Source organism: Lates calcarifer, linkage group LG4 (genome assembly GCF_001640805.2).
Source record: "Lates calcarifer isolate ASB-BC8 linkage group LG4, TLL_Latcal_v3, whole genome shotgun sequence".
NCBI classification, from domain to species: Eukaryota; Metazoa; Chordata; class Actinopteri; family Centropomidae; genus Lates; species Lates calcarifer.
This window is the reverse complement of record NC_066836.1, coordinates 17791428-17847998: the sequence shown is the minus strand read 5'-3', so window position 1 is coordinate 17847998 and position 56571 is coordinate 17791428. Positions and strand designations below refer to the sequence as shown.

At 39.9% G+C, this 56571-nt stretch overlaps 2 protein-coding genes across 2 annotated transcripts; both read right to left on the bottom strand.

The window, feature by feature from the left end:
- Positions 1–1333: 1333 nt before the first annotated feature.
- rgs5b (regulator of G protein signaling 5b) lies at positions 1334–2996 on the bottom strand. The gene is made up of 5 exons (XM_018677275.2): positions 2830–2996; positions 2616–2699; positions 2447–2508; positions 2179–2342; positions 1334–2061 (listed from the first exon to the last, which is right to left on the bottom strand). Exons 1-5 carry the CDS (start codon positions 2871–2873, stop codon positions 1885–1887), a joined length of 531 nt encoding a protein of 176 aa, XP_018532791.1. The 5' UTR covers positions 2874–2996; the 3' UTR covers positions 1334–1884.
- A 26682-nt stretch (positions 2997–29678) lies between these two features.
- Positions 29679–44336, bottom strand: LOC108883793 (BMP/retinoic acid-inducible neural-specific protein 3). Its single transcript, XM_018677274.2, has 7 exons — positions 44065–44336; positions 40248–40450; positions 38176–38393; positions 35693–35798; positions 34233–34469; positions 32143–32365; positions 29679–30963 (listed from the first exon to the last, which is right to left on the bottom strand). The coding sequence occupies exons 1-7, from the start codon at positions 44334–44336 to the stop codon at positions 29829–29831; spliced, it is 2394 nt and encodes a 797-aa protein (XP_018532790.1). The 3' UTR covers positions 29679–29828.
- Between the last annotated feature and the right edge of the window lie 12235 nt (positions 44337–56571).

The following is a 56571-nucleotide window of genomic DNA, read 5'->3' as shown; positions in this document are numbered from 1 at the left end:
AAGCCTTGTACTTCTGCCCATTGGGCTTCTCATTTACAACATGTATTCCAAAACTAAACGCTGGTCAGTCAAAACCTAAATCAAGATTTTTACCTAAATCTATTAACTATAAAGGAATAATTTGACATTTTGGGAAATATAATAAAAAAATAGGATGAAACAGCTAGCCTAACATTCAATAATTGAAACATTATAGAACATGTATGCAGTGTCAACAGGGATTATTAGATTAGACGTTAATTAGTGAGTGTGGAGATGCTGGTAGTTGAATTTTGAAAGGAGGTTAGCAGTTTCCCATAGTTTCCTGTCTTTTTGTGCTAAGATAAGCTAACCAGCTGCTGTTTGTAGCTACATTCTAACTCAACAAGTAAGTAAACAAGTTCATATCCCAAAAAGTATAATGATTCTTTTAATCTTTACCTAAGATACCGTCAGCAAACAGTTTAGTTCGCTTAGCTTAGCATAAAGACATGAAGGAAACAGCTAGCCTGGCTCTGTTAAGGTAACGAAATCCATCTACCTCTCTAAAGTTCACTAATTAACACATTATAACTCACTGTGACATTTAAATCTGTTAAAAAACAAGATATAGAAATGACAAGTTGACATTATGTGTTGGACCATTTCATGACCAATCCAGTTTTCATGGAATTTCAGTTGTTTAAGTTTCTAAGTGAATAGTCTCACATTTTTAAGAGTTAAACAAGAATATATCATTGTATTCACCATCATTGTACACTAAATATGAAGCCAGAGTCAGGGGACTTAAAAACTGGAGGAGAGGGGGAAAAATCTGCCTATTACCATCTCACCATGTAAGACATTATACCTTACACTTTTGTTTATTTTTTCATTTTAGTTGCTAGGCAGGTTCCTGAGCTCCTCCTCTCGGAAAATTTTTGGTGTTAGGACCTGTCTGAGTTGTATCTCCTGTTTGTGACTGCATGCTGGTTACCAAACTAGTTTGTCCTCTGGTGATTAATAAAGTCATTTAATTATTCTAGGAGTTGTCTGTCTATTGTAACCTTGTAGAAGTGAACAACAACCAAAATGACCTCAATCTTTCCATCTCACCAAAAAACTAATTCTTGTGTTAATAAAAGTATTAGAAGTGACATACATTCACTCACACACACACACGCACACTTCATATCTTCCATTGACTGCAAGCCCAGAGAAAAGGAGTCATCCAGTCACCTACTTGTGAAGTGGAACCTCTGAGGCAACTATAACAGTGCACATGAGCAAGTCTTCTTCCTACCTCCTACATTTTTCTTGCCCTCTGTAACCACATCCACCTTCTGTGAATTTTCCAAGGAACAAAACAGTAATCTTTTGTCTCTGAAAACTGGCAATCCTTTATTCAATTCTCTTGGTTTCACATACAGTACTTCAGATTAAAAAAAAAACATAGAAAATACAAATTGGTTTAACCAACCAGTTACACAGCAAACATTTACATAATAGAATTAACTTTTAATAAATAAAGAATAAATAAACATTAATGCTACGGAGAAGACTAAGCATCTCTCCAAGTGGTAGTTTTGTTGTGTGAAACTGTCTCTGCACTTTATACTTCATGCCACTGTGGCCCCGTATGTACAGTACACGTGTCTCTTTCAGAGGCAGTCATCGCCTGCAGCTCAGTCTGTGTCAGTCTCTTCTCACAGCCACAGTGTTCCTTTAGCTTCCAGCTTGGACCCTGATACGTGCGGATCCTCCGAAATAACTCCACACGAAACTGTGCAAAAACTCCTCTGACTGAGGTAACTGTTCCATCTGAACCCTTCCAGTCTCTGCTGTGCGTCAGTAAGCTTATGTCCCTTTGAGGAGTGATCACATCATGCCTGCTGTTTTCAGGAGAGGTCTTCAATAGAAAAGTCTTTAGCCCGTCTTGGTCTTTCTGCTGAGCTCCAGGTACGTGGAGGATTTGAGGAAGCGGGGGTAGCAGTCCTTCTCCATTAAGGCGTAGATTTTGGCTTGAGCCAGGTCAAAACAGGACTGGCCCGGATGCTCCATGTTCTCTTTTGTGATGGCTTTGGTCACATGGTCCAGATTTACCTGTAGAGGAAAAGAAGAGGTAGAGAGGTGATTATCAACACTTCACAGTGAGATAAGAGAAGCTGGCAGAGTGACAGAGCATCCTAATGTGTCTTCTTTTAGTTATTTGATATTTACCTCTCGTGGTGCATCAGATCCGATGAACTCGTCATAAATTTTCTTTGCCTTGGCGGCCAGTTTTGAGGGTTTCGTCGCCTGGTAGTCCTCACAAGCCAAGTAGAAGGCGATGTTTTCTTCACTGAACTCTGAGACGAGGAAGGCTCTGAACAGGCACAGTCCATCTGGAAATAGGAAGATGAGGAGAGAGTATAGGTTAACATCTGAAAACATCTGGAATCATTGAAACATATTTTGCATTAAGTGTGATCTGGAGGGTTGTACTTACTTTGGCTAGACAGCAGTTTCTCAAACGACTCCTTCCATTTCAGAGGCTCGTCATCATTTAACCTGCAGCAACAGAAAAACATCATCAGAAAAAAGTTCGAAAAATCACTGTTGTCCAGTGTTTCATTTCACTGTCTGGCTTAAACAGAGGGTTTGAATGTTCGTCTTACCTCAATTTGTCACTTTTCTTTGATGTGATGCTGTGATCTGACTTCTGTAGTAAACTTCCAAACAAAGCTTTCAGCTCCTTCGCCCTGCAAAGATAAAGACAAAGAGACCAGGCATGAGTAAAATTCAAAGTCAATTAATCCATCTGTCATGTTTTAGAAGTGCAAGAATACTTATTTTCCTCCAAAAATGTTAGAAAACCCTTGTGGATCTCACCTCTCCAGGCAGGTGATGGGCAGTGATTCGAGTCCTCTGCACATGATGAGATGTTTTCCTGAATAGTTCCAGAGGTTTTGACAGGTGTTTGTGAAGTGTGTAACAGAGCTGTCTTCCTTGTTGTGAGTGAGTTAGCTCTCAGCTGGTCTGCCCTCCGTGTGGGAGAGTGACATTTTATAGGGTAGTCCACACTGTGACATCACAGCTCTCAGCCAATGAAATAAGACGTGGGAGGATGAGGAGACTCCCCGACACTGATTTTCCTCCAGACTCCTTCCTCACTGCTGAACAATTATGTGACAGTTACAGTGACTGAAATACTTCACAAGTCTTAAATATCTTTGTGGTTATTCAGGGTGTCAGGGTGTATGAATGTGTGTGTATGTGTGAAGGTGTGTGTGTGTGTGTGTGTGTGTGTGTGTGTGTGTGTGTTGTACTTGTGAGGAGCACCAGGGACAGAAAATCCCCTAAAGTGAGGACATTTTGAGAGTCCCTGCCTTTAATAGAAACTATGTTTAGTATCAGAGCTCGAGTCAGCGAGCCTTCGTATCAAAATGACTAAACAGGTTTCTTGTCTGTGAATTCCAAAATGACCTAAACGGGTGATCTGGGAGATCTGGACTGTGATCAGGTCTTTTGCATAACATAGTTACATAGTGCTATTTTTAAAACTACTTTATATACTTTCTCATGTTTAGAAGGGGCAGTGCACATTAATTAACATGAGCATTTGGGTCCATTGTGTAAATGTACCAGATTTAGCCATACAGACTAAATTTCATCTGCAGTCCCTGGCAGGTTGGTGGTTTATAATAATATACAAAAGCATATATGATCATACAGATAGTAGAACAATGACCATTACTCATTTATGACATGGCATTTGGTTTTTGTAATGTATCATCAACATATAATGATATGTTACATCATCAACATCTATATAGGTTTTAATTAAGTTCTAAATTTGCAATCTATCTGTTGAATAAATGCAATGGAGTAAAAAATATAATATTTATGACTAAAACATATAGTAGAGGACTTGAAATAGAAAGTAGCAGGAAGTGAAAATACTCAAGGAAGGAGTAATGGGACATTATTTAATGTAGGCAAGTAAAACTAGTGAGTGAAGCTCAGGGAAAAGATTCTTTACTGCTTAAAAGAAACCAGTGGTAAATGTTGGTAGCAGACAGGACTGTACAGAAGATTATCCCCTGTTGCTTAATTGTGTTCAAAGTTGATGTTTTTCACCTTCAAAAATATAATATACATTCATGTACATGCAGCAAAACCAGTTCTGTCAGTTAGCCTCCTATGATGAGCAAAGGGTTCCTATATGAGCATGACACTCTGCCAGAGTTAGAACAGTTATGGTGATTTCACATGACAGATTTCTATTTGTGCTGGTTCCTCTGTGCTCCTCTCACTGGTTTGAAGTAGGTGGAAAAAGGCAGTGTCACATCTTTCCATGCATCAGTAAGGATTTAGCAGCATATGAATCAAAATCTGATGACAGTTGTGGGTTTGTTTCCTGATATTGTCGATCAAATCAGATTCAGAAACCGCACCCACGCAGTCTTAATGATGGGGCTGATAAGCTGAGCTGTAAAAGACTAATACAGAAATTAAGAATGTTTTTTTTCTCTGAACTATCTTTCATTGTTGCGTATTAGATCATGAATGTTTGCTGTTACACAGATTTAGTCAAGATTTCTCAAGAGTTTAGAAAGTGCATCACAGACACCACATTAAAACAGAGAACAAAAAATCACAACAAAATAGAAAAAAAAAACAAAACAACAACAACAAAAAAAAAAAAACTGAAAGCTGTATAAAGCAACCAGAGGCTCAGTATTAAAAATGAAAATAGAACACAATAAAGCACAGCAGGAAATGATTAAACTCTAATAAAAAAGAATAGACTATTCATTAGATTTCTCCAAATAGCTCACACATTATAGCAATAAGTTGTATTACCAAACAGTTATTCAGTGGCCCTCAAGTCCCATATTAACTTTACTTATCATCTTCAATATTTTCCATAGAAGGGGGAAGGGGCCTCTCATTTACTGTAGATTTAATGACAGTCCTCACAAGCACTGTAACAAAAATGTGTGTTTTTTTATGTCATAAGGAAGTGGTTGCACAACCCCGTCTGGACTGGACAGTTATTCCTGTCTGTCTTTTTCTGACAAGGCATGACCAAGCAAAGATAACTGTGGCAATACGTAGCCTCAGGGTGGAGAAAACTATTGTTTGTTGAATTGGAAAAAAAATCTAAATTTAGTCTGGAAGGAGAGGCAGCTAACAGTAACCTCTGCTAATGGGTTATTTCCCATTGAGTTCGCAGGAAAAAGCAAAGGAAAAGGAAAATCAGGCCGCCAGATGAAAAGATAGCAGACTTACTGAGAATGTCTGAGACTGTTTCCTCAGCCGGCGGTCCCGAACAATACTTTCCCTCTAACTGGCTGCTTTTGTCCCACATACAGCCCTGGGTGTCAACGGCAGGTCGCTACGGCTGAAAATAATGAGCTGCTCCCCTGCTTCCTCCATTGAAACATCTTGTAGGCCTAATAGGGAGAAAGGAACTTCCTAGAAGAAAATTGCTGAAAATGGGGCATCCAGCAGTGTGATGTGTCTGTGAAAAAGAGGAGACAGTAATTAAGCTTTTTTGGTGCTGTGGAAAAGTGGTATTAATTTGGCTTCATGTAGAAAGGTGAAAATGGATTCAAATTCTATCTTGAATCTGATCCTGATATTTAAATGTCCTGCAGGTTTAATTAGCAGTAAATTAAATGCTTGAGGATGACATTGGTGTTATATGTGTGTATAGTATGTGGCATGTACTCAATGTTTTACTGTAAAAATTGTTCTATTTTTTTCTTTTGTACTGAGAAAAGATTTTCCTGACTGAAAATTTGACTTGTGGTATAGGGATCAGATATGAAATTTCAACCAGTGGAAAACAATGAGGGCACATAAGTTTAATCTGAGACAAATTTATAGTTTACCTTTTCTTTTTTTTTCTTTTTTAGCTCTTTGATAATTGTTACTTTTTATTTCCATGTGTTTTGTGTGTTTGTTGTCTTTGTGGTAAAAAAGTATTTGCTGTCATATTGCATCAGAAGTCAAAAAACAGACAAACAAAAAGAAAGGAACAACATTCTCTTTTTCACATAGCCAAATGAGTGTTATAAGAGCTGAAGAGCTGACCTTTTGCAATAGAAAATATCTGGTCACTGAACACTTTGTGCTTTGCCAGATGCACAATATCACAAGTCTCAGAACCATGAGTGGGGTGAAGTTCAGAGCTTGAGGAGGTCTATTTAAAATTCTTGGCCCAGTGTGTCCCTGTTTTTTATAACATCGTAGCTCGAACATGTTCCAGTTTTGAGCCAATAGAGGTAAAGTTCCAACTAATTAACAGTACGGCTGAATACAGAATAACTGTCCTGTTGACTAATCCATAATTAGATTAATATCATTCAACTGCAAATGTTTGCTGCTGACATAGTTTCTTTCAAAGCCTTACCTATTTACCCTGAAGCTTATGGACATCACCAGCTTTTGTGTTGCTGCTTTTATGTACAGACACAACTCGTGCCAGTGTAACGTTTTCCTAAGGGTATAATTAATGTTATATCACCAGATAGCCTGTGTTATCTAACAGCAGAGAAGGATCCTGATGCGTGTCCCCACCTTCTTGTGTCTAGTGACATAGATACACTGACACACTGATCAACAACTTCCTACGGTTCATTTTGTAACTGTGTTTTCATTATTGATTCGGTTGCAATCTGGGTTAGCTAACAAAGGTGTGATTAAGACAGTTACAAGGGTACCGCCTTCACACAACACATGCACTCAGACAGTAAACAAAAATATTCTTAAGCTCATAGAGGACGATACAAAGAAGTCACAACAGCCCCACATAACACTATTCAGTATTATCAACATTTAGGTCATGAACTGTTGTCAAAAAAAATGGGTCATTTGAACAACATGAAGCTGACATTCAGTTTTTTGGCATTGTCTTGCTCCTCACCATTCATCTCTTAGTCAACTTAGCAACTTTGGCCCAGACATATCTAATATTTCCACAGAGAAAAGGATATAATTTGGTAGATATGATGCATACAGTAAGATTTGGTACATTATTCAAGGCTTCTTGAATGTGTAAACAGAATAATGCAGGATATTTCAGTCAAGTTGAGCTGAGGAAAATAGTGTCTGACCAAGACATACTGTAGGCAGACTTAAATAACAGGCTGAAATGTTTGCTTTATGTTTTCAAATTGATTTCTAAATTTCATATATTTTCCATTTAATTCTCAGTTGAATGACCCACTGGTCAAATAGTGAAACACTTTGGGCTCCACTGTGACAAAGCCTAACAAATCTGTTGGGAGTGCTTAATACATTTGTTTTTAACATTTATTCATAATAATTACATGACAGCGTAATCTGTCATTCAGCATTGAATGCTGTTGTCTGGTCTCTGGACCCTTTAATATAATTATAATTACTATTATTAATTTTGTGTGAGTGTGTGTGTGTTTTGTGTGTGTTTCAGTTTGTTTCCAGCACAAAGAGGACTGTTTAAAAACTTTACCCTTCACTGAACTTTGCATAGGAAAACATAGACTGCAAGCTTTTAGAGAGGTAGAGATTTATTTAATCTGCTGTACACAACCAGAATATGTCAAATTAATCTTGATTCACTCAGTTTAAAAACTACAAAACCTTAATGAATTAAGATATTCAGTAAAGGCTGTGTTGATATTTTTTTACTGGAAGGACCTTCAGTGAACTCAGTTTAAGTTGATTAACAATTAATGATAATGGTTGCTACAAGAGTGTTGTAGTAGTCATTATCTTGATGCAACAGGGACTGACTCTGCTTCCTGCCCCACTTTTGCTGTGATGATTTTTGTCTGAAGTAAGATCCTGGTTTCTGGAAGGGTCTTTCGCATGCAGGAAGTACACAGCAGCGTGGAATTCCCAAATAGCTTGTCCATTTCCCAGCCGATGTGACCCTAGCCTCTCTCTGGAAGACTTCCAAAAACAAGCCTGTTTCCTCCTTTTTCGCTTGTTCTCCTCCTCCCTCTCTGCTGTTGCTGAAGCTCATGTTAACATTTTTTGTTTCCAGCTTCTAGGCAGTATAATCCAAAGTCAAAATACAAAACAACAAAAACACCAGGCATTTATTTGATTATGTCCAGCTTTTTGTATTGTGCAGTATTCAGGCTGAAGATGCAGTTAGAGTGTCACTACCTGGCATTGGACTGAGAATCTACGATCTGCATATTCACTCAGCTGCCTATCTGACAGAGCAGGTGGAGGCTTACTTAATGCATCCCAACTAAGAAACACCCGGCCAATAGTCACCAGTGGTGCACATGATCCTATCTCTGTATCATCAAATGTCAACTGGCCATCGAACATCTGGAGATACAGCAGCAAGGAAGATAAATCAATGTTAACTAGCCCCAGCTTCAGCAGAATATCAATGACTGCACATGAAAACGAACAGACAGTGTATCCAGTGCTTCTGGATGCACCCATCTGTCTCAGTAGCTTTCTGTACCTGCCTGCTACTGAAACTGAATGTATTTTTAATTTGGACACTGGCTTTTATAAATATATGCATGATTTATTTTTCACCCATCTGGTATCAAGCTGCACGAGTCTGCTCCTGTAATCCTGAGGAAAGAATCATAGCATGTTGACAGATTCATACTAAAATCAACTTGCTTAGCTCATTCTTATTATTGCACACTGTGCATTCATTTGATAAGTAATTTAGAGCTTCTTGTTCTTCTTGGAATAATTACAGATGGCAGCCAGATTATTTTTTTCCAAAGAATTCTCTGCAAGAGGCTAATAAGTTTGCACTCGCTAGCACCGAAACAAATATGCCCGCAGCAAGGCCAGCAATGTACCAGCAGGACGTTAGACGTTGGTAGACACACAGCTAATTGGGTACATTGCCAGAAATCCAGCAGCAGGTGAGAGAAACTGTTTTATGGGATATAATCAGGGACACTAGATACAACTAATGTGTCTTCTCTTATTCTGGAATATGGCTGCCTTGTAATACAGTAGGGGTGAGTGGGAACAGAAGGTTAATGAGGTGCCAGTAAACAAGACAGAAATGTCACATCAGTATGATGAGGGCATTGGTGTCTTTTCCATATTCATTACAGCATTTATCGAATTCAGTCACACAAGCCAATAGGTTTGGCAACAAGACAACGTGTTCTCTTTTAAGAAACAAAGAACATTAACAGACAAGATGATAAAACCTTAAAAAATGATTAAGAAACAACAAAGAACATCACACCATAAAAACTGACAATTCAGTAGATAATCACAAGGAATGACATTGGAAGAAATATATATATGATATATATATATGATATATAATATATGATTTATAAATTCAAGTATTACTGCACCATGGCATAAATATTACAAAGACATGCTTTACTTCGAACTTCAAAAGGAAAAAAGCATACAAGAAAGTAACTTAAAATGTTGGATGACAAAACAACACCATTTGGGTTTTTCCCCCCTCTTTCCATTACAACAAAGTAGGTAAGTAAATGTTTGTCTGCTTTTAAGCACTGAGGCATTTTGGGGATATTCTGGGACAGGCCTGTTGAAAGTATCTGGGCAAGCACATCTGTTGAGAGCTCTGTCTGCTTGGCAACATTCGAGTGGGGAAATCTTGGCTGAGTTCTTCTCAGAAATGAACACTGAATGTGAATCATTTGAACAAGAGTTTGCAGCCATGCTAGTGGCTCTGTAACACTGTTCTTCTTCACGGTGGAGCTAAATGCAGACATCACATGAACGTAGCATTACTTGATGCGCCACCACAGTGCATGTACTATAGATAGATAGATTATATAGATAGATGATGTTTAGTTAGTTGAGAAAGCATTTAATATTCAGGAGATGAAGAAGCAAAAAATCACATGATCAGGCTACTCAAATATTAAATTTGCTGATGAATCAGCTTTTCTAGTCTCTTTTGACCTACTGCATACTATGTAGGAAGAGGGGTTCCATAATGATGAGGATTTTAATATTGAAAAAAAAAAAAGAATTATAAACTGCACATGGGTAGTGTGCATAGATTTATTTAATGTAATCACAGGATTTCTGCCTGTATTTTTGTCCTCTCTCTCTCTCTCTCTCTCTCTCTCTCTCTCTCTCTCCATGTGTTGCAACAGCTTTGCTTCATAAGTGATCCCTGCATGCACTGCACAGGGAATAGTTCAGTTCTTCTTGGAAAATGAATAGACGAGGGATTGACTGCAGACTGCATACGCTGGAGCAGCTCAGTCAGACTGCATCTACAACAGCTTGCTCCTGGCCTGCAGGGAGTCCAGGAGAAGTTCTGAGAGAATTAATGTGCAGGATGATTGTCCATGAGCATTGCTGGTAGCAGAGACAAGAGCTCAAAAGGTGCAACCAGCGTCAGATCCTTCTCATTGCTATGCAAGACAGAACCGGACAAGAACAAGCTAGTATCTAATTAGCATTACTAACTGGGTAACTGAACCTGAAGTAACAAAGGGGAGAAGGAAGATCTTTGCATTGACAATCCGTGACACAGCTTATTTGTTACACATGAATAGGTTTACCTAAATTTACCTCCACAAGGTGCTCTGTCCAAAACCCAGAGAGTCAGTAAAAGAATAAGTACAACAAAGCTTCAGACACCTCCTGCTGTATGCGATTGGAGCTTATCAGTATTTGGCTGCAGAATATCCGAGGAATTCAAGCTGAGCCGACAGCAAAAGTAATAAAATCTGACCTTTATGTGCTCCTTCCTACACAGGCTGCAGATTAAAGTTGAAGTCACCACATTTCACTGTCTGCTTGGCTGCTCTTTGGGTTTCCTGGAGACCTCAGTGGCTCTGCTGACTGTAATCACTTGTGTCAAAGGCACAAGCAAAGCAATAAAGGAAGCGTGCAAGGTGAGTGTATGTGTAAGTAGCATTCTCTACACTATATTATAATGTTGGTGGAGCTCTAACTCATGTGTAACAAAACAAGTTAGAGAGCAGAGGTGAATACACAGACTTGAATGAAAACAGTTTATCCGTCAGGCACAAGGCCTTCAGATTCTGGAGGTCACAGAGATTTGTGTCTTTTGTTTTGGTGTATTCATCTTCACGCTCAAGGTTCAGCCGTCTGATAAAGACTGTTGTGTTTCATTCATTATGTGGTAACAGATTTCCCATTTGAATAATGATTGTTAAAGGAAAAACAAAAGCATATTTCTGTATTTTTTAGGGACCATTCAAGTGACATTTTTGTGGGAAGACACAATAGCTCTAAGTCTGCATCTTGCACTGCAGCACTTTAGATACAGTATCTGAGCTAGAGAGAGTCTGTTTATGTATCCTGATGATTTGTGGGATGGGGTGTCCTTGTGCTCAATGTAATTCTTTTCTTTTCTGTATAGCGAGTTAAACCAGGATACAGTGCATAATATATTTTCCATGTTTTAACACAAATCACATTAGTCTTATTAATCTGAAGTTCTTGTTTTATCCCACAGTGGTTGATAAGAATTAGCAGCAGATCATTCAGCCTCCTCTTGGCAGAATCCTTTTATGCAATTCAAAGATTACAACAATGGACAGTTATTCACAGTCTAAAGAAGAAAGTAATGTACTCTACAATCTAATATGAACCGTATAGTGAGCTGTGGGTAAAATTGAGCTGATCATTGAGGGATAAAACAAGCTGAGATATAAAGAAAAAGTGTTTTAGGTAGCCATCTTGGTTGCGCTTTAATCATGACCATGAGTGAGAAACATTTCTAGCTCATCATTTTGGACCATACTAGCAGCGCGCTTCTTAGTCTGCCACTTTGGTTCAGACTTAAGTTTGATGTGTAACTTGTAAAATCTTAATTGTATGTCTTTTATAGTCATTGTCACAGACCTTACATAAAGTCTAAGAAACACATGCCCTCTATATGTGGACAGTCTGGTGTGCATTGACTACAAACAAAATATGCTCTTAGCTCTGTAGTGAAATGCATCCAAATGTGTGATTTAAAGGTAACTTAACCACATCAACTCCCATCAATGCAACTAGAGTCTGAGACTGCTGTTAGAAAGGCTGCTTAGCTTTTAGCAGGACTAGCATTCTGGTGTAAATTTTTTTCCTTCATTATAATTTAAGTACTATCTTATATATGTGATATTACTCAAAAAGTTGTGTTTAGTGTTCAGTCTCAAATATTTACAGAGAATAGCTAGAATGATGGGCACAGGAGCAGATCAGGGGGTGTGCCAGGCACTTGTGTAGTGTTAGATGGTTATAAATCATGGATTACTTACTGCCTCTTTAATTATCAAAGATTCTACATTTACATAGTCCTTTAACCAAGTAATTAGAATTATGAATGCACCTGATTTGCTTTCATCTTTCCGGATTGTCTCTGAAATACTCCCACTTGTGCTGGGAGGTTTAACCTAAAGTAATCCTTTCACGGCTATGCTTGCAGAAAAGCGCCTTCCAAATCTTTTAAACAAAACAAAGTGTTTCACATTAAGAGTGGAGGTGGTGGAAAAGGTAGCTTACTAAGTGAGCATAATGACAGTTTCACAGTGCGCCATCTTCTTTTAGAGGTGTAGGAAGCCACAACACATGCTGTGCAACAATCAGATTAAATGCTTTAAAAGCTGCTCAAGGCCGTTGAATGCCAGCATGGAACGTCCACCCACATAGCAACTGATGCTCAGCTTCCTTTAAGAAACTCTGCAGTGAGTCACCAGCACAGGTAAAATGGTAAACTGCAAGCAATCAACCTGACTAAAACTACGGCGAATAAGACAGATTTCACATAAGAAAGATAACAAAAGACATAGATGCAAGGATTTCAGCTGAGCAGTTCCTGAGTGAAAAATGCACACTCTGGGTCTGATGAGTTTGTGACATGCTTTTTTTAAAAAAAACTCTTCAATGAGTCATTAGCGATGCCAAATCTATTATTTTTCTATTGTATAACAACACAATTTGCTAACATTTTTAGATGTTTTCAGTCAAAATACAGTCATTACTCAGGTAAGTCCAGGGTCATATTGCTGGTACTGGTAATTCTGAATCATCAAAGACTCATTTAAGCACAGTCACAGCAACATTTACCTTTTCACTTCAATCACTGGGGGTGGTGCAACTTCTACTCATCATCTGTGTCCAGACTGAAATGAATGGGAAATGCTCGGCTTTTTGAATGTGTGTTTGAATCAAAGTCAGACGTGGTTTATATGTAGATTATATGACTTTCTTTCATTTTTGTAACCTCAGCAATAAGTTTTTCATTTTATATGTCCATGTCATATGTAAAATGATTCATTTACTGGGGTTTAGCTGCTGGTGTTGTCCATAAAAAGAGAGAAAGTTTTCACCATTACTGTAAATTGACATCTCTCAAAACTATTTTGTAGAGATTCAATATTTAAATAAGGGGTAGTCAGTTAAAGAAAGAATATTTATTTTTTGTTGTAAGTGCCCAAAGAAAATGCACTTTAATTCCTATCCTTCTGTGCCTCTTTTATATTATATTATATAATAAATAAAGTAAATAAAGTCTATCTTATCTTATCTTATCTTATCTTATCTTATCTTATCTTATCTTATCTTATCTTATCTTAAACCATTAAAGGGTTAATGTGGTTCTGAATTTGAACTTGAATTTCTCAAAACACCAATGATGGGAGAGTAAAATATAGATTTATTTTCTGTATATATTATAGCATTGATGGAGGTTATAAATTTCTTATTAAAGCTATTAAAGCTTTTAAAGGCTGACAGGATTGCTGTTTGGGTGCTTTTCATCTTTTAATAGAGAGTGAATGAGACAGTGATGATCAACAAACTTCCCATGTTGCCACATTCCAGGGTCACTTGATCCCTGGGTATCTGACTACAAGCCACAGAGTCATGTGTGGGAAATTTGCTCCCCACGGGAGTAATATCATGCATCACTTAGTGATACACAACATTTGTCACATGGGTGGCAATATTTTTTTTATCAAAAAGATATCACATCCGGCTTCAGCAGCGAGCTCTGAACTCTGCTGTCCCCTGTGAGACGAGAGCATTCTTGGCAACATGCCTCCTGAAACCATTGCGGGTTTATTTTGATTTTCAAAAATAAATCTCTCATGACTGATCTCTGTGAGGAAATAACATACTGGAAATTAACTAAAGCTCAAAGATGCACCTGACATACAGTATCAACAGTAATCACAAAGTAAAGGTGCAACAAAGAGACCTGTCCTCCTCCCACTGACTGAGATAAGGCAGGTTTGCACTATTTCCCCAAATACCACCCTGGTACAAACATATCCATGTCCTCAGCAGGTGACGCATCTAAACATAAAAGCAAATTTAAAAAAAAAAGATATCCTTTTGGTATCTCGTGGTCTACAGCATCAAAGACTGGCTGATCTCACAAACACGAGACTGCTTTGTGGTATTAATTCTAAATGTCTTCTTAGATGATTTCTAGGTTTGGAGGTCAGTAGAAGTCAAACACGTGCCTCTTCTGGTCTCACTTTCATCAAAGGGATCAATCCAAAGTTTTACCCATGGGTCAGCTCTAATGAAATCTTACCATGCACTGCCAGCCATCAGTGACTCTGAATGCCTCACACAATGCTTTTTCCCACGGCAGACATGTCCTCTGGTGTTGGAGATACTTTAAAGCAGTGATGACAAATGGCCAAGAGAAAAAAAATCAGACTGTGGTCACTCTTGCGTTCACCCTGGAGACCACTGACGAACCAGCATGTGACTGAAATCACTTACATAACAGTGCTGTTGCTTCATGTTGGAGTTTTGCTATCTATCTATCTATCTTACACTAAGGAAAAATCACTTCATTTGAATTGCTAATAACTTGGGAACCTCTGATCTGCTCTATACATCTGTATATATGCATAAATCCTTCAGTACTTCAGTGTTTATCCAGCAGATGGCAGCACAGTCACATCTCTGCCATGTCAGCTGTAATCAGTGTCACATCCTGACAGTTATCATTATCTCGCCACTTCTCACTTCCCCATTTACATGACAACAATCGGTTGGCTACATTCAGCATTTCCAGATTCCAGAGGAAAAGAAAGCTTTAATTTTCTGTTGAGTCTGATGTTTGTCAGTGACACGTGAAGTCTTAAGAAATTGCATTCAGTCCTAACAGAGGGTTGCTTTGAACTACACACAGTAAAGAGACATAGGGCACCAAAGCACAAATGAACCATTCAATTTAAGGCCTTAGACACACTTAGCACGCTTTGTGTCATATATAATAGGATTGTATGACTACGAATGCCTGCAAGCTGCTGTATGTGTCTTAGTTTGAATACACAAACCATTTTCTGCAGATATGAGAGATGAGTAGAAGCAAGCAAGAGAATGCTGTTTTTGTTTTCCCGATCAATTTTCTTACCCTGCAGAAACCCCTAGATACTTTGTATTGCGTTTGTCTTGCATCTCCCCCCAAAGGGCCACATTATCTTGCATATTTCCAGAGCAGACAACAAAGAAAATGTTTATAATGCTTTCATGTGTTATCCACTGGGTGCAGATGTGCATGTGTAAGCATATTTTATCATGTATGGCAGCGTTTAGCTTTAAATAAATCCAATCATTTCAAATGCTCCTCTGTCGTTTCTCTTCTCTGAATGTACTTGAACATAAAGCCAAGGTGGATAATACACCAGCATGAGTATTTTTCTCTATGAATACATTTCAGTGAGGTAAGTTTAATATATCTTTACTTCAAAGTTCTTTCTTCTAGACCTATTTTGTCTACTGGCATCAGTGGGTGTGATTGAGCCCTAATGGGAATGGATGATGGCTATAAGAGCACCTGTCTGAAGATGATAGCTTGAATCAGTATTCTCTCTTGCAATGAGAAGTGGAAATAGGGGCTGCAGTTAAGGCAATAGTGATGTCTATCCCCTGGTCTGTGAAATGGCTCAATCCTCCTGGCCGATCCCCTGTTTGATTGTTATAAATCCTTTGGAATCACATTATCTTGGCATACCCATTACCGATGATTGTGATTCTGAAACAGTGTGAAATAAAGAAACTGAGGTACATTTTCAAAACTTCTTAGGCAATATTTTGCAGGTAGAAAAGATCTTTATTTATTGGACCAGGTGTTTTATGCACACAGTTTGGACTGGAGTTACGTTAGCAAGATTAGAGCCTTGCTGCAGCTATCCTGGCAGCTCTGTGAGGCTTTCTTGTTGGCAGAGAAGTGCTTTGTGCTTGCGTCAGAACGTTAACATACTCACAAAGTTTGCATGCTCACATATAGCAGTAGAAAATGTTCACCATCTTAGTTCAGCATGTTAATTTGCTAATTTTTGCCAATTAGTAATTAGTAACTAAATTTCCCACAAGTGGGATGAATAAAGTCTATCTTAGCACTAAACACAAAGTATAGTTGTTGTACACCAAAGTAGAAGAGACATTACAATTTCGGTCGGATGATAGTACTAGAGGAAAAGTCATAAAAGCAGTTCTACAATTCTATAATACATATAATATATATAATACAATTCTTCCAGTGTCTGTAGACGTCAGCACAAAATTTCATGGCAGTCTATCCAGTATGTTTTAAACTATTTCAGTCGAATTTGCTCTATAGACAGAACTTAGCAGTGCACGAATTTAGCATGGCTAAAAAGGTACAGAAAAGCATGTGAGAAATGAGAAAATACTACTTTCTGGACATGTTCAAAAACAATTACAGTTACATAGGGGGAAGGAAGAAGGTAAAATACATCTTCAGTATGTTCAGCATTGAGCAAACTCATCAGAGCACTTAAGCTAAGAGGGTAATTTCATAAATGGAGTTGAAAGTCTCTGAAGTGATGTGTCTATTAGAGATTTTGATAGTCTTCAGTAAGGGGGAGCTTTTTGCAGCACTGTGCTCATATACAACCATTAACGACAACAAAGAAGTCTTTTTCAGCAGGTTGCACTAAGAATATCACTAATATGATCATATTTATGTAACAGTGATGAATGAATTTATACTTAGTGTACAGCACTAAAGATAACAAAAGATTTATAGATGACAATGTTTCATGAAAGATATATCATTTAGTTAGGACGTTCAACAGGACTAAAAAGGCTTTTATTTTTCATTGCTCACATAAAAGTAATGCGAGCCAGAGGCAGTGATGTGGGAGCAGGTATAATATTCATGACCATGCTATTGCTCTGGGAGCTTTGTATGTTTTCAGCATAGCAGACCACTTTAATTAGAAACATTGAATATTTCAAGAAACATGAAAACTGCGTTCATAACATTCCTATTGTCTCCAGCTGTCAGTCTGGAGCACTGACAGGAATTTCAGGCCATGGTGAAACATGTGACATGTGGGCCTTTGTAGTCTCAGTGATTTTGTCTTCATGATGTATTTAAAATGTTTCTGAGCTTTATACAGACAGAGGGCTGTTAAATTATTTGTCTCCTTCCACCAATTTTGCAGCACCCCTGCCTGGAGTTCTTTGAGTTTGATCATTATAAAATATTTTATCATTGTTGAGGGTCATTACCCATCTGCCATAGCAGTAATAAAACTTACATATAGTTCAGCCCCTTAAGTAATTCACCAAGCTTCCAGTTGCCAAATTAGCATATGGTAACGGTCCTCTTGGAGGGCCAACTCAGATGTGAGCCAGTTAATTGCAATGCAGCTTAAAATGTCAGTTTCTGAGGCTGGAGTGTGATGAAAACTCTGGAGAGCTTCAACGACCGCATCGGTGATATAAATGCATGTTCCTTCAACTCACTGGGGCGTCTCAGCCCGCTAAGGACAGACTGCTGAGGACGAACAAGGGCAGCAAGAACGAAGCAGAGCTTAAAGCTAATCGTAATCTCCCCACACTGCATGTTAGCTCTCACTTTACCCAGGAGAGCTCTTATGGCTTATCAAGACAGAAATGAAGACTTAGCCTGTGCTGATCATGTTTAATTAAGAATAACATCTCACTAATAGAGGATAACACATCTTGAGAGACTGGGGTCATTTTGGAAATACCTCTCCCGACCATGATACATAGATAAGAGCCATTTTCTGATGTGATATGCAGGTTAATCATAATAGCCAGTCATTGCCTTCAATTAAAATAGTATGCATTAGTGAACATTCAGTCCACTGCAGCATTAAGTCCCAGTTTCTACCTGTGAAGGATGTGTAAATGCATAAAGACTAAACTGAAAGAGACTGAAAATGTCTTTCTGACTATCTGGTAATTTTTGGAAAATTTCTACACACCAATGGTTATTTAATGGTCATTAAATATACTATTGGAGATCTACAATTTCAACTTTAACATCTTGCTAGATGGAAAATCCAGGGATTAAGTCATTAGGATTCTGTCAGGACGTAGCAATGTGGACACAGGCGCAAACAGGTGGCAGAGGCAGAGTTACCAAAATCAAGGTCCTTTAATCAAGCGAGGTCGGTACACAGGAGGGCAAAGAGAGAAAGCAACGGTACAAAAAGGACTAGAGCTGAGGCAAGGTCAAAAAACACAGGTGAGGGTCAAAATCTATGGCTGCTAGAGAACAGGTATCTTCACAAAGGCTGGTAGGTCTGGTAGAGGCACAAGACGAACTTGCAGGGAGTGCAGGGAGACACAGACACTAAATACACAGGGGCAGGGCAGACAATGAGACACAGGTGAACCACATTAGGGCAGGGTAGGTAATCACCAGGAGGAGGGAGCACAGAAGGAAGGGGAAGACAAGACACCTGAAACAAGAGGGAGGTCAGTGATTACAAAATAAAACAGGAAATAGAACAAACATAACAGAACTACAAAAGAAAAGCCCTGGCTCAGAACTGACACCCTGACAGATTCATCCTCTGGTTATCATGGATATCTCATGTCAGTCTTTGCTGAAAAAAAATCATCATCATCCTCTGGGGACCATTAATCTCAGTTCAAAATTTCATGCAAAATCTGTCCAACACAGTAATTGTTGAGATATTTCAGTCTGGACCAAACTGCTGGACGGGCTGACAGACCAACAATGCTATATTTAAATACTATTTACAGTTAAACACAGGGATCCAAAAGCTGTTCATCATCAGCATCAAACAAATGAGCGATGATATAAATTAATGAAGAAAACAATGTCACCATTGCTTCCACTTGCATCAAAAACATTTCATTAAACACTCAAAGAAATTATTGAAATATTACTCAAATAAGACTTTAAAGGTGAGAAGACCTTATTTTAATTCACATTAGTTGTCTCTCTGTTTATCTCTCAGTCATAGTTTGGAGCAAAAATAAAACCAACAGGCCCCCCAAGACAAGTTTATGTAATTTCCTGGGAGTGTCCCAGTGCTCTCAGGTCTGTGCTGGGAGACTTGTAAATTAACAAGCATGCTAAGACAAAAACTGCCAAACTCTTTGTTCTTTTGTTTAGGCTTTAAGGAAGGAGTGATTAAATTCTGATAGGATATAACACCTGAGCAAATTCTCAAACTGCATTCCCATGGCTATTTATATTGTTTCCTATAAAGTTTGATATCATGCAAACTTAACAACCAAAAAATTGCCATTATACCTATTTGATAGTTGTTGGGATTTGAGTTAGTTACTTCTCATTAGCATTTGTTGGACTCTGTTAATCCAGGTGGCCAGAAACATGAACCAATGAATACTAATGTTAATGGATGTGTAAATAGGCGACTAGAATGTTTTTGTTTGCTGGAACAACTCAACAAAGGTTGATGTGCTGCTCCCATGTGACCATAAATTAATGCACCTTCAAGGTCAGGGTAGGTCAGAGTATTGGTCTTGGTTTTGTTTTGTCTAATATAACAATAATTTCCCACAGTCCTTATTTTTTTTTTATGTTTACACATTTTTGTTGCCTAAAAAAATAATATTTTCTGTACTGTCAGCCTGGATTACTGCCTGCCTTCCCATTTCTAAGTGAGATAAAATGAAAATTCAGTCTGATTATCAGGGTACTGTTAAGCAGTCACCAGTAAGAAATGTGTAAGAAGTGCTGCGGATATGTGAAGCCATGCTAACAGATACGTTTAGATGGATTCATTCTCAACATTCACTCAGTCCATCACTCCACAAAACACATTATTCTACTGACTTTCATTCATCTCATTCAATACTTCAAGTGGGCTACCCAGGGCACACAATTTAGGATATCATTCCTGATTCACTCCATCATCTTCTGGGGGATTTATAAGGACGATGTCTTTAGTCAGACCTGTTGCTGTCACCCTGCATGTCTTTGATGCTTTACGATCCATGAAATAGACTCTGTAGATGTTGGTGTTTTGAGAGCTGGTGCTGTCTTCTTCCCCCTGTTTTTCTCTTCTCGTCTCTTCTCAATCCGTTCCTTTTTTTTCTTGCCTGCAGACAAGTGGGCCATATGAGGGGGATGGCCAGTGACAGATAGAGAGGAGACGAGGTTATCAACTCTGTCAGACAGTCAATCAGGATGACTAATGGTATAACAACGTGAGGTTCAACCATCAGGTAGACTCTCATTCCTGAGCTTTGTTCCTTGTAATTTGTTTTCACAATCTGTCATATTGTCACAATGGCAACAACATGAGCCACAGACACAGAGTAAAGTAAATACTTAATGCTTTCACTCTCTATTATTTTCAGAGGCATTCAATCTATTGTGCATTCTCACCACCCCTCTATACCTGCATCAAGTCAGCTTTGACGTTCCAAGCTGAATATTGTATATTCAACACAACTACAAACTATATGAGACTCCGGAAGTCAGATTTATTTACACCGTACAGCCCTTCATTATAAAAGCCTTTGTGTAAAGAAATCTACAGAGACAAACCAACCTAGATCTGATGAAGAGTCAGTCAGAAAATATAATGATGGAATTCAGTGGGAAAAAACAAAATAACACACAAGGAAACAAAACAAAGTACAAAGAAAAATAGCACAACATGCCTCCTGACCTGTCAAACCTTGCCCAATTTACCCAGCATGACCATCTTTGGCACATCAGGGATGGTGAAAGAAAAGAAAAAAACACACAAGTTTGACAAAGCCCGTTTTCTCTGTCCTGCAGGCATGAAATAAACCAAAATGTAAGCATTTAAACGTGTGACCTTCAGTTTATTAGTGCATAAGTGTGAAAATGTGTTTTTGCAAAGCATTCATTTGTCTGTTAAATCCCTGAATGTTGAGAATGAGATTTGCTACAAGGAAATCAGGTAGTGCAGGGCGGCACAATACATCAACCTCTGTGAAATTCAGCCGATTTGTCTCAATTTCCACATCAAAGTCCTTTGAGCATCATTGTGATCCTATTAGTGGACATCTCTGGGTGAAGATGACTTCATTGAGCCATGGAGAGAGGGATCTGACAGCTGAGCGGGGGGTTTGAATAGCGATGGGGATGCGAGCATGAGAACAGAAAGGTGGAAGGAAGGTATAGTGGAGGAAAGAAGTGTGTGAAAGACACCTGAATTGAGAATAATGAATCCAGAGAGGAGCGCAGACATCTCTTTCATCTTCAGCCAGATTTGAACCGCTCTTTCATCACCATCATCTGAAAAATGTGCAAGCTTAGAGCACAGACGCACTGTTACCTGCAGGGAAGAAAGACACATTTCACTTTCAAAGAATATACTATTCCACTTTTCCTCTTGTTATTGCTTTTCAGGTCCTGTAGTGTTTGGAAGCAGAGTGAAGAGTCATTAAAGACACGACACACACCCACTGTGAAGAACACAGCAGGTGACAATTATTTACCCTGAAATTAGCCTTGTTATTGTGTCTGATGAATGCGTGTGGAAATTAAGAGTGAAAGCTCTGAATGGCAGGCTTACAGCACAGCATAACAAGAGCGCAGGCGTGTTTGAACAGACGCTCATCGGAGTGACAGAAAGCTTCGTGAAGAGCTAAAGTTTCTTGTACATTTTGAAAGCTGAATACATTTGAGGGGAAGGGAGTTTCATTCCTGTGATTTCTTTTGGTCTGTCTGTTGAGTTCAAGTCAAGTCACATCAAGTCAGTTGTATTTGTACTGGCTAAGCTAGCAGCATGACTCCAGAGATGGAAATGTTTGTCTGCTGGTAGGTCTGTGAATTTGGTCCAGACTGAAATATCTCAACAACTGTTGGATGGATTGCATGAAACTGTACAGACATTCCCAGAGGATGAATCCTACCGACTGTGGCGATCCCCTGGTTTTTCATGTAGTGCCACCTGCCAGTCAAAATCATTGTGAAATATCTCAACACCTTCTACATAGATTAGCCCCAAGTTTGTACAGTCATTAATGATTTTCAGACACTCCATCCCTCTGATCTTGGTGTCCTCTTGTACCACCATGGCATTGACAGGTAAATTGACATAGCATTGACATAGCAGGTAAAACTTGCAACTGGTCCAGTATGTTGGTTTGTGATTAAATACCTGGAAAACTGATGAGACTTCCTTCACGTTATTCACACAATTCTGACTGCTGGACCATTTGCTTATTCACCCCAAACAGCCAATGTACCAACTCTATAGATATTAGCTGTATGCTAGATAGCAGTGTACGCACTGATCATGTATGTGTGTGTGGTATTATGCCCGTTTACATTTGTGTTCAACTTGACCTCAGAAATCACCAGAAACTTCAGATCTTTCTGTTACCTTCCCTCCATCTCTCTCCTTTCTCTCATAACATCTATAAATTAATGAAGCAGATTCATAAATCCTTTCAACTTTTCAACGTGCGCAAATGCACCTTTGCAAAGATTTACGTCGCCCTGGGCAAGTTTTTGTCTATTTGTAACAACTCCTATCTTTCCATTGATTTAATATGTAATTGAGCCACGTTGTGTTCTGCTTGAACACATCTGAAGTTGATGAACATGGTAAGTAAACATGCAGCTGACCTTAGCAAGCAGATATGCTTACAGCCTCAAAGAGCTGCTAGCATGGCTCTAGACTTGTTTCTTTTTTTTTTGTTCTTTTAATTTTTTTTAATTTAAGCCAATGCTTTCATCTCTCTGCCCTTCCTCAGGTGAACCTGGTTTGTCATTCTATGTGTGTGTGTGTGTGTGTCTGTGTGTGTGTGTGTGTGAGTCAGCGTGTGAACTAAAGCTCAGTGGCCTTACTCAGTCCACAAGCAAAAGATGTAATGCACTTGGACCATCTGACTGGATTTCCTGTGACCCAGTTAAGCTGAATCCTCAGCTGCTGCTGCTGCACAGACAACCTGGCTTTGCTTTACTAAATTCCTTCTTAATTGAAGAGACAGCTTAGTGAGAGAGGACACAACAACTTTCAAAGGGCATTTAGGTAGGTAGTTTATTTTCACTTGAGGTAGGCTTAGTCACTAGCTTAGTCATCAGTGACGTGACTTCACCCCACTCCCCTCTCCTCCAGGAACCCCTGAGCCTGAGACTGGAGTTACTTGGACAGCCATCACCACAATGGCAGACATATAAATCTAATCTAAGCGATCGACAGTCTACAGCTTGATCTACTTATTTATTCTGCTAGTGATCAGTGCTCAGAGAGATGAATGGCTCGTGATTTTCAGGCATAATTAACCACATCCAGCTGAGGTTTTTCAGAGCTGTCCTCGGATATGCCAGTTTCCCCTCAATAATTGGCCGCAGGATTCCTGGCTGTGAGATTGCTGTTTGTCCAGTTATGGCAGCTTCTGCTTTCCGACAGTCCCCACAGTCCGAAAGTGCTGATACAGAGTGCTTTTATAAGAGAACTTATTCTCTCTTAATCGCAAAGCGGTCTCCAGATGCCTTTTTTTCGTGCGAGTCAGCCCCAGTTTGATTAATGTGATCGGGGAGTGCTGAAAGTGCTGCCAGGCTCAGAGGTGTCACCCAACACTGCTGAATAAATGAACAGAACTAATTGTTTGTTTATGATTTGAAATATTAATAACATTGAATGTATGAGGCCGTCAGACGAAATCACCATTTGGGACAAATATGCGCTGCGGCTGGTGTAGCTTCACATAACCGTTAACAGTAAGGCCGCCCTGGCATTAGGACACAACTCATTTCATAAATGTTGTGGCTACATTAGTTGGACTTTGATGTAATTATATTATTCCCTTAAGAAAAAGAAACTGTGTCTATTTATAATTAAAGTCGCTTGCATAATGTTTTTGGGAAGTTTTGGGGGGTAAACATTTCAAGGGGAAACTGCTAGAGATGGCAGTGAAGATAGTGGCCTCTGTTAATGAGATGGTGAAATATTCTCCAACAGCTTACTGCACATTGCATATCTGCTTCACTTTGCTGTATGCCGTTCACACAGAAAAACAAAGAGCTATCACAGTTACACTTACATGACCATAGGGACTTTGAATGCAACGGAAAGTGGCTCTGACAATTATCATTAAGTATGATTGCACTTCAAGGATCCTCCAGTTCCAAGCTGACAAGAATTCCCGAGCCACTGATTAATGGACTATTATACAGTATGTTCAGCTTTAGAGTCACTTAGATGAAGCATCGGTTTCCGCAAGCAATGGGTTAATTAGTACAGAGACCATACAGTTCTTGAGTACGAGCCCTGGAAATCCAAACCGAGTGGTTTTGTTCATATGTGGCAGTTTGGAGCTCTGGCGGGCCTCATCAGGATTTCTACTCTCTGCCTCTCTAATGCTGCGAGTTTAAAGAGGATGACGCCAAATAAGGAGACTAAATCCCAACTCCCTGGTGGTGCAAACCCCAGGCAAAGTTTTGTTTACGCTGTGGTTTATCAGTGATCTGGGAAGCATTGTAAATCCTTTGCATCTCCCCTTTCATCTCCATAGAGCACCTTGATCCTTACTGCGTCATTAGCGCTGCGGCAATAATGAGAGAGTGGGGGAAAGAATTGCAACCTTATGGTTGCATGGCTTTGTGTGGTGTGTGTGTATGTGTTTGTGTATGAAAGGGGTGGGGGTGGGGGTGGGGGTGTCACCACTCATTATAGAAAGACTTTATGTAAATCCAAAAGCCTATGTTGTTGTTAATCTTGGTGAGGAAGCGACCCCCAACATTTTATTGTGCAGCACACAGCTCTCAAAATGAAATAAGATGATGATGTTGATTATGGCTGATAGTGGGGGAGTGAATAGCCAGATCTGAATTATTCTGAAGCATCTAATCAGTAACTTCATTCTGTTTTATTGCACAATGGACAATCTTCTGGTGTAGCAAAACAAACCGATATATTGTTTTGCAGATGTATGGGGTGAATACTTCCCATTTTAAAATATTTTATAGTAGTTGTTTCTGTTGTGTCTTCTGCTGCTTATATGATTAAGACTCCTGTCTGTCCACATCTGCAATTTTCTATGACCTGAAATGACATGTTATTTTTATGCCTTTATTTTTGTTTTGGTAATGTCAGTCATGATTTTTCTAAAGTTATTCCTCGTTTAAATACTTAATGTATCTCAAAGTTCCTCTAGCGCTGAATGTCGGAGTTGTCACCCTGCCTCACTGACAGAATTTCATCATTCCATCAGTTTCGGTTATTTTGTGCTATTTTTAGTGTCAAAAGATGGTCTGCAGTTCATCCTGATTGAGAGGATTTTGCACACTGTCAGAAGTAAAATCCAGGGGAGGGGGACACTTAATATTTGCTACTTTTGACATGAAAATAGGCACATTTTACAGATGAATTACTGACACCGTGAATTCAGTCTAAAAATGTCAGTATTGCATTAAAAAGCCATCAGTCAAACTCTAAAACAAAGCTGGGTGATCATAAGATTCACTTTAGAGAGACTGCTGAATATCTTCACATGCCTTGACAACATAGTTAAACAGTGGTGTGTCAGATCTCATTTGGTTTCCAAGTGTCTTATTACACTGCTTGATTTGTGTCACACTATTTGATGTCTTATCATTATTCCAATCTACATTAGACCCCTTATTACTGCTGGCAGAACATAGCCCCACTCTTAATTTTCTAAATTAACATGTCCTTATGCTAATTGAATGGGGTTTTAATAGCTCTCAGTAGACAACATTTAGAGTGAAAGGGAGAAAACCTATAAGAACTCCCCCCACTGCCCACCCACGTCCCCTTTAGACAAAAGAGTTTCTTATGATAGCTCCTGTGGACGTCCAGTAAAGCAAACACACACAGCCACTAAACAGGCAGTTTGCAAATGTAAAGCCACAAAAAGTGATATATTTTTTTATGATTTACAATGAAAGTGTGAGATACATGGCTCTAAACTGAAACACAGTGATCAATAACCTGTTTCTTAGTCCTTTGTGTTCTCTGTTTATCATAAAAAAGGTCTCTATGCTCTACTGTTAGTTTCCACGGAAAGGCTCCCTGTTGGCTTTTAAAGCAAGCTGTCTGGGCTGTTCTGACGTATCGTCAGCTATTATTCCTGATGCCTCCCATGGGGTCGTCCTCTCCATAAACTCTTCCCCTTCACTGAGCCCCTGCCTCCCATCACCAGCATGCTTGTTAAACAGACACACACATTAGTCTAACTCATGTTTCCTCCGAGGCCCACAAGCCTGCCAAGCCAAAGCTCCTGCTTATCACTCAGCCTCTGCCCAATGTGTGTGTAGGTATGGATATGCGTGTGTGTGTGTGTGTGTGTGCATAGCTGTCTGCACACATTTACAGTCTTGCTCTGACCTCAGATAAAACATCTCGAAGAATGTGTACTTTTTCTTTATCTCAGTGTCCTACCTCTTAACCACGTACTGTTTGGTTTGTACTGTAGGAGATTCGACCCAGAATCCATTAGCATTAACAAACGCATATTCCCCATTTGAATAAGAAAAGAAAACTCCTGATAAAGAGTTGGTGGAGTGTGAAGTCAATAGCATCAATGTATCTGCATACATAAGTTCTTAAAAAGCATTTATGTCAACCACATCAAAACTATTCTCAAGTAGCAAGTAGAGAACCTTACCCCAGGGTAAGCTAAGCAACTCTGAGCGAAGCCAAATCAACACATCAGTGTGATGAAGTCAATTTGCAGAACTAACCGACAGAGTTAGTTCCCAGGATCCGGGATCTGTGCAAATCAGTGCAGTGGAGAATGCTATAAAGACATTAAGTCTGCGCCTGCATGAGCACTAACAGCATGTTCCTGGTCAACATCAGAAACAAGCTATTACACAGCTATTAGTTAGAAAATAAACAGAGCAAGCCTCTTATTGTTCCAATCAAATCTTTGGTCATTTAACCTAATGATTTTCTTATTATAGTCTCAGTTCTTTCCAAATGTAAAAGTTCTCATTCTGGCCGTTATTTAAAAATCAACTCTCATTAGTTGTTTGTTGGCTGGTCACTGCTCCTTTTACAAACAGGGTGTGTTTTCTTAATAATATTTTCCTGACTTGACTAATAGGATTTTAAAAATTGCACACTCTGAAAACCATATTTTTCAAATTAGTCCTTGAAGAAAGTGGTGAAATATAAAAGTGTCATGCTGCTTGTCTAAGCTGAAAATTGAAGCTCAAATTATGGGCTTTATCTGAGAAAACCATACGAGAGAAAAATTAAAGTTTATCTGGGCTCAGCAGGTGAAACAAACAAGCACAATATGCCATTACATAGTTTTCATTTTTGAAACTCACGTGTGTCACAGCCCGCCTGTGTCATGACCTTAGTTTCTCTGTTTCTGTTATTTTCTATTTGTCTCTTGTGTTTCTAGTGTTTAGGTTGATGCGTTCTTTGGCAGTTATCATTTCTCCTGAGTTTCTGGTTTCTTGGTTCTATTTTGGTAATCCTTTCCCCTTGTGTCTCTGGTATCTTTGCGCTTCTTGTTTTATTTTGTAGTATTGTCTTGTCTCACCAGTGTTGCTTTTACTTCCTGTCTTTGTCCTGCGTTTCCATCCATTTTCTGCCCTCACCTGTTCCCTATGAGCAATTATCTCAGTGTGTATATAGTCCTGGGTCTCCCCAGTCCTTTGTGAGAGTATTTTGATGTCTTGTGGATATGTATTCCTTAAATGGGGGTTAACTTTATTTTGTAGTCAGTCCTTGGTTGTGACTTTGTCCTCCTTTGTACACAGAGTCCTTGAGGTTTTGTGAATTTCTCAAAAGGTTTGTTCAGATGCTTTTGTGCTGTATTTCCTTTGAGCACTTGGAGTTAATGCAACCCACTAACAATAAAATCCTTTCTTGCTTTCTACTGTCGTGCCTGTCTAAAAGTGCTTGTCCATTGACCTCTGACAAAAATTTGGTTAAGGATGCCGCCTTATGAATCAATAGTAGAAAAAAAATTATAATAAGTAGAGACTTTTTCAAAGTGAGTTGAAGGAGAAAGTTTATGTCCTCAAACCAAAACCTGCCTTCTAAGCCAGAGCTACTCAAAAACAACAAACTCCTTTCTGTCTTTTTCGCCGTGCCAGAGTCACCCCAAAGGTACACTGGACTGCTTCCAATAACACTGTGCCACATTTTCACACCCAGATTAAGAATATTTCCCTGTTAAAAAGATTTTAAAATCACACCAGATGCTCACCGTATAACCACAGGAATTAACCCTTTACTGGGACGTGGTCCAGATTCACTATCTTCCTCACACACAGCCTATTCCCTATAGTCAATTAGAACACATGGTTCACGTTGGTAGATTTTTGGCGTGTTAAATATTACTGCTGCAACTACTTCCAGCCCATAAACTGCTCTAAAGTAAAATAACTTTTGAAATGAGAGCAGAAGAAAAAACAAAAAGGCAGGGGTGTATAAAGGGAATTTTTAAGAGTGATTTTAACATGATATGACTATAAACTGGCCAATACTACACTCCTGTGATAGCTCAGTAAAAGAGTTGTGTTACAGCCTGGAAACAACTCAGCTGTGTCTTAAAATTGGTTAATAACATTGTAAAGTCAATGTTTAAGCTCAGAGGCAGCCTGTGAAAGATGCTACAACTTGTAATGAAATCAATGCCTTCAGCACAACTTTAAGCTTTCCCAATCTACTCTGTGCCACATAAACTGATTTTAACAGATTTTTACTGTGACTCTGCACCATGATGTATCATACAATAATTTGACTGACAGTAGGGTGGTGGTAGTAGTAGTATCCTCAGCACCTCATCTCACAATCAAAACTGCATCAACAACCTCTTCACATTCAATCTGAACGATAGCATCAGAGCAAATCGTGTCTGGCTTTAATCTCAGGAGAAACATGTCTGTTGAATCTTGATGAAGCTACGTCTTTGCTACAAGCTCTTTAGATGCTAGTCTAATCAAAGCTGCGCCATGCTGCTACCCTGCGACTCTGCTGCTGACAGCCCTTGGGGGATTAAAGCTGATTTCCCTTTTGGTTAGAGTCACTCTTGTGAGGGTCCAACTCGCTCTGGCGCTGGTCGAGAGTACTATCCTCACCACTGATACCCAGCTTACTGTTGTTTGATGCTGGGCATGTCTCTGCGGTTCCCCAGCTCATCTATCACAGTAACTGTGAATGGCGGATGGGGGGTGGCGGAGGAACAGAGGACGGCTGCTCCCGACCCTCCCTTCTCTCACTATATACTTAGTAATCTGTGCCAAGGCTGTTCCCACAACGGAGAATGGAGACCTTGTGTTGTGAGGCTCCAGATGGGCAAAAACAACACAGCACACACCACTACGACCCTCCAGTGAGATAGAAAGTCAAAGTGTAACACGAACTAGGAATGCTATGAGGATATTTTCATGCGTGCCATACGCGTTTTGTGTTTACATATGTAAGATTAAAATGTAACGTGATAAAAATATCAAAGGCCCTGAAAATTCATTTTCTCAATCAACTTCTTACTATGAGCAGATCCACTTGACTTGAATCCATAAAGGTACACTGGAATTATAAAAACATCAAATTTAATTGCACATAGTGTATGTACAACAAAGCCTTGAACAACATACCACACACTTGACACAAATGGATCCAGCTGACAAAGGACACACGCCTGTCTGTGGTAAGGAAATAGTACAAAACATCAAATTGTGGCCATTAACTACACAGTTTATTTGCCTCATACTCCATGTAGTTTGGTTGTCTGGCACTGAAAGCTTGCAGGGCAGTGAGTATCCTGGTCACGTCTGCGCTGGACAGTTTGAGTCTGTGGCGGAGCAGACAGGCGAACAGATCCACGTGTGGGGCCCCTGGAGGCGAGAGGCGGTTGACCCTGTAGCGCAGCTCCACCAGCTGCAGCAGGGCTGAGTCCTGTGATCCCTGAGTGTACGGGTAGTCTATCTGCAGAATCAGGTCCTGGATTGCCTCCGGGTCAAAGTGCACACTGTATCCGAACAGCTGCATGCTGTTCACTTTCATGTAGCCGATGTTGTTGGACGGCTCTGTCTCCTCCAGAGGCTCGTAGTACATTGTTGTGTTTTTGTTCCCTCCTGTCACTCCCACAGAGTCCCTCATACGACTCCTCAGGTAGAAATGAACCGTCTCAAAAAAGCTCTTCCATCTGTTACCAAGAGTCAGCGTCCAATTATAGCAGTCCAAGGGGATATCCAACTTGGTCCGCTCCCAGTCAGGGTATCCGTGCTGGCCTATAGGCATTGTCCAGCTCTCTGAGTGGCTGCCCCCGAAGGGATTGACAAACAGTGACAGCGCCGGCTCCAGAGTGCTGTTCCTGGTGAGGCAAAACTGGAGGGTGAGTCCAAGGAGCATGTGAACACGGTTGGACTTCACCCGGTTGCTCTTGAGGGTGAGCAGCATTCGTTTCCTCCAGGACGGGTCGAACCACGTGTTGATCCGTACGTCGTTGCTCACAAACACAGCATGCAGAGAAATGCGTGGGTCGCGCCGCTGGAGCAGGTAGCGCAGCTCTAGGTCCTGCAGGTCTCGGTCGCTCTCCAAGCCCAGATAGGGGTCTGTTGGGTCAGGCACGGCTGGCCGGCAGGCTCCCTGGGTCAGGGTGAAGCCCGGGTTACAGCTGGAGCATCGCGTCCGGTTCTCCGTGGAACAGGAGGTACAGTGGGCACCGTCGCCCACAGAGCATGGAAGGAGGGCCTGACAAGGCGGGTGGTTATAGGGGCAGGAGCAGCTTCGGCTTTCATCACTGTAAACACCAACCTGGTTGTTCTCGCTGCAGTATAAAATGGAGAGGGCGTAGCTCAACCAGAAGTGCACGGGCCTAAAGGAGAAGCAACAGCTGTGTTAAAACTTCAGGCTTAGAGTTTCTACAGTACAGTACAGGCTATTACAGGAATTTATATTTGTCACTTTGAGTCTTTTTCATGTTTTGGTGATTATGCATTGACGGAAATGTTTTGCCTAACAAGATTAATCCTGCCTTTCGCAAAAAATATGTGTTGTTTTGATGCGTAGCAAAAACAATTTGAGCCACACTCAGACTCAGCTGGAGTTACACACGCAAAATCAGATCAAAATGAATATTTTAATCTATTGAATTCCCCTCCTGTGGTGCAGATGGGAAGTGATGACACACACAGACACATGCACACATCACACCCATACAATGTCTCATACATCTAATCTTCCTCAGGTTATCACTATTTTATTGATACAGTACAGTAAAAAATAATTACACTGTGAACACGGAAAATAAAAAAGCAAACGAATTAAACAAATATAACAAATATTTTGTGTCTCAGAAACACAAAAATAAAAACTGACTTGCCTAAACCACTACTGAATTTATTTTTTACAAGCAGAGGGGGTGTGATAAAGAAGTGTAATTGGATTGTAGACTGAGGAGGCAGTGCCTGCAGCCTGACTAGCACACTGATGGATTGTGTCATTTAGTTAATTTCCCTGCCAGAAATAGCTATCAACATAGAGTGTTCATGAGAGAGGCATAAATCTGAGTTAAGTTATGACCACAGTGGCCTCTGATAGGCTGCTGAAATAGAGCATCCAGGTGGGAGTGCTGCTGAAACAGCAGCTGTAACAGTACAATACACAGAGGATTAGATATAAGCAAAGAGCATTACTGTCCACAGCAGCTTAGTTTCCTGGATGTAATTTTGAAGATGCTGGATTGATTGTAATGCAGTTTAAACCTGGCAGACAGTGAAACGTGTCTGTTTGGCCAGACATGATCCCGTCTGTCCCCCACCTCCTCCCCCTGTGGCTGGAACAGAGAAGCAGGTTTGCTCCTGTCAGCACTTTTCACCTCACTCCACAACTACTTTTCCTCAAGTGCCTTCTAATAAGTACCGTCTCACTTGGCTGCTTTCTCCCCGCGCCTGCCGCATAAATCATTTTCATAATTATAAGTTTTGGGGAGCACCTTGGGTTAACAGGCCGCAGTATAAATATTCCTCCCTCTTGTTCCTGTCGTGCGTCTTACCTCGGCCTCTGCAGGACTATTTTGGGCTGTTTTCGGCACCTCTTGCTGAGGCTGAAGAGCTTGTTAGTGGCGCGGCGAGCTTTGGTGAAAAGCTGGTTGCTACTGGTCTCCAGCTGCCTGTAGCGCTGGAGCAGGCTGGCATCTGTCCTCCACAAGTGCTCCACGACAGATGTGTTTACAGCATAATGGGTTGGCAGTTTCCCAACAAAGCTTTGGAACTCCTCTGGTAGGAAAAAGAACATGAATAAGTAAACTCTGCCTGTGGTTGTGAGCCGCAGGGTGACAATATCCAAAAAAACCGTCTACTCTTCATTGTTTGTCCCAGAAAAGCAAACAGCTCAAGAGGAGAAGTAACAGCTGCAACATGCCTAAAATGCAGGTTTTGTTATTTTGATTTCCTTCGTAGGGAGGATTGCTGATGTCAAAGAATAAACTCCTTTCATATTCTGTTTCTGTGGGAAAGATATATGTTAATCACCACCTGTTGTCAGTTACAGTGCTGTACACCTTCAAGGCAAGTGGTCCATAATTACCATAACACTGAAAGCTAAATTGCTGTTCCTGCCGTCAACGATGTGAAAGTAAGGCATGTTACCATGGTAACAATAATCACTTTAGTTTCAGAAAAGTTTTTTGATGCAGGCGGAAAACTTTTTCAACTTTGACACGTTTACGTCTCATCTCTAGATTAGATAGTATAAATTATTCGCAAATAGGGGCACACATGAAAGCCATGCACTCTCTTTATGTGTGCTTTTAAATTTGAAATCCAAAAATAGACACAAACCTGAAGCTTTGAGTATGAACTCTGCAGGGATCTGTGTCAAAGGTGTGCTACTGTATGTGCTACCATCACCCTACCATGATACTACTGTATAATAATATATCATTTATAATAATAATATAGTAGTATAACCTTTGCTGGTTCCTCCTCCTGATTTGTGGTACAAAACAACAGATTTGCTGCAAATGTCTGTGTGAAGTGCTGTGTAAATGCCAGTTAAGGCAACTAATCTCCACAACGGTATAGAGTGAGTTTATAATTATAGCACTGTCTCAGAATTGATACAATAATATATTACTACATGTTGGGCACAGGCGAGGCTCTATGAAACCACTGGTTCATTTATTTGTTGAGATGCCTTTTTGCAGAGCTGCTTTACATTACTAATACATTACTATAGAGACATTTCAGTCAGTGCCAGACAATCAATGAAAGAGATACACAATGCTGCACAGCTACATTCACCAACCACATGATAAGCTAAGTGCTGCTTTGACCGTTGTGGTTTGGTAGACACATTATTGTGATATTTAATTTATTCCCTTTATGCTCCTTTTAGTTTTATTCTCTGTGTGTTGGTTTACTTCTTTGCTTGGATAAAATGTATGCAGAAGTCTTTTTCATTTTGAGAGCTTTAATTTGTTGATGTCACGTGACTTTAAATTACTGACTGACCGTTTCCTCTTTTTTGACTGGTGTTAGATGAGAAGATTGATACCATCCACATGTCTGCATAGTGAAAATGAAGCTGCAGCTCTTGTGGGTTTAGGGGGGTTCTGTACTGGAATATTTTTACACTTCAGCTTTTGTACAGAATAAACTAACAAGAAATCATGTACTTGATATTTACAACGAAGACACACAAATGGTATTAGTCTTCTCACCTAACTCTCAAATTTCTGTACCTTCTAAAATGTTGAACTTTGCCTTTAATTACACCTCTTCTTCACAGCACTTTGGTGAGAACAGATGAGCGTCTTTAAAAGGTCTGTGTATTTTCATACACTGCAGCCCTGAGCACCTTGAGAGCACCACAGCCATCATTTGATTTGACACAATGAATGACAGGTCTCTTGATTCAGCGTCTGGCAGCTGGCAGTGTTTACAGCCGAGAATATGTTTACAACAAAAACAAGATGTGTTTTTGTTCATGCTAGGCCTTAAACCTTAAATAAAAAAAAAGAAGTCCAGAATTCTGAGAAATAGTTTAAAAGCCAATGTTCCAGCTCTGGGTTTTTGAAAGCACCATTCAAACTGACATTTTCAGGTCCCATTTTGGAAGGTCACATTGACATCCCTGACTCACCCGATTCCTCAAACTCCTGGTTGGTCAGCCTCCAGGAGTCTCTAATGCGCACCAGGTTGTTTTCCAGAGTGTCCAGGTCAGAGCGTGGGCAGTTACACTGAGGGAAGTCCACGCTGCACTCACACCAGCAGTCACCGTTCTGGCAAACAAACTGTCCCTCAGATTTACAGCCAATGTAGTTGAGAGCCGCCTGAATGAATCGGCTTTGTAAATAGCCTGGTAGGATCACCTGCAGCCCTGTGGAGTGTGAAAAACAGGATCAGATTAGACCTGAGTAACCTTTGTTAACAACTAAATTACTGGGCTGTTTTTATTGTTTTTATTTATAAAGTATCCATTTGTGACACATTTTTAAAGATTTATATCTATTTATATATATATATATATATATATATATATATATATATATATATATATATATATATTTATCTATTTATATAAATATATAAATAGATATAAATCTTTAAAAATGTGTCACAAATGGATACTTTATAAATATATATATATATATATATATATATATATATATATATATATATATTTAATGGTAAAGATTAGCTTGGGAAGTTGGAAAGAATTGAGAGACAGATAGATACATTGTTGGTTTTGGTCTTTTCACGATATTCTCCAATAAGAAAAATACAGAATAACCGCACATACATTCATTAAATCAAGTTACAGTTTGACATTTTGAAAAATATGCTTATCTGTTTTCTTGGTGAGAGTTAGATGAAAAGGTTGATCCCGCTCTCATATCTGTTGGGTAAATATAAGGCTACAGCAGCCAGTTAACATAACACAGAAACAACCTGGCTCTGTCCACTAATTAACCAACCAACATATTATATGTTATTTAACTGATACAAAAACCAAGGTGTAGCTCAACTTTCTGCTAAAATAAGCTAACCATCTCTCGACTGTAGCTTCAAATCTAAAAGTACTACATGTGAGAGTATGAAGCAATTTACATGTATTACTTCACTTCAAACAATCAGCTCCCAGCGCAACAGACTAGCAAGCTCGAGCATAACTTCGATTGCATAGCCAGAACTATCTCTACACTCCACACTTTTTAGCACTGTGCCAGCACTCGAGAATCAAATATAGTCTATAGTCAAACTATAATAAGACTGTAACATAACATGGTTCTGGTCAGTCACATTCAGTCTCATGTATTTCACTGTTTTGGCCATTGCCCAGGATTTCTGAATGTTACACATTGCATCTTTAAAAAACAGATATGAGCGTGGCGTTGATCTTCTCACCTAACTCTACAAGAAAATGAATCCAAAATATCAAGCTTTAAAGACCAAAAGAAAAAAAAAATCAGACATCTTAGTCAGACTCTACAGCAGCATTGGAGTTAATTTAGAAAGAGCTTGTTATGACAACTGCAGTTATAGATGACCACAAAAACACAGTAAAATGCTATGAGCCATGATTTACGGAGCAGATTTTACCTTGTAATTGAACCTTGTTCTCTGGACTGTGAACCAGTACGGAGCTGACTGTGTCCAGATTGTCATAGTTGCTGCATCCGAGTGGTCCAGTTCTGGTTTCTGTCACCTGCAAGAATAATGAGGAAATACAGTACAGTATAAACGCCTTGTCTGGTGATTGTGTCTTTTTCGTCATTTCATTATGTGGGACAGCTTGGTTGTGAATCAGTTGAGCTGGTTGTGTCTTCTGCTGAGTTTGGATGTGTTACCCCATGTTAAATATAAAGAACAAACAGCGGGTAATCTTAGCTTAGTCAGTGGAGGCAGTCATCAGTCGCGTCACTTTGGCATGACCTGTATGTATTGACTCATTTTACTTGTGTACAGTCAAAAGAACAGAAAAAAGACTCAACAAAGGCATTTTTATGCTTCAAATGAATTTTGCAGGATGCAGTGAGTCACTGTGAAGTAATATTGAAAAGGTCTTCAATTACAGACAGAATAATCTGTTCTGATCTAAGAGAAATCAATTTCCCTCCAACGGAAAAAGTTGAAACTCTGCTTAGATAATTTCTAAATGTAATTAATCTTGATGTCTAAGTTGGAAACTCTGATGCACTGACACACAAAACCACATAACTTACTGTGTATTAGCATAAATTTATGCTCAGACTCCTTCCTGTTTCTCACTGAATCCCCAGTACCATATGTGATTTTAATGAATGGCCATGCATTGCAGGTGCTGCTTTACATCCCCTCATAAAATGCAGTATTCATCTCCCTCTCCCTTTCTCTTTCTCTTGCTCTGATCTTCAATCTGCCTGGAATTCCACACATGCTGCAAAGTGGCAAATGAATGAAAGTCAGCCTGGCTGGAAATTAATGGAATGATATCTTTAATCCATCAAGCTGATGCATAACCAGAGGAACCCATTCTCAGTTTGGGGGGAGGGTGAGGGTGGGTGGGTGGTGGTGGGGACACTTGTCTTCATCAGCGGCTACTCACTTAAGAATCTATGTTTGCCCCTTGGGCTGATTAATGCGTACACTGTAATAGCCACTTCAGATGATAAAATGGATGATTGGTATTTTATACTACAAGACGCACGACTGCTGCTCCGTTCTGCTTCTTCACTCTGCTCTTTAAAGATTGCTGCTGGGGAGAAGAAGCACCTTCTCTTGTACTATGTGCTTCTTCTGCTCAGAAACAGTTAATTAGTCTGTAACGGCTGGTCAGCACAGGCACTTTTGACCATCTTATAAAAGATTTCATTAAACAGAGTCTGATACAGATCAAATGACAGTGTCTCATTCACAGTTTCTTCTGCACATGAGTTTTCTGTGACAATAAACTGCATGTTGAGGAGAGAAAAACAGGGGAGACAGATTTGACAGTCTTGCTGTTGCATCCCTGCAGCTACAACAGGTGAATCTCCTAGTGTCGGGCCAATTCTGTAAATAAGCATGTGTTCTTAATCCTACCTGATTAAATAAATTATGGAAATACATTCCCTGAGCTGGTATTAAAATATTTGTTCATGCATGTTATCTTCAAGTTGAACTACCAGAGTGTCATGAATTAAAATTCTTTACAATTTGAACTTTATTTCAGTATTTCCAATTTGTACTATTTAAACTTCTTTTCCACTACATTTCAGAGGGAAATGTTGGACATTTTGCTCCAATATTCTTATTTTAAAACCTTAGTTACTAATTATTTTACAGATTAAGATTTCACATACAATCTATATAATCTGTTTGTAAAATATGATGCTTTGTTTAGCCCCAACTCATCCAATCATAACATCAAAGTACTGCTTTACATTGACAAGGGTCATTCTGCATAGTGCAAAATTACTTTTACTTCTGGTACTTTAGAAAACAGTGGTTTATTGCCATCTCTGGTTAAAGTTTCATGTCTCTTCCACCTGTAACCACGTCCAGCAGTGATGTCACAATGTACCAACACATCCTGGAGTACACTTTTACATCACTGCAGCCAGCTGAGAAGTTAAAGTAAGGTCAGTAAAAACAAGATTTCTGCTGGTGATAGGTTGTTTTTAACAACATTTTGTTGCCAACACTTTAACAGTATCAGTAACATCTTGAATGTGAGAGTAACTGATTATTTTATAGTGTTGTATTGCTACTTTTACTTAAGTAAATGATCTGAATATTTCTTCCACCATTGATTTCAGTCTCATAGCTTAAACAACAAGGAGGCTACACAGATATGTGATATGTGTTTGCATTTATTTATTGATCATCATTTACTGATTGAAAGTTCTGTCCCTGAAGAGTGAACAAGTCATTCATACATGTTCAGTAAGTTCAGGCGAGCCTGCAATTAGACAGTCCGACTCGATGCTTTTTATGTTGCCATTCACATGTAAATGCCAGAGGCAAAAAAAACCCACAATGCTCCTGGGGAACATCTCTGCTGCAGTGAGGATGTGGTGTTTTCTCTCATCTTTTGTATTTACAGTTTTATGACTTCCACATACCCGTATGGCGGTAGATGCGATCTGGAGGTGGTGCAGCCTGCGCAGGGTGCTCTCTCTGTCGGTGAAGTAGGAGGCAGCCAGCTGGTGTAGGGCTTCCAGGGTCACTGTCCCGGTAGCGTTTGAGTTACTGTTGCTGCTACGGCTGCCCTCGGCCCCCGACGGCGAAGACTCCTGGCTGAGTCTCCTTTTGTCTACGAATATCGTCAAAGACTCCTCCCCTGGTGACAGTCAGGCAGAGGGAACGAGAGCTTCATTAGCTCTGACAGAGCAGCACTAATCACCTTTCATTAGTATCTTTTCAGATCAGATAGAAAAGCACAGTAGTGATTAAGTGCTGTGGGGGAACTGATGGTTTGGATGATTGGAGGAAAAGGCACAGACAAGGTCTCTGCATCTATTAAACTCTTGAGAAGCTTATTCAAGATCATTGATCAAGTTCCCTTAATTATCTTAATCATCTGAATTATATTTGCCAAAAATTAGACACAAAGTAGATTTCAGGTCAGCACTGTTTCACTGGGAGACAAATAAATTCTACAATTGGAGACATTTCTAATAGCTACAAATACGACATGAGTAATGTAAGCAGTCAACTAAGACTCATTAAGATAGTTCCAAATTATTAACATTACGTTAGTAATAGTTCCATGTTAAGTATTTTGCTGAAGGAAAATCCTAACCTTGAAAACTCTCAAGTGTACTGCACTTGTACTGTAAGTGAAAAAAATATTAAATATGTTAACTACAAAAATCATGAATAGATTTGATTGTTAAAGTAAAACAACAGTGACAGGTGAAGTAAATAACAGTAATGATCCTGTTACAATGAAATGTTCTGCTGGGAAAGCTTGGGTCCTGACATTCATCTCGATGTTAATTTGACACTTACCACCCAACTAAACATTGTTGTAGATCATGCATGTGTTGCCAAAGCAGTGTCCAGACCCTCTGGACGGGACCTCTGAAAGGTGTACTGTAGAGTTTGGCACTGGAATTGACAGTTGATCAAAGTGAGGCCTCCACAGATGCTGGATCTGATTGGAATTGGGTGAGTCTGGAGGCCAGGTCAACACTTTGGGCTATTTGTTGTGTTCCTCGCTAGGTCTGCAGCAACGTTTAGGTGGGTGGTACGTGTCAAAGTAACATCCAGATGAATGCAAGGACCCAAGCTTTCCCAGCAGAACACTGTATTGTAGCGGATGGTGTTATTCACTTCATCTGTCAGTGGTTTTAATGCTGTGGCCATTCAGTGTTTGCTCAGTCAGTTTTACCTCCTACAACATTTGTTACATCCTTCAAAGTCTGAATAGAAAGAGACACAGAGTTGTTCCAGGTGAGACAAAGGAGTTGTGAGGCCTCCTGTGACGTTTTGTTGAGTCTGCTGTCAGAGGAGATGACTATATCATTGTCTTTTCTATGATGGATGTCTGCCTGAGAGATTTTTGAATACTGGTATAAAGTGGTGCAACTATAAAGAACTTCTTTGTCTTAGGTCTGAGATTCTTAGAGCCAAATTGCATGCTTGCTATTGATTTCTGGCCAGTTACCGTATTTGTGGGAATGAGATAAAAGCAAGTCCAAACATCAAAATAATCCTGGATTGCAAGGTGCATCGCCAAGAGCTGTTTTCAACGAGAATTAGCATTTGGTTAGTTTCTTCAAATCTTTGTTATTCTTTTGCAGCTTGCACTTTTCAAACCCATGCTTTCATTTCTAATAAAATATACTTTGCTATAATGATTTATTAAAGAGAGAAAAGATAAGCCAGTTGTGTATAAATAATAGTGTTCAGCAGTGATGAAGCTCTGTTTAGGGAACCATGCTGTTTTGACAGCCAAACAAAAATATTAAATCAATCTTTTACCACCTTCTCCAATTTATTTTTTGTACACTAAACCGCAGCGATTTGATGTTTTTTGTGAGCCAAAAAACACTGATCCAGAAAAATTGTTACATGCTTTGTTGTTTAGAAAGCAACAGACGGTAAAATCAGTGCCCTGTGTGCTGAAAAAAATCACATAAGAAGCTGTGTGAATCAGGCTTGCTTTGAAGCTCGGCATGCTCTACTGTACCTCCCAGAGTGGCAGAGAGGAGGAGGTGGGTGCCATATTTCTTGATTAGAGTCTCCGTAATCGTCTGGAGGGTTGGCCGCCTCCCCAGCTGGCGGATGGTGTGCATGAAGTCGGGGTCGAGGGGCAGAGCCAAACCGCCGCTGCCACCAAAAGTGTCCCTCTTCTCCACTGCCAGGCTGTTGACCTTCCATCGACCAAACTCCCTGGTAACACACACACACACATGCAGAAACATTTGGCTCACTTGACTGAGGCCTTTAGCTGTGTTTAAGGCCCCAGGCTGCTATTTAACAAGCTGTGGTGAGAGCACAGCATTAGGTAAACGTGTGTTACATACTTTGAAGCACATATACCATACAGTGCACTGTCCACGCAGATACATGCACATACATTATTAACTGCATGATGAAGCTGTGAAGTTGCATCCCCTGAGAATCTCAGATATATAAGAGAAAAACTTTTTGAGCTACCTAGTTATATATTTTTTTACTCAAGGGAGATTAGAGGGCGCTTTAAGGTGATCAGGTTGTGGTTGGTTATTTATACATTGCTAGATTTTCATTTGCACTTTCCCTGGGAATCACATGAAATATATTTTATGGGTTATGGCCTTAAATACCCCTGCAGCTCTGGATTTAACACGATTAAGTGGATACTTTAAATAACTTAGTGGCTACAATTACTTTTTCATACATGACACAGTCATCATGAAATTGTTGATGTTTAGGCTTAATCTCTCTCTTTTTTATCAGTGGGTTCAGCCAAGTTTACGTTTGTAGTGCTGCCACTTGGGTTAGCAGAGGCTGGATGTTTTAACCATTAATTCAACACTAAGATCAAGTCCCCAGTAGTTTCTACTAGGATTTTTTTTTCCCTGGCAGAACAGAGAGACCTTGAAACTGAAGACCTTCATGTTGCAAGTAATTTTTATTTGCTGGTCTGTAGTTTTCTATCAAGTTTGTTGGAAATAAAATAGAGTTTTGAATCTTTTTTAGGGTTTGTTAATTGTGTTGATATAAGCAGACGTTTCAGATAAATTTACTTAGAGGACTACTTAAACATTTTGGGAAACTGCTCTCTTGAAGAGGGTCACATGAGTAAAGTGACACAGCTCATGCCTGTAAGGTAAACAGGAATATACAACCAGCAGCTAGTTGGCTTAGCATTAATTTCCTCTCTTGTATAGATTAAACAAAGAAGATAAAACATATTAATGGGTGAGGTTTAGAGGGATGGATTTTCTTAACTTTGAACAGAGCCAGGCTTGCTATTTTACCTTGTTACCAATCTTTATGCTAAGCTAAGCTCAGCTAGCTAGTTACTGGCTGTACCTTCACCGTCAGCCTACAGATGTGAGGGGTATTAATTTTCATATCACTCTCGCCATGAAAACAAGTAGGCCTAAATGTATTTCCCAAAATGTCAAACTGTTTTTAATAAAAAAGAATTGTTGCATTGAAATAACATTAGTGGTGCGTCAGTGCTCTCAGGTTGGTTGAAAACATGTCCTGTGCAGTTAGTGAGCTGTAGCTAGAGGTTATTGGTCATCAGGATAATAAATAAACTAAAGATAAGATATCACACATTTTTTTTGTCATATTTATGCATTCATTTTCCTCTGAATACATGTGGTTTTATAACCAAATAAATAATTTCTGCCTTTTAAAATTATCTGAGCTACTCCACAATCTTGTATCATGTACCCCCTGGAAACTGCAGAAGTTCCCCCTGGGGTAAAAGAACCCCTTGCTGAGAATCATTCTGAACAGACTTGTCATAGCTTTAAATAACTCCTGTGTGGGTAAAACACAACTTATTGCGATGCAACGCTGTAAACTCCCACAGCTACAGAAAATAAAGTCCCACATCATCTGCTGCCATCATTTATTATCTCATGTCCTTTGGACATGAGTCTCGCTGAACTCTAGATACTTGCTAAAGCAGCTCCCTCTGTTTCTTCCTCCTTCTATAGGATCAGCTAATGTCTACCTCTCCTGCAGTGCTGCCTGCTGCTCTGTGTACTTCCCTCTCCTTCTGGGAGACAATCAAATCACTGCCATGAGAAAAATGATCGGCAGAGAAATAATTGGGGAAGCAGGACAGTGTGGAGTGTGTCATTACAGCCAATCATTATAACGAGGGGACAGGCTGAGTTGTCCATCCCTGGTGGACAGATGGGCGTTGTTGATCCAGCCTGGGGTTTTGCTTACAGCTATTCCATCAGCATGCACATATGGCAAACAGAGGGATGCTGCAGGAATGCACGCAGATATCTAAACATGACAGTTTACTGTATGTACTGTAAGCAATCAGCAGTGATTACAAAAACTCCTTGGAGGGGAAAAAAACTATAAAGTAGCAGCTGTGAGGAGCGACATACTGCTGCATGACTGATGCACATGATGTTCATGGTGGTGTTACAGTTATTACAGAGGTCAGAGGGGTAGAATAGCAGTTTAGGCCCCCAGGCTATTTAAGAGCACACAGAAAAATATGGAGCATCTGCAACTCTGTGGAGACTGTAGAAGATAGTTTTGACATATTTCTAAGAATAAATGGCTTTACAGTTTCCACAGCTTATTCCTCTCCTGATTTTATCTCTACAAGACTTTAAATAATGGGCCAAAACAGGTGGAGGAACCAAAAACTGGTGCAAACTGACTCTCCCGACAGCTATCATCTCAGTTTCTTTCTCAGTTTTTTTTTTCTTAGTTGGGTCTCATTTCCATCCTTAAAATTCTAAATCTTTAGTCCTTAAAACAGCCTTTGGGTTAGAAGTGTGAGCAGGTTTGCAGGTTACAGGATCGACTGCTTCGGGGTAAGAGACCCTCGAGTGGTTGAGGTGTCAGCAATAGCCAATACAGAGGGTAGCCGAGCTTCGACCATCCAAGCTCTCTGTCACTTTTAATGATTTTTACTAATTATGGAGCAGGGTTTGGAAAAGAAGAAGCCTCAGCTCAAGGGACTGCTGGGACATTTATGCAGCAGGGTCCATTGAAAAAATGCAGGTGTCACTAGGAGATAAACACCACAACCTAAAAGATCCCTGAGGGGAGATAATGGACCAATTGATTTATAGATGCAGAGCATAAAGTATTTTTTTCACTTGGCAATGTCCACCACAGAAAAGAAACATAGCCCTGGGCCCGAGGCATTGATAAACCACACAAGCCTGCAGGAACAGCAACAAAATATTAGCGGACATTGACTCCTGGCAATATCACACAAACATACAATTTACTGGAATGCATTCATCAACATACAAAGTACGAAAACGTTGCATAGCCTTGAACTTCCTTTTGAGCAACATTTAGAAAAAGGAAGCAGCAGCAGCAACAGCTCGGGGACACTGCAGGAAGACACTGAAAAGATGTAACTGTCCACACACTGTCAGGGGATTTACTCCAGCTGCAGGGGTCATTTTGAGACACCAGCAGTAACAGCAAATGCCAAATCCTGAAAACAAAAAAGCCCAGGACAGGGATGAATGTTTTGATGCTGCTCGGATGACAGATCAGTTTTCAGTCAGAGCACTCAAAGGGGCGAGTTTTTTTGCATCGCTACAGTAGTTCTTCAGATTTGCTCATCAGCTCGCCACTAATTCGGTGCAGGTGTGATACCTGCGAGGGCAATCCTGAGAGCGCGCCGGTTTTCATTCCAAACACCACAGCAGCTGCTTTCAGTGATTAGTTCCTCTCTAGCTCAAAGTGCACTTCAGTGAAATTACCCAGTGGCATTTTGGGTGAGATGAAATGGAAACCTGCAAACACTCACAGCCCAAACTCCTAAAAGAAAAAACGCACAGTCAGCTACACACCTGTAGATCTTGTATCTGGTGCTGAATCCCTGTTGGTATCTCTCCGCAGCCTCCGTGAACTCCAAAGACTGGTGGAAGGGCCCTTTATCCGACAGCAGCCAGCCCAAGGAGCCGGGGGCGCCATCGCCTTGTCCGGCGGCGGCGGCTCCAGCGGCGGCGGCGGCGGCAGCAGCCCTGGAGGTCCAGCAGCAGCAGCAGCACAGCCACAGGCTGAGAGCCGCCCCCTCCCATAGCAGAGACAGCCGCTTATGACTGATTCTCTGACAGCTCATGCTTCACCCAGCGACACCTCATTCTCTCCGGACTGGGGAGGAGGACAGAGCGGTGAGACAGTGTTACAGTTAAGGGGTAAAAAAAAGTAGTGCGTCGCGTTGATTTGAAGGGTTAAATGTGGAAATGTCCCTTTATACCCACTAATTGAGAGTTTAATAAATGAACTGCATGATCAAACGTTTAAGACACTCACCTGATTTTGCAATAGGGACCCAGAGATGCGCTCCCAAGAACAAGTGAACTCTTCCGATCTTGCGAGACCTGCGAATAAAACCTCTCCTGTTCGGTGATCCGACAAAAATCAACAATACGTGACGAGTCCCTTCTCTTTCAAGTCCAACTTGACGTCCGCTCCCGCTACAACTTTATTACTGGATACGGATCCTCTAGCATCCGTGCATCCACGCGCTCAACGGCGGGTGACAAGTCGCAGCAGCTGAGGGTGTCCGCGCGGTCAGAGATATTTTCCAGGGGTTCAATTTAAGAAGACAGATCTCTCCATCCTCTGTGGAATCCCTCTGTTGCCGTCATTAAACTGTGTGCTTTAAGAAATAACAATGATTAAAATAATAATAACAATAAACATCAATAAATGTGAGCTGTTATTCCCCCCAATCCTCTCCAGAGTGAGCTGGTGGATGAATGAGCGCCTCCTGCAACACAGAGAGCTTTTTCTTCCCTCACTGTTTTTTTTTTCTAAGTGAGATAGCAAGAGGGCGAGCAAGTGCATCATGATGAGGCTAATGTATACAGTCTGAGTGGAGTTTTGAGCAGGGCTGAGTTGATCATTCATCATTACACCCTCACATAATTCATCCTCATTATTTGCCATCACAGCCTGTTTCTCTCTCTGTGAAAGTGCTACATTAAAAGTGTTAAAAAAGAGCTTGATAATAGGCTAATTATCTCCCAGTGTATCTCCCTTAGTTTTTCCTCCTCTTACTGTCCTGTGCTATGGCTTCAAAACCTGCAGCTTGCATGACAAAATGGCCCACGTCGACCCCTTCCTATGATGACATGCACATTGCTGGATGTACCACTGAGAACAATTACAAGCCATTATCTGAGAGTAGGTTTCTTGGGTGATGTGATTCAAGTTCAGGAGTGCGTTCAGTTTTGCCACCTCTGAGCAACATAATTTGCATAAATACAACTCCTGCACCTAAAAGGGTTCTTAAATCCCAAATTATGCAAAAGGATGGTTTGACCCACAACTTGTAGCTAAATAATAAACTTTGAACACTCGGAACGTTTTAGTGCAGGTTCTCGTTACTAATGGCGTTTTTTTTTCCAGTCAGTGATGGAGGCAGTGACGAGACGGGTGTAGGAACAGATGCTGATTTGGTTGCCTTCCTTGCAGCAGCATCGCAACCACTTGACACACAGTTGACAAATCTTTCAGACATGTGAAAGCTGAGTGACGTTAGAGGAAAGTTAGCTGCCACGAGCCCTCAAATTACTGCGGAGAAGATAGCAGGGACGTTGATCTGTGTGTGTATGTGTGTATTTGGGAATGGGGGTCGACAGGTACAGGAGATGAATCTCTAATTAAAGTCTTGTGTCTGCTGTTCGGGGACTATGACAATAATAAAAAAAAGCTAAATTCCAGAGCCAGAAGTTGTTTGATGTTGGCGCTATTATACTTTGTGTTTGCCAGTTCTTTGTCTCTTTCAAGACATCTTGTCATTATGCTTGTCATTCACACTGAAAACCTGATTGACAAAGGCCTCCCTGTGTTAAATGGGCTGTGAGGAGAGTGTCTGTTATCCATAATAGGGTTGAATCAATAGTCTGCTTCTATTGATTCTCTTTTGCTTTAATGTTATTTGGCAAGCTCCCCCCTGGATGCCAGGAGATTTTTTTTTCTCTCTCTAGCCCAAATTAAGAGAATCAATTCAATAACAAGGGGTCACATCTTCAAAGCCTAAATAGCTGTAGACGCCATCAGCCCTGCTGACAGACGTCTGAATGGTCTCAATCAATTTTAAAATTTAAAACAAGAACCGCTTACTTCTGGTAATCTTCCAACAGGAGGATTTGCCTCCTCAGGTACAGCTGATCTTGGCATTTGGGACATCTGTAATGATAGGAAAGCCTGCGTCTGCTTGTGCAACAAAAGGAACGCATTAAATATTCCAACTTGTAATTTGCGTGGAGAAAGAATAGGAGAAATGAAGGAGGCTAAATGAGCTTTTCCCTCCGGGCTGCAGACTGTTATAGTCTCTTGAAATCTGGGTCTTTGTTGTCTGTGTGTGCTGTAATTGAAAAGTTCCAGCCCCCCGTTCCTCTCCCTTCCTTCCACATTCCTCTGCTTTTCCTCTCGCTCTTTCTATCCTAGTTTCTCCATCTGACACCCCCAACTTCCCTTCCACCACCCCAACCAGCAGTTTTCTTTTTCTTTCTTTCAGCCCTCCTCTCTCTATTTAAATTCTCTGTCATCTCTCGTTTGAGTCATTCTCCTCTCCTCCCTCTTCGCCTCCTCGGCCGCCTGCTGAGCTTTAGGACGAATGCAGCCGATTTTGATCATTTGCGCCCCAGTCATCCGCTGAATCAACTTGCTGAATCCAGCAGATGAGAAAAAAGGGCGGAGAATTGTGGAGATGATGTGAAAGGGCTTGACGTGGCAGTGGTGTTAATATGCCTGAACACACATGCCCTATAGCCTGGTAACATGCGATGTGCCAAAGTAATCACAAGTCAAGAATGACATTGTGATTTCCTCCCACATTTGGAAGCAAGGGGAAAGACGTTAAACTACACCTTACTTGACATGAAGGCTTTGGTATGAAGCTGGACTGTACATCTGTGATTGTGTGCATGTGAAGCTTGGCATCATCTCTGTTGAAATGACATAAAATGACTAATTTTGCTCACAAGCTCTGGCATCTCCCACAGAGTTCTGCACACTTCTCCCAGTTTCAGCTGATAACACACTGCAGCCCCCCACCCCCCACCCCAAAGACAAATGTGTGACAAATGTGTTTTACTGAGTAATTACTTCCTCTGCACCTTTTATTGTGAAAGAATGAATTGTGGCTGATGAGCACAGTATAAAACAGATCATGGCCACACTGTGCTGTTTGCCCATTGTTCTTTGAAAGTCTCTTCAAAATGTAACTTGGCAGGTGGTGAATGTGAAAGTGCGAACAAAATGGAATGGATGATGATGAGGTCTCAGCTTTGCTAATTCCATTTAACCCTGGAGTGGAGACAGCGATTGGACCAAAAACCTCTCTAGTGTGAGTAATTGGACAGGCATTGCAGAAAAGATGTTTGGAAACGAAACAGCAAATGCCTCCATGCTTTCATGGGAGTGTGAGGGGGCAGAGGAACATTAGCAATCGTTTCAGCACAATAAACGTGATCTCAATGCCGAGATGTATTAAAATAAATGAATTTAGGTTTGATTAGCTTTCCTGTACAACCGTCTGGGTATGTTTCCCCTAGTAATTCATTGAGTGAGCAAAACACTGTGTCAGCTCTGCTTTTGCTTTTACTGTAAGTTGGGGGGGTAAACAACAGATGAAAAGTGTCGATGGATGTGAAAGAAAAACAGTACTATTTTCCCAACGCTGTCCAGGGTGTACCTGTTCAAACGCTCTGCAGCCCTCTTGGTTATTCAGGTCAGGGAACACACATGTCCGAGGCTTTGTCAAAGCTTTGGCTTCTGTGGCCCAGCTGCTATTTTTGCCTCTTCCCTGTACATGCCCTTTCATTCTTGAGTCACACTGGAGCATTCGAGGGCTGACCTAGAATACTGAAAGCCTGTCACACAACAGGACATGAACATCTGTGCTGAGAAAAGGTAACTAAAGAGTAGCACCACTCAGGAAGTAAAACCACTTTTGTATCCATTAAATAGCCTCACGATGGTAGAGCTAATGAATGTACTGGAGGATGATTAGCCCCTTTGAATGACAGTACACATATATGCATAAATGTACTTCATGGCCTTCCTGGGTAATTACTGAGTGCTAGAGTTGAATCTATTACTCACAGTTTTTCTCAACTGCTCATTTCTTGAAACAGCTTAAACATGCTAGGTGCATTTGCCAAAGCAGCTGACAGTATATGGTACAGTACAACACCATAGCTCACCTGTGAAAGATCATAACTCACCAAAGACATTTGAGCCATGCTTCAAAATAAAGTTAGTGTCTCATAGAAAGTCAGCTCCCTGAGAATAAAAAGTTCCTTGGTACTATTCAAACATTGGTTGTCAAAATGTCGACATGTTTTGTCAATATGGACCATTGGGTAATGTTCTTTACATCCACACTTCAGTCTTGTCCTATTTGTACAGTACATAGATTCTGAATGTTTACAGTGCTACAATGTTATTTTTGTCTCACTAAGTGAACTGAATACTATTGATATTTCAATAGTACAAGGTTTTACATTATACACTGCACTCATATTTCCATGGAAATTGTTACTGTATTTTAATCAGTAACTGTCTTACACCACAGTAAACAGAGAATGGCCACTGGTTTTCATTGACATCACACCTGATATTCTCCCCTATTATGCAATGGGGGAATCATTTTCATGCATGCTGAAGCTTGCACTGTAGTACAGTACACACAGTCTACTCATTGGCATAGTGCGTGAATTTCGACAGAGTGATGTTCTCTCAAATCAAACACCTACTGGAAAGGATAGTCGCCTAACAAATTACCCACTTTCCCCACTTGACCTAAAATTGAAAACTGTGAAAACTAATCTGTGCCCCCTGTTTCATTCTGTCAAATAATGTCGCCATCAGTGCCAACAACGTGTCAACTGCTATCCTCACAACACTGAAAATACATCGGTCGTCATGTCCCCTCCGCTACAGAGCAAAGACGGTGACAGTGACAAGTGGGCATTGTCCCACACTCAACTTTTTACTGTTCAGAGTCACCATCCTGGTACTGCCATAATTGTCAGTGTGAACGCACTTGTGCACTGAGAATGGTGAGTCTGAATAGGGAAGTACATAGACAGGCACAGCAATAGTCTTGAGACTGATGATCATACAACTTCCAGCTCCACTGGATTCACGATCGGAGAATATGGTGGAAGGGACACCATCAGCATCCTGTAGTGGACAGCAAACCATTCCCTGATGATATTTTCATGGTGGAAGCTTATATTAGCCCATACAATTACAAGTTGGTCATGTCATTCCACCAAACCGCTTTCTTTCTCAGGGATAAGATCTCTATAGAGAGTTTCTGGGTGTTATATGGGTCAGTATTGAGAACACGTGTATTCTCAGATTTTGTGGTACACCGAGTGATATTGCCCCTGTGTGGCTCCGTGGCCTTTAACATTTCAACCATGTCTCCTGCCTTTGGCCAGACTGAAACCAACCTCATCCACAGACACAAGGCACTCTGTCCCAGCTTCTCTCAAACAGTCCTTGTAGAGTTGTTTTCTGATCATCTCACGTTTTTTTTTTTTTTTTTTTTTTTTTAACTCTCTCTCTATGCTTGATGTGCTAACAGGGTCAATATGTTGAGAAACACCATTATCCTCTAAAGTTGCACTCTTGATCTCAGTATAAAAGCATTATTTGCCACAACCATGCTGCAGATCTCTTATCCTAGCACATGGTAATCCTCTAGTTCTACACACTGGAATTCACAAATAGATATTATTACTGTAGATGCACTGTCCTGTGTGCTTCATTTTTTTTACAGTATGAGTTTCAGGCAGGCATTGACTTTTATTCTGACTTTTATTGACTTAATGTAATTCTACTGTATTGCTATAACTGGAATACCATAACATGCATAATACCAGTATTGATTGAGCACCTGTTTTCCCTGTGGGGTGTTTGGATAATTGAAGACACTGCAGCATGGTTTACATTAGGCTATACTCAGCAACCAGCCCCTGCCATTGTAAAGCCATGGTTACAGTTTTTCATGGTTACATTTCTTGGATCAGAATTGAAATTCTCAAAAACTACTTGTTCAGTCTCCACATCATTAAGTAAGTTGTGTACATCATTAAAGCAATTTCTCATTCTGCCGAACAAGCTGATAATGCTTCGGAACATTCAAGCAAATGATTGTGTACAATTGTCAGTTGTTTCGTACATTATCAGTTGCTTATGTCATGTTGATCAGAGTATTACACTGGTTCTCCGTTGAATAGTCTAACCCCCCACAACATCTAGACATCAGTTCAGTGCAAGAACCATTACATGCAAAACGGTTAAACCAGTTTTCATAATCTGTCAAGCATATTCTTATTACATTTCTATTAGACTTTTTTTTGCATCTCATGAAGCTTCAGGTGGCAAGCACATATGAACAGAGCACAATAGTTTCTGGCAATAGAGGACCTACAAGGAAATGAACAGGGTCAACAGCCAGAAAGAACAAGAGGAGGAAGGCTGCATGGGCAGGGAAAGGTATAGGGAGGCGAATCAGAGGCCAAAGACACAGGCATATTCCTCATGAAATAAGGGCCATGGTTGTGGACCATGTTTTCAATCATGGTCTTGATGATGGCCAGTTGAAAGGGTGCAACTGAATGCTAGGAGAACAACAACCTGTCCGAAATCATTCAAACTTCATTTATACACACACACACACACACACACACACACAAATATATAACTGTATTGTTATAAGACTGCAAGACTACCTCACAGGGGGTAGCAGCACAACAATGTCTTTGTCAGCATCTCAAGTATCGACAGGGCGCTGAGAAGGCACCAGATGGGCATGAAACAGCTGCACCATCTAACACCTGAAAGAAATGGTGACTGAGTGAAGGAGCTACAGTACAAGTATGTACATGTGACACATCTCTGTGCATCCAGTAACTGTACTTTACAGTAAACAGCACAACATTGCATACAGTACAGTGAGTTAGACCTGTACACATTTGCTATGGTTGTAGAAAAGAACACGCATATGTGTACCTCATCCAAAATGAAAATAAATCACAGCGCTCATTTGGTATCTTCTGGGATGCAGTGTATAATGGAGCTGGAATCAAGTGAACAGTGAATAATTTTCCAAAAGTAAACTAAACTTATCCGTTCTCTCATCCTATAGTTAGGTGAGAGGATTGATTTCACTCTCCCCATGTCTGCACAGTAAATATGAAGCTCCAGTCAGCAGACAGCTGACTTAGCTTAGCTTAGCAGAGAAACTGGAAACAAAAAAAAAAGTAACAAAGCCCATCTACCAGCATCTCTAAAGCTCACTAATTAAACTAATTAACATGCTGTATCACTTTGTTTGACCAGAACACAAACTGAATCCTAAAAATGTAATCTTATGGTTTTATGGGGGTGATGTGCTAGACTGTTTCTCTACTAGGTGCTGTTACTTTCTAAAGTCTCTTTGTTATTGTGAGATTGTGGCACACAGCTCCACGTAAAACCTGTTTTTACTCTTCAGTTTTTGTATTTATTACAGTTTTTTTTTTTTGATTGCTCAGACTTGCTTAATGAAACTGGGATCCACTTGATCTTCATCACCTTCTGAGCACAGCAGAAGTTTTCTTTTGCAAATGAGTTAACAACTCATTCACTGGTTTCACACATATTTTCCATCCATTTACAAAGCAGTGAACATATGTCAGAGACATATTCAAGTCTCTACGTTGGATTAACAGTTTGAAATGAAAAGAAAACATTTGTTCATCACAGATAGAACATTACTTGTGTAACAATGAATCTCTGATGCACCTGTTTAAAACACCTTGGCACAATCAGTCCATATTCACAATATTCAAGATTTCTGTTGAAACACATTCTGTGTTTGAAAAGTATGGAAAAAAGAATGACACACAAAAATCTAATGCAGTACAATAAAAAAAATGTTCTTAGTATTTCTGATTGTGGGTGAAATTCTTTATTGGATCTTTGATGAGGAAAGAAAATAGTACAAAAGCTGTACCATAGTAAATGTTTGAATTTATCTTGGTGCTTAGTGCAGATCTTAAACGTCAATGACAGTTCATGGGCACAGAAAAACCTGCACTCAAGAATAAAACATATGAAGATTTTTTTTTCTCAAATCTCTCTCTCTCTCTTTCTCTCTCTCTCTCTCTCTCTCTCTCTCTCTCTTTTTTATTTATTTTTTACAGTATTTCAATATGGCTAGAAAGTGTGAAGTGCAGGGTGCAGGTTCAGAGTGCAGCAGGGTCTCTCTGGTAAAATCATCTTGGTAGAAAATGTGGTTTGCTTGTTTGCCTTTTTGGCACGTACATATTTAAAGTATTTAAAGCTTCTGTTGGACAGTGTTAACTGACTGTCAAACCTTCAAATTCAAATTAGGTGTCTCACTAGGATGTCCATGCAGTCATCATGGAGAGTTCAGCAGAAGACATTATAGTAACTATGAGTCAAGAAGTGTTTTTCCTCTCTATTAACGTAACCATTGCTGGGAAATTGCTTGGTATTTTCACTTAATTTAGAGAGTGCTGAAAATTTCCAATAAAGCCATTTTATTGTTGCTTTTCTTTTTCATTAAATACCCGCAACTAACTTAAGACAAAATGAAAGAAAATTGCAAGTGAACTGCATTTTCCATTACAAAAGTAGGCGTATGTAGTCTTGCACAAGGTAAGAGCATATTTTATGGTTACTTTTTGTAAAGAGAACACATGAAACTAGATCCTTGTGATCAACCTTTTGGCACATTTTATCATATTTTTATAACACTTACAAAAGGCACCAGATTGAAAGAGTGAATCAAAGCTCTTTCCTCATTAGAAGTCGAGCAGTCACCATGAACTTAGACTCTTATTAAGGGTGATTGTTTTATTGTTGCTTTTATAAAAGAAATTCAGCACCAGTGAATGTTGAAATTGTGTATTTCTTCTCATTTCTTCTCAGGCAGAGATTGTTTCTTTTCAACACCAGGGCACTGAAGGGATTCAGCATGATGTTAACCAGCTAACACAAATGCTCTGCTCTTTTCAGTCTCAGTTTCTTGAGCTTCTGGCTCAGTCACGCTAAAAGAGAAAAAAATCCACCATAATAATAATAATTGTGCATAATAAGTCTTAAACAGGTACACAGGTCTGTCATTTGCCGTGTCACCTCTCACTGCAGACACATTTACATTAAAGGACTGTTTTTTGCCTGTTTTAGCCAACAAATGTGTGTTTTACATCTTTGAATAGGTTTTTTTTCCACCTAAGGCGACTACTTCTTTTCATCCATTTCCATGCAGTATGAAAATCAAAATGTGCATCACTTTGCATTTCTTATTGACCCTGCCATTTGGTGCTGGGCAGGTAGCATACTGTGTGTTTTTAAAGCTTTTCCACTGAAAACAGCTCCCTGCTGCATCCTAAAATGATGCTGTGAGAACACTGAGAGTGAACCAAAACAGTTGTTTTGTTGTGGCTGAAAAACCAAAATAATTACCTGTAAGACTCTATAAAACTCCATAATGCAGTCAGGCCATAATTCTTTGTGGGTTTGTCACTACATCCAACACCTTTCACATATAAACACTTATATGATCAGTTGTTAATGTAAGTAATATATAACATCTGTTTAAAAAAAAATCCTGTGCTTATTGTGCTCTCACATCTCAGGGGAACCTAGTTAATGTTTACCTCTTCATGAATTAGAATTTTTTCCCACAATGCACTGTGTTTTTTCTTATTATCATGCTGTCTTTTCTGCATATCCAACTTTTTTGGTGGTGAAAGAGAGTTCGGTTATTCAATAGATTATCTTCTTCATACAGGTGATCTCTCACAGTGTGTCTTGTTACCTCAGAGGCTGGTAATTAGATGTTGTCATGGTTTCTTTTCAAGTTACTGAGACTTGACCTCACTTGAGATAAGTAATCCATCACAGTAAACATCATACATGTTTGTTATCATGCACCAATGTGGTCTTTAAATGTAGCTGGATTTAAAAAGTCTGCACTGCATTACCACAGTAACTTAACCTTGACAAAAACAAAAGTACATAGTGTACGATGTACACTGTGATGGATTATTGATCTCAAGCAAGATACAAGTCTTTACAAGATCATTTTTCAATCAAAGAGAAAAGAATGGAGTCAAGTGGCTATTTGCAAGAATTGAAAAACTGCACTAACACAAAATGGTTAGCACAGTGGTTTGTAACGAAGCTAAAACATGCAAAAACACTGGCATATCCTTTAACATGCTTTCTGCTTCATACAGTATCAAAGCAGTAGTGATGTTACTGTTAAGCCAGCTCCACTGTGTACACACACACACACACACACACACACACATATATATATGTATATTTATTTATTTATTTATTTTACTTTGAATCGCTTCAATTTTCTCAGAAATGACTGAATTTCTTGTCTCAGCTGCAGCTGTGAAACAGTAATGAACTTGCACTTCCCATGCTGGGCTGCTCCATTGATCGACGCAGTTGGCCTCAGAATCAGGGTGGAGCTCCCTGGGTGTTTCAGACAGACAGCCGTCCACTCGCAGACACAAAGAGAGCCGCTGAGGGTTTTTTAATGGACTATTCAAGTCACCTTGGTCATATAGAAGAACAAAGTCATCATTTGATTATTATATAAGATGAATGTTGCAAGTGCTCTATCTGACAGCCTTGAGATGCTCCTCATGCATCATAATTGCTCATAATGTATTTTTGCGGGCCTTAGCATGGGAAAAGCTTTGCAGAGCTTTAGTGAATATGTAATGATTCCTCAGTCAGTGGCGCATTAACACGTGAAAGGAAAACATCATGAGCATTTTGCCAGGGTGGTGTCATTTGAATACATCACATCACTTCTAATCCAAACAATTGCTAATATATCCATTCTCACTGCGGGCCAAGCTGTGTACACACTCAGAAACCTGTTGCACTGTTTCCAAATAAACCAGCCTGCTGGCTGTCCGAAGCACCTCCAAACCTGTTCAAACTGTACAGGTGACAGTTTTCTGAAACAAAGCATGACCTTCAGCTCCAATTAGATTAAGCTGTGTTGCTAATTTGCTTGAGATGGGAAATTCAGTTGCCAAAAAATTCCTCTGCAAAAGAGACCCACAGGCTCATTACACCAAAAGAATATATAATAATGTATTCTAGCTGCAAGGTCAAACTTAAAGTGTGTACTCTGGCCAGGAGAGACAGATAAACTGTTTTTCTCCTATAATGATTTCACAACTTCCTTTGAGAGTGATTTTAATAATGTTATGATGCTTCGTTGGTATTGTCAGAGTCGCTAAACAGAGGGGAGGGACTGTGCTGTGTACTTTTTACCCACACCAACAACATGGCTCTACAGATGGCAGTTTTGGTCAGTCCACCACATTGATCCAGACTGGAATATCTCAACAACTACTAAAAGGAATGCCATTGTATTTTGTACAGACATTCGTGGTTCCCTGAGGATGAAGCCTACAGACTTTAGCCATTCCCTCACGCTTCCTCCAGGACCATCATGAGGTTGACATTTTTGACTTTTTGTGAGATGGCTTTTCAACTATAGGATGGATTGCAATTGATATTCCAGATTTTCCAGAGGATGATTTCCCTGACTTCTTGATCTAGCACCATCAGCAGCTCAACATTTTCTTATCCAGTAAAATGTCTCAACAACTACTAGATAGAGCAAAACTTTTTTAAAATAGATATTCATACTCTCCAGAAGATTGATTGTTGAAATTTGGTACAGGCATTCATGTTCCACATGGGATGAATTATAATAACTTTCTTGAACTTTTCATCTGGTGCAAAGTTTCAATTTGTCCCATATGATGTACTCTGTGACTAAATACTTATTGATTATTATACATTCTCATCATCCTTAACTGTACTTACCTATTACTAATTAGTGAATGCAGAGATACTAATCAAATAATGTCCCCAGTGCTAAAATAAACCTAAAAGACAAAAAAGTAACTTTTAATGGTCTGACTCAGAATATGTTTGTAGGTGCTATATATAAGTATTGCAATTTAATATTTAAAAATTATTAACAGAATGTGACAAAATAACAGTTTTGACATTGTATCAATGACGTCCATGAACTGTGTCACAGAGATATCTATTGAAGTTAGTATGCTAACCAGCTAGCCCTGTCCCATCCAGTCTTTCACCACTTTTTACTTCAGGAGGCCATAATGAGTCACTATAGCCTCCAGTCTGCCCTCAGTTGAACATCAAAGGATGAACAAGCTGCTCAGAGGACATATGCTAACCTCTGGTTGTTGAAGGTACTGCCCCTGGTTAAGACCATTTAAGGACAGTCAACACAAGGATGGCTGAAG

Coding starts and splice junctions, on each gene's coding strand:
- rgs5b (XM_018677275.2), bottom strand. CDS start 2,873: ATGTGCAGAGGACTCGAATCACTGCCCATCACCTGCCTGGAGAG. Junction 2,700..2,829: donor CCCATCACCTGCCTGGAGAG/GTGAGATCCACA, acceptor TTATCTTTGCAG/GGCGAAGGAGCTGAAAGCTT. Junction 2,062..2,178: donor GATCTGATGCACCACGAGAG/GTAAATATCAAA, acceptor TTTCCTCTACAG/GTAAATCTGGACCATGTGAC.
- LOC108883793 (XM_018677274.2), bottom strand. CDS start 44,336: ATGAGCTGTCAGAGAATCAGTCATAAGCGGCTGTCTCTGCTATGGGAG. Junction 35,799..38,175: donor TCGCATCTACCGCCATACGG/GTATGTGGAAGT, acceptor TTATTCTTGCAG/GTGACAGAAACCAGAACTGG. Junction 32,366..34,232: donor CCAGGAGTTTGAGGAATCGG/GTGAGTCAGGGA, acceptor TTTTCCTACCAG/AGGAGTTCCAAAGCTTTGTT.